General features: G+C 45.9%; 3 protein-coding genes across 6 annotated transcripts; 1 reads left to right on the plus strand and 2 right to left on the minus strand.

Moving 5' to 3' along the window:
* Positions 1 to 18020: 18020 nt before the first annotated feature.
* oat (ornithine aminotransferase) lies at positions 18021 to 27909 on the minus strand. 4 transcript variants are annotated; one of them, XM_066692882.1, is made up of 10 exons: positions 27743 to 27909; positions 24170 to 24399; positions 23263 to 23487; positions 22959 to 23054; positions 22636 to 22763; positions 22402 to 22524; positions 21164 to 21292; positions 20956 to 21069; positions 20601 to 20745; positions 18021 to 19120 (listed from the first exon to the last, which is right to left on the minus strand). In XM_066692882.1, exons 1-10 carry the CDS (start codon positions 27892 to 27894, stop codon positions 18960 to 18962), a joined length of 1503 nt encoding a protein of 500 aa, XP_066548979.1. In that variant the 5' UTR covers positions 27895 to 27909; the 3' UTR covers positions 18021 to 18959. The 4 variants fall into 4 exon arrangements, with proteins under 4 accessions (XP_066548979.1, XP_066548982.1, XP_066548980.1 ...); XM_066692885.1 differs by lacking the exon at positions 27743 to 27909 and adding an exon at positions 27136 to 27493; XM_066692883.1 differs by lacking the exon at positions 27743 to 27909 and adding an exon at positions 26786 to 27073.
* A 1312-nt stretch (positions 27910 to 29221) lies between these two features.
* On the minus strand, positions 29222 to 30698 carry nkx1.2la (NK1 transcription factor related 2-like,a). Its single transcript, XM_066692886.1, has one exon. The coding sequence runs from the start codon at positions 30634 to 30636 to the stop codon at positions 30001 to 30003; it is 636 nt and encodes a 211-aa protein (XP_066548983.1). The 5' UTR covers positions 30637 to 30698; the 3' UTR covers positions 29222 to 30000.
* Positions 30699 to 35609: 4911 nt separating this feature from the next.
* On the plus strand, positions 35610 to 59969 carry lhpp (phospholysine phosphohistidine inorganic pyrophosphate phosphatase). Its single transcript, XM_066693465.1, has 7 exons — positions 35610 to 35776; positions 43216 to 43403; positions 43698 to 43851; positions 45016 to 45079; positions 45433 to 45525; positions 47784 to 47875; positions 59174 to 59969. The coding sequence occupies exons 1-7, from the start codon at positions 35646 to 35648 to the stop codon at positions 59268 to 59270; spliced, it is 819 nt and encodes a 272-aa protein (XP_066549562.1). The 5' UTR covers positions 35610 to 35645; the 3' UTR covers positions 59271 to 59969.
* Positions 59970 to 60948: the final 979 nt, after the last annotated feature.

The following is a 60948-nucleotide window of genomic DNA, read 5'->3' on the forward strand; positions in this document are numbered from 1 at the left end:
GGTCGTGCCCAATGGACTGAGATTGACTTTGTATGAAGCTGTACGTCATCCTTCCGCATCAAAGTTTGGTTGATTTATTTGGGGTGGGAAACTAAATATTAGCCTTTATTTTGTGCTCCCAGACCACGCTGCCCCCGATGTACAGTTGCTTGTAAAGTTTAAATCACAATATCAAACCCAGTAGGTCGCTCAGAGCTCACCGCACTCTTCACTCTCTCCCTCACTCCTGGCTCCGTCCTCAATGCGCAGAACAGTGGCCTCCATACACCGCAATGTAGCTGGTAATAAATCTGTTTGAGTGACACTGGATACTCACAGAATGGTCTGAAAGATCGCACCCTCGTTTATTTATTTTTCGATTTGTTTTTTTTGGAACTGGGGTTTCTATATGCACCGTGAGCGGTAGTGTTGAAATAATATCCTTTCCCATTCCAGTTGTGTAAGCCATCAGTTCTTGGGGGAAAAAAAAAATACAAAGGCCCAGGCTATGGAATTAGCAGGACACAGAAACCCAGTGCTAGATTTCCCAGGTTGCTCGGTTATTAAATGACATCACTTCCCGAGAGCACAATGTGTACATTTTCTGCCCAGCCTCTGTTAGGTTGCGAGTGTCGTCTGGAGACAGATCTGATTTATTCAGGGCTCCCTTTTACGATCGTCCGCACCGGCCAATACAAACAGGCATAATTTATTAAATTCATAACACATTATGAGGAAAAAAAGATACGTCTAAAGTAAAGCTTTACATTATTCTTAATATTTTACCTCGGTTATCTGACCTCACCTCAGCACACTGTGGTCCAGTGTTACAGCCAAGTGAAAAAGTATATAGGAGGTCATTTTATTATGTTCATCTTCTGATGGAAGTTCTTGGAAGAGTCAAGGAAATGTATTTTCCACCACAAAGTCTAAAGCAGCGTTTAACTTTCTGTAGACGGACATTAAGGTACGGGAGGACAAAACAAGGGAGAGGGAGGATTATACTTTGTAAATATTATAAATAGAAAATGCAATCGACTTGAAGGACATAATGAATCTGACCAAGCACCCTCACAATAAAGCAACGTTTCTGTTTTTGCAACAATGTAGTTATGTTAAATACACTGCAGCATGCTTTCTGTGCAGGATACGTCATACGCTCTGTTTCTGCCAATGAAGTTACATATTCCTGTCCCAGATGTCAGCTGCCACATTCTCGCAATTCGTCAAAATCGTGTTTTTATTGCCCTCTCTCGCAAACTAATAAGGCAGGAGAATGAGGTCCCATCTGACTGTGAGCTCAGCATAAAACAATATCTGCTGTCCAGACTCTGCATATACGTTATTGATTAATTTGACCACAACTGGGCCAGATCCTAGGCGGGGAATTGTACAATTTACTTTCAGGGAGTATTTTAAAACGAACCGGGTGTTCATCTGAAGAGTAATCATCCGATTCCTAGAAATAAAAATGATACAGATATTCCACCCAAGTCTTCTTATTGATTCCTTATGACATTTTTGTGTTTTTGGAGAAAGCTGAACTCTCCGTATCAAAGTATGAAAGGAGACAGTCGGAGAAACACAGATTCATCATTGATTTAACAAGAACTGAAGCACTAATTTTGACGACTCCTAGGGTATATAAGTGAAACAAAAGACAAGTTAATGGTATCATCCACAATAATGCATTATATACTGTCAGTTTCATCCTAATATAGGGAGAACTACTACAGAGTAATATTAATATTCAAAATAACTAATCCACTGCACCTGGCACCTTTACAAAGTCAATGCTAACATAAACGTAGTACTACAAAACTTCTCTCAGGCCCAGAATGATCAATAATTATCTACATGACTGCAATCTTAACGGAGCAGGAGACAGTAATCCCTCCAACTGTTCCCCGGCTCTTGCGCAGATTTGTCTGGCACAGAAGTGGCTTCCGTACTGCGTCACTCCTGAATTTTAAGAGCTTTAGTTAAGACCTGTTATTTTGGCCCGCTTTCCATGTTTTGTTCCTATTAATTCCCCTTCGGTGCCGTGGGACACACAGACATGAAATGGCTCTGTAAGTCGGATTTATCACAGGGCCCACGTTCACACAAAACCATGCGATCAGCAGAGTCTTCAAGGACGGGATCACAAAAATAACACGCGCAAATGAACAGTGAAGGAGACACATCAGGGTAATGTTCCTGTAAACATACATTTTGTATTAATATATTCAAATACCTCGCTGTCCCGCTCTGAGCAGCTTTTAATGAAGTGCGTTCACGTCACATGAACTCAATGTTAAACATCAGACCTCCATGACCAATAAAGCAAATGACATCCGATTTACAAAATACTAATTAAACTAATTTTAAAAAGTGAGTTAGCAGATGCTTTTATACAAAACAACTGACCTGTTGTCTTCATACAGATATTACTATACATGCACAATATAACAAGGGTTAAAAAAACAATATACTCAATTATATTCAATTTACCTACAAACTACAGTGAAGAACAAGTCTGAACAGTAAACCTAATGAGAGCGATGCCTGTAGATGCACTCAAGACAGCATAAAGGCAGGCTGAGAAAACTTGTTTTCTTAGTTGACACAACAAAATAGTAACCAAAGAAAACTGATGCAACACCCTCTCTTCCAAATCCATCCTATCTTAGCCAACCCAAGAGCAATTCAATCATAAACCTGCCGGAGGGCAAAGCTAATCCTAACCCTAACCTGATCCCTAACCCTGGCACTATAGCACTTTAATTCCAGGCATTTTACTGGGATTTAGGCCCAAAAATGCAGTCAGATCTGAGGAAACAGAATATATTGCCTTTATATTCTGTTACCAATATTCTTACCATGATTCCAGCTCTGGTGGTAGTTTATGCTTTCTGGTCTCATTTCTGCTCGATCAGAAAGGAAATGGAAGACACTGCATGTCTGTCATCCCTCCCTCTCTCTGTCTCTTTCCTTTTACTTCTCATTTCAGCATGAGCTCATATGCATTGTGCTCCTTGTTTAGATTATTTCCAGGTGACCTGCGGATGAGGTAATGGTCCCTTTCACCAGCTGTCATTCGAACGTGACCACAGTGAGCTCCTAGCTTTTCAGTGACTCCTTGAATGTATGTTGCACATCTGCCATTGGGTCAAACACACCCAATACTGCGAGTGTGCGTTCCTTGATGAGAATATCGGCAAGAGCTGCACACATCTTGTTCTTTTCTATTCCTGTTACATGTCATTTCTCTGTATTCTAGTCATGCCCATGTAATAGTTACATTATAAATGTATATGGAGCTTAATTAACTTACCTTACACAAAGGTGTGTATTGAAATTCAGTCGCTTGATGTAGTGGTAGTAATATAGAAGCACAGTCTACTTATCAACGGGGACAGTGACGGAGTGTGCGGTGAGAAAGCGTTTTGCTATTGGAGGGACTGAATTATTACATGTTTTTGCAGAAGTGATAGCCTTGCTTTCCTATCTTCGTTGTGAAAAAAGTAATTCCCTCCTTTTTTATATTAGAGTGAGACCGGCACAAACTCAGTACAGACGTAGGGTTCAAAGCCTGTATGATCTTGGCCTCTCAAATATGGGCCATTAGTTTTAATAATAAAATAACTATTTTCTATCAAGGAAGAGCTGAAGGCCTGGTTATTTATTTGAGTGACTGCTGTCACTCCTGTCTCTTATTGTAGAGCTGTCCATTTTAATTGTAAGATATTTACATACATTTTTATATATGTATTGGGGTGTGAATCTTTACCAATCTCACGATTCAATTCGATTTCAATTCCTGGGTTCACGTTTCGACTCATCGGGATTCTGTATTCGATTTTGAATTACCCTCATTTCCATGCAGTAAACCGTTGAAGCGATCAAAGCCAAAATACTTGCATAACACTGTGGTAAAATCTGCTATAAACCCCATATATGATGTGACTAATACAATATGGAGCCCCCACTAAGCAGTACAGGTGACAGGTGAGACTACTTACACTCAGGAATATACTTTAGAGTGTTACTACTGCAAAGCAATACAGTACAGCAAACATTTCGTACGAAGTAAATAAAAAACACACTTCTGGTAAAAAAAAAAAAAAAAAAAAAACTAATCCAAAAGTTGTATATGAAACAAACTTTGTAACCATTTGTTTTACTCAAATGATTCTTAAGTATCGTTCTGTTTTCTCTTTGCAACCATAAAAAGGGAACAAATCAGAGCCAGATAAAGCACAAGTGAAATAAAGATGATTTAAAACAGACCAAAAACAGTAATATAATCAGAAAACATACACACACAAAACAAAAATAGGTGCACAAACTCGCTTTTTACCATCAGTATTTTACTCCCGCATCCGATGGCAGGACAGGAGCACTCGGCAGCGATGTCATTTGGGCACTTTACCGCCAGCAACACAAACACGCCGTTTTTTATCTGGGTGTGTAAACCACGAGCGCGGAAACAGCGTGAATCCTCCGCGTTCTAGAATCCTCCCGAATCCGGGATTTGGATTTAAAGTAGCGCGAGCTCAACCAGAACACTATTCCTGTTATTAACCACTACTTTAATATGCACTTTACTCTCGATATCTAAACCGATGGAAATAAAACCTGCCGTACTGATGGAGAAAGTAGTAAATCCAGGATTGTTTCCAAAAACACTTCCGTTTCCTTCTCGAATCCTTTCCCATCACTTCCCGCTCCAGTTCTCGCTCTCGCGCCCACATCCCGTAAAATCTCGCGTCTCTCTCTGACTCCTCCCTCACCTGCTTTTCACCTGCGCGGTGCGCCGAACAGGATCAACGCAGTGACGTTTCAAAACACTTATTATGATTGACAGGCTCCTCTGCATGACCCCATAGAAAATAAATTGCAATCAAGTCCATAAAAAACATTATTAAACATGAAAGGAAACTTCATGAAGAAAGAGGAAAAAACTAAAACTAAACAGCATTTGTGACTGGGTGTTTTAATTAACTAGCAGCCATTTATGGGCCTATAGGCTACTGTCAGGGGGAAATTGATACCATGTGAAACCTGGAAGCTTCTTAAAAATCGATTTTTGGAATTTGCCCATCGAATCCAATTACATGAATCGATTTTTCCCCCACCTCTAATATGTATGCTGTAATCAGCAGTGGAGAGTGGCGCACCAAATATGTCTTTCATTTGTTTTGTCAAGCCTTTCTAGCATTCTTTCCAGATCCAACTAGGTTGCGTTTCTATTCTGGTGTATTTGCTTGGTGATTAAGCTTCTGTGAAAAAGAGTGTGTACTGTGCGAGAATCAATCAATCAATCAATCACTATATGTATTTATGCAGGGAGACCCAGCTGAGACCGAAACCTCATGTGCAGTTGGGCCCTGCTACAAAGTCAGGAAATAAATAAAACTGAGGCTAGGTAAAACTCAGAGAAGAAGGGAATTCACGTGCCACCAGACCACGTGATTAGAAGCTGGCAGCCTCACTGCACGCTCCCGGCTCGATGAACTAAACAAGCAGAAAAGAATAAATCCCGAATCTGTATCGAGAGTATTCCACCCAGCGCATCGAGCCTCTACCTCTGGCGTTGTACCTTCAAACAGACTCAAGACCGAGCTCTTGTGCTGAGTCTCACAAAAGGCGAAGATCTCATTCCCAAAGTTTCTTGACAGATTGAGGACAGGCTTTGATTGACATATACAAGTTATATGGTAATCATCCTTTAATACCTGTTTCTAGATTCTGTCTGCGGATGATTGATATGGGATTTTTGCAGACAAAGACATGACAGATAGTCTTCTGCAAAAAAAAACAACAGGAAGCAGATTCATTTCTTATTTCCCACCTGACCTGTTTGAATTGCTTTCGGACAGATGGCTAGTCTTGTTTGTGGTTCTTTCTGTTTTCTCAAAAGATTTGATTGCATTTTTTTTTTTACTTCCAACCTTTTTCCTGAATGCCAGCTTTGAAAATAAATATTATTTGAGTGAAGCAGCCGCATCCTTTTCATTGGACAGAAATGCACCCTTGCTGGTCTCTTTAAGAGTTAATATGTCGATGTGCAACAATATTTGTCCTGTCGTCGCGCTGATGACTTTTTAAATGTGGAGACGGACACAAAACTTTCTATGAGGCCGTCTGTCTGCCCCCCCATGTCTGGATACTTCCGGAAGAAGGCAGTAATACTCCTGATTGATACAGGAATCCCCAGCGCACATTAGTACACACATCGTAAGTCACTCCACTCCAGACCAAGGCTGACCGAGAAAAGGATACCCAGTGTGCCGAAACCCACAAAATCATATTTAACGGCTGAAACACGGATCTCCGGGGGTAGACAAAGAAACCTCATTAAAGGGTATCATTTGGCAGGCAGACCTCCCTTGAAAAGTCAGAACTCCCTCACCTGACAGTCTGGAGAGAGTTAGAGTGAAGGTCAGGCTCTGTGCTGGAATATAATTACTGTCCCAACCAAGACAGCCTTGAAATTGCCATCGATTTTCCTCGCCGAAGTCAGGCCCTCTGCGAGACTCGCTTCGACATCCTTCATTACTAATTAATTATCCAAACAATAACGTAACTTCTTCACTTGGGGTTAGAGTCTCTCGGCCTCAGACACGGACTTCTACACGGCTTCAGCTAACAAGTTCCCCCTTCAAACAGCCGTGCGCTTATAGCATATAGTAATTGCTCAAGCTGTACCATACTTTAGCAAACACGCGTGATGGTTTTGCACGGCTTTCCATATGCCATTGATGCATCTTCTGTTTACGTAGAGTACAGAGTTTAGGGAATGCATCAATCAGTCTCATAATGCCAAGAAGGGGGCTTACATGGCAGAAGGGGCAGGAACCCGTGCCACACACAACAACGCCAAACAAGTCTTGTCCATCACAGAGCAGAACCGTGACGGCCCACTACCTTTCTTCTCTCATTCACAGTTACTTCGTTATAAATCTGACACCGAATCTGTTCATAACCACAAGGGGTTCAATATCTCAATCAACGTGGACAGTGTATATTTTACTTTAAATTTTAGGGGGATATCACATCATGGCCCCGGCAAACAGCCCCACAATGTGCTCACTCTCCTCTACAGCGAGGGGACAGTAAACACATTTCTAAGTACTGACCGGATCATTTGGCTGCATTAACAAAATTAAAAAGGCCCTTAAGTAGGTTAATGGACTGCAGAAATTAAACCACCTTTCCTCCGGGGATCAAAAAAAACTAAACTGTGAGCTCTAAAATCTTCGTGTTGTTTTTGGTTCATTTTCCACGATGACCGATCACATTCTTGGAGAGACTTTTTCCACATCCTTAAACTTACAAACCCCGGGAACCCTGTCCGTCACATGTCCCTGGTCTGTCCCCCGTCTCTAAGCGTGACCCTGCACGGCTGAAATTTGCTCGAATTCCCCCATGTTTCTGTGCATCCCTCCGGTTTCATTTCATGTGTTGTGAAATTCCAGAAGCACGGTTTTAATTAACACTCAGGAATGAATGGATGAATGAATGACTGAATGGATGGATGGGTGGATGAATGAAGGAATGAGTGAATTTATATGCGAACTGTGCTAAAACAAATGTAAATAAAATAATAATCGTGAGTCAGATTTATCATGGGCCTCGCTGGCGCAAAGTATTAATTAAGTCATGTTTCTTTTTTTTTTCTTCAAGGCAAGTCTAACTGATTAGATTACTATAGATTGAAACTGGGAGAAAAGTAAAGAATCCCCCTAATGGCTCATTCATCTTGATTTGGATCCCATTAGCGAAATAACTCCATCCCTTAATAAAAATGTAAATCCCTATAATTATCTGACTATAAGTGTTTACTTTGTATCTCCATACAGTCATTATTTAGAGTTGGAGGCCTGTGCTATTGAAATGGATCAGAATACATTTTCCATAAAGAGAATATAGATCAACTTTGAGTATCATTTTCAGGAAGACCAAATATTTCTGAAGCGGTTTTGCACGAATGATTTTATATTGAATGCTCTTTCTGCAGAAGGTAGATTCTCATTGTTTGAAGGGAAAAACAAATGTTGCAAAAATACCACAAATTGTCTGATTATATTATTTTGCCTCTGTTGACCTGCTGATACAAACATCAATAAATCAGTTCTGACGACAAGATCAAAAAGCAGAAGTAATAAACCTTCAAGACACGGCAAATATGATGCAGCAAGAAGTCTTAAGAAAACCATTTCAATTCAATTCATTGCCGGTGCCTGCATGTGTTTGTATTTGCGTCGCAGACTTATTTCTTTATTAATTTAAATGACCTTATTAAAGTAGCCCTCACCCTGTCCGTGGCTGGGATTTTTCCTGCAGCACTTTTGAGATTAGTGGTTTACCCAAAAACTGGGGCTATCGAGACAGATTATCCGCTGAGGAATGTAGCCATGGATCGTATGAATCCGATTTCAGCAGAAACCACTTGGTACCAAATAGAAATGCTGTGAATGAGCTGTCTGTTCACATATGTAAGTCATACGTGATCGATGTAAATCTGAAGGTGCGAACATGTGACAGTGCTGTTTGGTGTGTGAAGTCTTATCTGCCTACGCAAATAGAGGAGCGAAAGAAACATGTAGAGACAAACCGCAGGAAACATGTATTTGTTTGTGTCTAAGGTACAAGATTACCCCCCAGCTATTCATAAACTTGGATCACAAATTGCTTTTCTTAATAATAATAATAATAATAATAACAATAATAATAATAATAATAATAATAATAATAATAATAATAATAATAATAATAATATGTCTTTTGAATAATGATATGGTGGTAGAGAAGCTGCCTCAGGGAAGATACAGACTAAATTTGGAACAAAAAAAATATCACATCCATTTCTGCCTCCTCTCTCATTTATTCTAATTGCGTTTCACTGCACTGTAAGTAAACCGTGGTTTAAATTGATATGTCAGGAAAGAAATAAGATGTGGCTGTCTAATTAAAAATATATATGTACAGAAAGAATGTTTTTTCCCCTCATCTTTAATGAATTACGGTCCCAGTTGTCATATGAATGCAAGTTGGTTTTGGTCCCAGTAAACATTACATAACCGAGTTATCCCTCACTGCAGGAGAATGGGAAGGAAGGGAGCTACTGGGTTCTGGATTGTTCCAGGCTGAGACTTTGTTCCACATATTGCACAGGTTCAGTGCAAAGATTGTGTATGCATTAAACAAAATCATTGTCTCTTTTGTGGTTTTCATAGTATAACGTGTAAAATGTTAGTATTGAACCTTGTTAATCAATCTTAGAACATCTGTGTGCATGTGTGCCTTTATGTGTGTGTTTTTGCCTGTGTGTGTGTGTGTGTTGCAGGGTATCTCGTCCTGTCTGCACGCCTGTTTATGTGACCCTGTGAATCTGTGTCGGTGTATCTGTCAGTGTTTACGCCTGTTTGTGTGCTGCTGTTTTTTCTCCTGAGTGTGTGCATGCATTGTGCATGAATACATATGTGTGTGTTCATGCATATGTGTGTGATATTAATACTTAAATAGGTGGCTCAGCAAATACAATCTCGGCAGCACAGGCTATTCAAAGGGACTTAGATTCAGGGGATTCAGTTGTGGGGCGACACCTGGCAGATGAAATTCAATGTGGACAATGAAAGGTATTACATGCAGGTAACAAAAATGTCCACTATAATTACACTATGGGAGGAATAGAACTAGATGAAGTAACGCATGAGAAAGACCTAGGAGTCTATGTGGACTCCTCACTTTCTCCATCCAAACAGTGTGGGGAAGCAATAAAAAAGGCAAACACACTGCTAGGGTATATTGTCAAAAGTGTAGAATTGAGAACAAGGGCAGTGATGTTCAGACTGTACAATGCACTAGTTAGAGCTCATCTGGATACTGTGGACAGTTCTGGGCTCCACACTTCAAGAAAGATATCGCTGCTCTAGAGGCCGTTCAGAGGAGAGCAACCAGACTTATTCCAGGTCTGAAGGGAATGTCCTACTGAGAGACTGAGGACCTGAACCTTTTCACCCTGGAACAGAGGAGACTACGTGGGGACTTGATCCAAGTCTTCAAAATCATGAAAGACATCAACCACATCAAACCAGAGGAGCTTTTCCAGATCAGCAGGGACACACGCACCCGGGACACAAATGGAAATTGGGCTTCAAGGCATTCAAGACAGAAAACAGGAGACACTTCTTCACACAGAGAGGCGTCAAATCTGAACAAACTCCCCAGCGATGTGTCTGAAGAGACAATTTGGGAACATTCAGAAACAGACTGGATAGGATCCTTGATCACTTAGTTATTAATGGATACCAAACGAGCACGATGGGGCGAATGGGCTCCTCTCGATTGGACACTTTCTCATGTTTCTTATGTGTGCATGCGCTCAGTATGTTTGTGTGTGTAGGTGTATGCGTGTGTCTGTTTATGTAGTCAAAAGCAGGAAAGAACAGGCAAACAAAAGCAAAAAAGCTCAAGTATTGTAAGCGTTGTACCACTAGAGATGTCTGCCAAATCTGTCCACGTGTATCCCTGACTTCTAGAATGTACAAATGTCTGATTTTCGTGGCACAGTAATGGGAATAAGTTAGAGAATCTGTGAAGCATCTCTTACGCCGATCCTGCCGTAGGATATAGCAGCAAACACAATAACAACACGAAAAGAAGAAATAAAAAGGAAAAACACTCTGGCTGTGGAGAACGTTTTCACAACAGCTCTGAGATTGTTTGGAGATGTGGCCCTGTCCTGACACCTGAAGGAAATCAGCTTTACACATCCCCGGGCCATTATCTCCAGCCCAGCACGCCTCATTGTATCACAGCCACGGAGCCATCAATTCCCCGCGCCTGTACAGAAGACTGTCCCCCTCATCAGGCACATCATTTAAAGTGGAATATATATATACATACAGTCTCCGTTCGGCGGCAATTGCAGTTATGAAGTGTAATAAAGATATCATTTACGGCCCCACTGGCCCGGCGCGTCCGCCCGCGGCGTCGGGTGACCTGGGGGTGCCGGGAGCGGAATTACTCACTGTGAGAGAGATGGAAAAGTATTGATGAGGAGGCAGCAGCCGGGAGAGGATGCCTGCCTCGACAGCTCTCTGCCTCTTCCTATTTTCTGCCACATTAATCTCACCTTGAACTATTAAATACTGTTCTGGTTCGCATTTGTTTTGGAGGCCATCAGCCGGATGGGAATGCCGGGTCGGGGGGAGGGAGCCGTGGCCCTGCAGGATGGGCGGATGGGATCCACCACTGGTTAGGAATGTTTCTGTGTTAAACAAGTGCCAACGATGAAGTGTAAAGTTGCAGGGCTTCCTTGCAGCACATATACCAAATAAACCTTTTGTGGGGGTACAAGGCTTGGAACAAAATGTATATAAACATGTAACACACTCTTGTACATGTAGCTGAAACTCAAGTACACCCAGATAAAGAGTTAAAGACAGCAAAGAATAAAAAATCTTCATTGCAAGCAAAAGTGTTGCCAGAGGAAAGAATTTGCAGGAAAAATAATAATACAGGGGATTTCCAGCCCAAATTGCGATGCAGCCAGAAGCGGCCGGGCAACGGGAATTTATTTCTGTCCCGAGTTCCTGATGCTGTCTGGGTTTCCACCGCTGAACTGACTGTGTGAGATCTTTGTTCCAGGAACACGTGAGAGGCCGGGAGCTGACCAGACTCCAGGACCTCGAGATCTCGGCGGACAAACACACCAAGCGAGGATGACGCGCTTTGTGTGGCTCGGTTGAACCCGTGGCGGACAGCGGGGGGACGGGGAGTGTGTTCTGGGGAGGCGTGGCAGGGGTGGAGGGGGTGTCAATGCACGGTGTCAGTGTTCAAGCGCCGCACAATAGACACACCACTGGGTGCCAAAGTGTTTATCCGATCACCACAGAGACTGGGGCTGTTATTTTGATGGCAAAAGTATAACAGTGGTGGAATATGTGTCATGTGCTCTGGGGGTGTGAGACCTGACTGGCTCAGATCAAAGCCGGGGTAGAAACAAAAGCACGCTTCACACAGCGCTTCACACAGCGCCCCGCTCGGCTCTCTCGGCTCTCGGGGGGGCTTGAATTCCTCGCATGCTTCACAGGCAAACATTTGGGTCTAAACTTGGACCGTGTTATGTGTGAAGATCGAGAGCTGGCCGGGTTTCAGCTCTCCTGTCGTCGACGCTGGAGAGACTACAATTTGGTTTTGAAAAGACACTAAAATAAAGGAATTAAACACATCTGAGATCAAATGGACAGATATCATGGATGCATATTTTTTTATATATATAAATCTCCCCGGGATTGTCCTCAGCTGATCTGTATTCAGAGCCGTGCTAATGGATTCATTAGTTTTTACGAACACTTGTATGCGTTTTTGTGTTGTGGTCACTCTTGTTTTAGATCTACTTCTTTCTCTTATGAAAAGCTACATCCATTTTACAAATAAGAGCAATCAATGACAGGTTGTTAAAACTGTAATAAGTTATTGATTCTGCACAGAATGAGTTGGCCAATAAGACTTAAACAGCAAGAGAATCTGAAGGAATAAACAGGCACACAAATAAATCCCTTTTATTGTTTTATATCTACAGAAGAAGATGTTGCCAATTTCCCAGCTTTTGTATATAGTGCTCACATCTTTCTCCACAGAGTCTGTGTAGGAACCTAGACTGGACGTATATTTATAGACTTTTGGGTGCACAGCAACAATATTTTTTTATATACATATGTACAGTGCCTATAGAAAGTCTACACCCCCTGGAACTTAACATTGTGTTGTGTCAGTGCCTCAGAGTTTCATGCATTTAAATGAGGATTTTTTTCCACTTAGCTAGACACGGTATGCCACACTGTAAAGGGGGGGAAAGTTTTTATTGTGGAAAAAATTATATATGAAAAATACAAAACGATAGATTGCAAAAGCAACTACAATACTACCCAAAGGATGAGGGGATTGTAAGGACAGAGGAGTGACATTTTCTACACATATTTGAGGTGACATGGGTGAGGTGTGAGAAAATAAGTTAAAACCTTGTTAATTTGGGAATGTTCTGGTACGAGGGGAGAATAGATAGATAGATACAGATATATAGATATAAATAGAGAGGTTAATAGATAGAGAGAAAGGGATAACTGAATTACCGATTATTATTAGTATAATAATCATTATTATTATTATATAACATAAACCCACATTGATAGATGTGCAAGTAATGTAGTATTTTCCCATGGTAATGCCAAGCTGTACTTCCAGTTTCTGGCATCTGTATCACAGGTTTTCCTCTGTGAGCTTTGTCATGACAGGTTTGCCTCCTCGTTGTGGTTTTACCATGGGATACTACAGTAAACGTGTGTAGGGAAATGAAAGCATCGGGGTGGGTGAGTGGACCTGTCCAGAGAGACAGCCCACTGACGGTAATAGGCCTCTCTGCAGCATCGCTCTCTGTCATTGTGGTCCAGCGCAGCTCCGCTCTGGTAATTGAATGTCTCTGCAATCGGACCGCAGCGACGGAGGGTAGAATGAGAAAAAACATCTCCTCCTCCGGACTGTCTGAGATGGCATCTCTCTGGGGGAGCTGATGAATGTCGTCCGTCGGGAAGGCAACGTCACCAAGGGCTGAAACGAGCGGCTTTTCTTATCGTTCGGAGGGAACGGTCCTGTCACTCAGTTGGGCAGAGAAATGAAGTGCGGTGACGGGCGGTGACATCCTTCAATGGCCTGCTCTTGGCATGGCTGGCAGATAGAAATCAAAGTCATGTCCTGGTGTCACACTGGGCACAGCAGACGTCAGAGCACGTGGACATCTTCCCCTTTCGCTTAAAGTTTATTATATTATAATTAGTACAAATTAGAAGTTATATCCAAGTTATATGGTTTGAAGTTTATGGAGACAGTAGGAGGAAGTTGAATGCCTGGCAGGTGAGAAGGATGGAGAGTTTGGGCTCCTGATATCTAGCCGATTCGCAGGAGGTCAGGTGAGATACTGTGTGTCCCTTCAGTCTTGGCTGGTTTCTAGCAGTAGAGACTCTGAGCTGGTGTCCCTCGGAGCAGCATGGGTCGGGACTTCAGAGTCTGCAAGACAATAACTCGTGCCCGGGTTCCCATCCTCTCACCTCCCATTCGCTCTCTCCATCCTGACACAGCGACCCTTCTCCCTCTTCCTCTTTCTGCCCCAGCCTGGGCACATTAACATCTCAACAGGACAGATAAGTGCCATTAGCTGAGCAGCACTTTAGCCCAGCCAGCGCCGGTCATTAGCCGCCTGCGATGCCCTTAAGAGAGGCGCCCTCTGCCCAACATCCATTGACCCTTGGGTTAAACATCGCCGAGAGCGCAGCCGACCGGTGACCTCTGCAGGAAATCAATAGGGAACTTTAGCTACCGTGGAGGCTGATTGAAGATTTAAAACACATTACAAGAGTATTAATCACCTCTTCCAGGTCTTGGTGGGGGGCAGAAACTCACAGACAAGACGAACAATCTTAAAGGGCAAAGATTAAGCAGACAGCATGAGCCCGGACTATTAAGCAGCGTCTCTGTCTGCTCGTGGGGTTTGGTGATTAACTACAGCAACAGGACTTGTTTATTTGTTTGCGTCTGTTCGTGTGTGTGTGTGTGTGTGTGTGTGTGTGTGTCTAAATCCCATCCTTTGTTAGCCCTCAGTGCCTCGTGTATCATCATGTCCTGCATTTATGCCACACAGACTCCTTCTGAAGCCGATTTAATTAAGAACAGGCCCGGTCCTGTGCTTTCCCAGCAAACCGCAATCTCACAAGATCCATTTTGCTTTTAAGCAATAATTTCCATTAACGGGGCTTTCCGATACAAACACTCAGCCAGGGCTTTAACAGTGAAACTAGGACATCTTAAGAATCATTATCAGTATCGTTAGTATTATTATAGCTTTGTCTGAGGAGCTACATAAAGTAACTGTTAAAATGCAGAAATAAAAATAATTGATTAATGAATCTGAGAGTCTATTTTATTCCAGTCGTTGTGTTACTGAATTGATCGTTTCTACCGCTGACCTCCTGTCTCTTCAGATCAACAAACTTCTCGTCTTCTTCTGAGAGACACGATCCTCTCCTGCCCTTCTTTAGTTTTCTCTGCCTGGCATCAGCTTCCCTACTTTCTCAGCTAGTGTGTTTCTGCCACCTAGTGTTTGTTATATGAATTACCATATTAGAGACCTCAGTGGGCAGCAATATATCAATATTCAACTGGTATAAGGGCTCTGGCTCAATTGTCATCCAGGCGTTCGCATCTCACCCAGTTTGCTTTGCCCAGTGTGCCTTTACACTCGACAGTAATGCAGAAGGAAGGGGGATCATTGTATTGCAGTTTTATCACTTCAGTATTCACTCAGGTGTAAAGGTTAGATGTTTTGTTCTTCAACTGCATCTCCCTGATTTTCCTCCTTTGACAAGGCGTTGAATGCAGCCGCACTGAGCTGATTCAGACTCACACCTGAAGTGTTGCATTTTCCCCAGAGGAATCTATTGTCATACTTCACAAGAGAGCAAACAAAAAGCATGTGAAGGAGACAGGGTTTCTGAAAAAAGACTTGAACAAACACAAGTTGAATTGTTGTGTGTGGTTTAAAAGCAACATCGGGGAGAAAACTAAAAGTGGGGCTTTGTCCACAGTGTCCAGGAGCAGATGTCCGTTCCTATTCCGATATCTACTTCTGAAAGAACAGGAACTACAAGTACCACAATGCCTTGCAACATCAACTCCACTAGTCATCATGAACAACTGGCTACAGTCTCATATGGACATTTGGGCTTTAATAACCAGTCGCTTCGGGGGTCTCTGTGCTGTTCTTCCACAGAGACTGAGTCTGACCTTATTTGCAACCCACTGAAATTGGGACCCCTTGGGTCGAACCACGCGTCTCTCTTTGACTTGCAGATGTCCAGGTCTGAACAGAGCTCAGCTACAATCTCAGTGTCTCCCCCGCCGGCACGAAAGTCCTCTCCGTACTGTGTCCCCACAGGGGCTCAATCAGAGACGCAGTTTATGATTTCAGGAGGCATTTTACATGCATCACAGGACATCTTCAGTTCAAGGTTTCTGTTGAGCATCTACAGTGGCCTCCGGGCTGTGTATATGGTTTATGGCCCCCTTTCCCCACAATGCACCTTGCTGAGGTTAAGTTTGTTGCAGCTGCCCTCTTTAGGTCAAGCTCAGCACCTTCGATCTCTGCTCAGCTCAGCTCCTGTGCCTGCAGATATTCTCCACTGCTCAACTGCATCTTTTCAATTCAGCAGCACGCAAATTTGGACACAGATTTTCACTCCCATTACAGTGCTATAATTAGCAAGTCTTTATACGTCTAAGAAGTTAAACACAACGGCAGTAGGAAATTAGATTATTTTGTTCACAGCAACTTTTATGATGCACTTTTACTCGTCTCACAGATGGTCTTTATATTGCCTTAATTGACAGTGAGAACCACGGACGGCCTTCTAAAAGGCCAGATCACATGAAAAGACACAAGAGGGCTTCGGTTGACTCATCAGCATATGCCATACCTGAAGAACATCGCCTCACGTACAGAGCCAGGAGATTCTGGACCTCTGTCTTTTCTCCCTTCAGCACTGTGCAGCAATGGCACATTATTGAACATTTACAAATGACACACTTCTGTTGTAAGTCGCCCTGGATAAGGGCGTCTGCCAAGAATCAAAAATAATAATAATAATAATAATAATAATAATAATAATAATAATAATGGCTCTTGAAGCTATTAACACTGAATTAACAGCCACACGCCTCATGACAACTCAGAAGCGCTTGGTCTTAGATATGCTCCTTGCTAAGGAAGGAGGTGTGTGCCATATTGTTGGGGATCACTGTGTTTACAGAATCTGATCAAGAGGGCTTACTTTGTGATTAACATGTCCAAAATGTCTTCTTATATCTAATGGTTGAAACAACTTTTCACAATTTTAGGGAATTCATGTAACATGTTCATGTTTCATTAAAGAGGGCAACTGTTAGGGTAAAATTGCCCCCTATGTATTGAATATGCCCTCTGTATAACTGTTAGAGAATAAAGGAAACTTTCCAGTAAGTTACTAGTTAGGAACCGAGTTATTCATACCTTTACTTATTATCTATGTCTTATGCACACTGCTGAAATAGCTGGCAGAACTGCTTGTAATCCCTGCAGCTGTGGCAGACACAAAACATTTTGTTCGTACAGGATGTGCTAAACTATCTTCACCTCCCCTGCCACCCCCGAAACACAAATATACTGTGTTACACATCCTCGGACAATAACATGCCCACGAGGCATGACGTGCACCTGCTCAGTGGATCACTGCAAACCCTTTTTCCCAGATGCATTAGCCAATGAAATGACTATTATGTTGTATGATTATGTATGGGGACGGCCCTGAAACTGTTGCAGAAGATGTTTGTTATACTGTATAAAAGGCTGTGTTATGCTTACAATAAACTGAAGATAAGCGAACGGACTTCGGCGTCCGTGACTTTTTCTTTCCAAGCTGGAAGCGCTGACTGGGGTGCCTGATTCACTGGGATCCGAAGGGTTGCTTCATCTGAAGCGTTGTACCTTAACAGTATACAAGGCCTTCCTTCCAAACATCCATGATTTCCCACTGTGCAAATGAAGAAATCAACATCTCCACTACTTAAATAAACCTGTTTTGTCAGTAGCTTTCCAATAACGTTGTGTTGTTGTGCCCCTGAGGAGTGCTCTGTTCACTTACTGTGTGTAGGCGCTCCATGACTAAAGAAGGGTGTAAAGATTTTAGGTGTGTCTTCTTTCCTGAAGGTGAAGTTCATTCTGTCGGACAGGGTCTCCGATACAATCTTTTGCAAGTTTGCCTTCGCACTAGCACTTTGCTTATTTGATTTAAAATAAATGATTAAATCCTATATGCGTACATGGACCACTGTCACACTGTCGGTCCAGGTCGAGAGGTTTAGACCGAGTCTGCATCGAGTTTTTAAATTGTTCTTTATGGGATTATATTTACATTAATTATTCACACTCAGCGGCCCAAAAGAAGCACAAAGAGAACAACAAATTTCCCAAACATTTATTAGAAGATTTCCCCCCCCCGAGGTTAATCACACCATTAAGAAAATACAGCTCAATCCATCTCCAGTGCTACAAATAAATAACTCTGCCAATTAAATTAATGTATTTAATATAGAAATTAGTATATTATCCCTTTCAGGCATTTCTTGAAATTAAACCACACAAACCCTACCAGATGCCCAAATGAAGAGGCTCAAATTCTGCAGAACGAATGCAGTCTTTAAATGCCGGGTCACTCTCTAAAAACATTCGAGGAAAAGAGAGATTCCTGATCTCCCAGTCCCGGGTACAGACGCAGCTGCCTACACGCCCGGGGCGGACCACCCAACTCAACCCCCGCATCCACTGCAGCCCCACGAAGACCCCGCCTTCACCCCCTGCTGGAGCCGCGCCCGAAACCAAGCAAGGGTCTCTTCCAGGTCACCGGAACCGACCTCAATGATTGTACAAGCCAATTAGGATTCTTCATTAGACTGGTTTAACAAATACGGAGGAGGTATAGATTACAGTCCAGTGACCGCGTGGCGACCGAAAGGTTGATCGGTTTAGGAACTACAATCCTCGTTGCTGCCAATTGTTTATGGCAAAAAGGGGTCTTCATTCAGCAGACTTCACTTCACCGAGAAAGAAAACCTGTTAAACAATGATAGTTTAAGAGTATCAAGCTTTACTCATCAATTCAATCTGTAAAGATCCAATTGTTGGGTTCATCAGATTTCCTCCTCCCCCAAAGAATGCAATTAAGTGCTTTCCGCACATTTTTAAACACAAGCTACATTTTCTGAGCAGGAGCTGTGGGTGGGGCTGCATATCTGCTGGAAATTCCTGACTTAATCAGCACATGGAAGAAAAAGAAAAGAGGTGGTTTTGGAAGGGGCTGGCGATTGGCTGGCTGCGGCGGCACTGGGAGGAGCCGGCCAGTCTAGAAGGACAGGATGGTCTTCTGGAGGATGTCCACGCACTCCCGGATCTCGTCTTCCTTGATCACCAAGGGCGGGGCCAGCCTGATGATGTCACCGTGGGTGGGCTTGGCCAGCAGGCCGTTGTCTCGGAGACGCAGGCAGACCTTCCAGGCGTCGTAGTCTGAAACGCACACGCGGTCAGTGACGGCTCAGAGTGCTAGACGCACAAACTTAAGACCGCACGTGGTAGGAAACGCACAGTAAGAAGCACAATCAGATACAGTCTCACACAGTCATTAAACACAGGTCCAGAACCGGATGCACAGAGAGAAAGCATGTCACGCTGTCTGCTCCTCACGGTTCTGCAGACTTCTTTCACAAAGCTTTTGTCTCCAGGAGAAAACCCTTAGATAACCCTGACATGATACGGAGGCTTGAATCCTTTGTGTCTGTGAAATTTCACAGAATTATCCTGGTCTATAAACAGCGTGATCTTATATGTTTTTCATAAGGAAGGGTTGAAAACTGCGCGTCGAAAACTGATACCGTGCTCTGTGGCGGCCTGTGACCGCTAAACGGTTCTCTCTTTAACCCTGTTTGTCAACGTGGCTGTGTTTGAGTCTGACATTAATCCACCCCCAACTCAGCTCCATTAGCAGGACTGAAGCGCAGGGCCTTATGGCCTCAAAGTCAAGCGTGGCTGTCAGTAATTGCACAATCACAGACCCAAAATTGCCCATTATTTAGTTTCCTAATATACTGAACAAAATTATAAATGCAACATGTAAAGGGTTGGTCTCGTGTTTCTTGAGCTGAAATGAAAGATCCCAGAAATGTTCCATACGCACAAAAAGCTTAATTCTCTCATTTTGTGCACACGTTTGTTGACATCCCCGTTAGTGAGCATTTCTCCTTTGCCAAGATAATCAGTCCACCTGACAGGTGAGGTATAAAACGGCACGATTACACAGGTGCCCTTTGTGCTGGGGACAATAAAAAGCCTCTCTAAAATGTGCAGTTTTGTCACACAACACAGTGACACCGATGTCTCCGGTTTTGAGGGAACGTGCGATTGGCTGCTGACGGCAGGAATGTCTACCAGAGCTGCTGCTAGAGAATTGAATGTTCATTTCTCTACCAAAAACCTCCAACTTTGTGTTCGAGAATTTGGCAGTACGTCCAACTGGCCTCACAACCACAGACCTCGTGTACCAGGCCAGCCCAGGACTCCACATCCGGCTTCTCTATCTCATCCGAGACCGGCCGCCCCGACAGCCGACGACACTGTGGGTTTGCACAACCGGAGAATCTCTGCATAGACGGTCAGAAACCATCTTAGGGAATCTGAGGCTCATCTGTCGTCCTCACCGGGGTCTGGACCCGACTGCATGGTCCCTCAAAACTTGAGACTTGAAACCCACAGATTAGGGAATTTATTTCAATAGACTGATTTCCTTACATGAACTGATTGGGAGAAGTTACACAATCGCGCTGCAACAATGGGGCAAATATATTATATTTGGCACCTAGACAGGGCACTGTCCCGCATCAGAACTATCTTTGAAACTGTTGCATTTATATTTTTGTTCAGTGTAGACTATTTTTAAAGCACACTAAGGATTGCGCTGAAAACAGAGCCGACGGGCCGGGGCGGTGCTCACCTTTAGTCTCTTTGATGACGATGGCGTTGAGGAGGCCCTTCCCCCTCACAGTGGTGACCACATCGCTGGGCAGCTTCATGAGCTCGGAGCGCAGCAGCCGGCCCATCTTCTCGGCGTTCTCCGCCAGCTTCTCCTTCTCCAGGACCTGGAGGGAAGCCCGGCGCCGGGTTAGAGACGGCCAAGACCGACACAAACGCAGACAGACAGACCGGCGGCAACGCAGGAGCGGTTTACACAGCACCACAGGAGTTAGGACCCCAGTTAGGACATCAAATAAAATCCATGAACCAATAAAATAAATGGGGTCAATCGTTTCCCATACGATTAATTAAAGGCCGGTTCCAATGGCACACACCTCCAGGGACGCCATCGCGACGCGGCAGGCCAGTGGGTTGCCCCCGTAGGTGGAGCCGTGTTCGCCAGGCTTGATGGTCAGCATCACCTCATCGTCGCAGAGCACAGCCGACACCTGCGACACACAGTCAAACGCACGGGTCAGGAACCGGGAAACAAAATTCTATAAGAGCTTCCCTCCCCAGCGCAGCCAGGGGTCCGAGACTCACCGGGTACATCCCGCCAGACAGCGCCTTGCCCAGCAGCACGATGTCGGGGCGCACGTCCTCATGGTCCACTGCTAAGCGCCGCCCAGTCCGAGCCAGGCCCGTCTGGATCTCATCGGCGACAAAGAGCACCTGGGAAGAGGAGGAGGAGAGAAGTGAGCAGATTCCCCCCCCCAGGAAGTTAATGCACTGGGACCGGGGCTAAAACACGGACAAATTAGGTCTGAATATACGGGACCGGTCTGGACCTGGCCAGCTATAAACAGTGTTTCAGCAGCAGCCGGGGAAAGGGGACTGGAAATATTTAGAATCCCTGGATCGTTTAGAATTATTAAAATTAGAAGTTTACTAAATAAACAGAGCCCTCGCTCATCCCCACGGAGGCGTGCATCTCCAAATGATTTAATTTAAAACAAATTCACCTCCTTTCACAGCAATCTGTCATCTGAGACGTCTTGACTTAGATTGACCTTGTTGGCTGCCAGGGAGTTAAGGTCACATACTGCACCTCGATTGCCACTACAGTTGAGATACGAAAATACTGGACGCTTGAAGGGGGTGGGGGGTTGGCGAAACATCGACTGAGGGAGGGTACTGGCAATTTAACGACCACGGAGGGGTTGTGCTGATGATTTGACTACGATGACAGGGAGGCTGAGGACAAATTGTACACAGATAACATTTTAACATATCAAATAGATTACAGTGCTTAAAAACCAGATCTTCCAGAAATACCGGACAAGGGGTCAAAGATCCTGATACAATTTAAACTTTTTTTTTCTGCCGAGTAAAATCATTCATTCCATTACCATTCAAAGTTCCTGGACAATTTGCTTGCTCGGGCGCATTTCAATTGACCACTGAATCCTGTGCCGGTCATTTCACTCAAAGGTTTCCGACATAGTCCTGAATCCCGGTCAGATATGATCAGAAATGGCTCCAGAGGTTTGATTTTCAAAATGTTCAGCGGGAAGCCGGAGCTGGAGCTGGTTAAAAGCACCCGGATTGCCAACCCTAGTACAGGCCCTTCATTCCCAGCACAGAGAATACCTCCCACACACCATCAGGCCACAAGAGGGCAGTGTTGGCACCCCAAGCCTGCAGAGGGATCTCATTCTCTCTCGCACTCTCAGAGAAAGTCAACACTGTTTAATGCAAACGACCCACAGCCGCCCCAGATATCTGAACATGTTTTGAGACCATGGAACAGGATTGACGAGCATGCAGTGGGGTCGACTCACGTTGTGCTGGGTGCAGAGCTCTCGCACCCGGGTCAGATATCCCGGCTCAGGGACCACCACGCCCGCCTCCCCCTGGATCGGCTCCACCATGAACGCGGCGACGTTCTGGTCCTGCAGGGCGCGCTGTAATGGAGAGACCGGGCTGTCAGAGGCCACTCCCGCACTCGTTAATCAATTACCTGGGTTCACATAGAAGCATTTGCCAATCAAGGCCACGCAGAACACTGAGCGCACCTCCAGGGCCGGGATGTCGTTGTAAGGGATGAGCTCGAAGCCGGGCATGAACGGGCCGAAGCCTTCGTAGCTGCTGGGGTCCGTAGAGCTGGAGATGGCCGCTAATGTCCGCCCCCAGAAGTTCCCCACTGCGAAACCAGAGACGTAAAAGACCAATGAACAGACGGGCCTCGGCATCCAAGGCACACGAGTGTATGATGTCATAAACGAGCCTCTTCAAGACGCTAGCGTCATACACTCATGTGTCATGACATCATTCTCATGATTTAATACATTGTTCGTTAAATGCAATGGTCCACAAACTGGTTTATTGATCGACTCACCGGCGAAGATGATCTTGGCTTTGTACCGCGGGACGCCCTTCACCGTGTACGCCCACTTCCGGGCCAGTTTGCAAGCCGTTTCTCCGGCTTCAACACCTGCGGGTGACATAGCGCAAACGGACGACACTTAGGGGCATTTTCGTTGGCAGAAGGGCTCAGCAGAAGAACCGGCCCCACTGCTTCCCATCCCACCCACGACAAAATCAACCGTGCGTCTCCGGTATCCATACCCCTACCGGGACAACGCCGTGGCACCGGGCGGATTTAAAGAGGTCAGGTAGCGCGGTGAGGGGGCGGCAGGTACCTGTGTTCATGGGCAGGACCTTGTGGTAGCCGAACAGCGAGGTGATGTACTGCTCGTACTCGCCCAGAACGTCGTTGTAGAAGGCGCGGGAGGTCAGCGCGATCCGGGAGGCCTGGATGTTCAGGGCGGAGAGGATGGCCGGGTGGCAGTGGCCCTGGTTCACGGCACTGTAGGCACTCAGGAAGTCGAAGTAGCGGCGGCCCTCCACGTCCCACACGTAGACGCCTGAAACCAGAAGCCAGATACGAGAGGGAGTGAACGCCAGCCTAAGATTTCATGTGCAATTTGAGTTCCTGGCGGGGAAGCATCTTCTGAACACGTCCCAGCCCACCTTTTGGTCGTTTTAATTAAAGGACTAACGTTACTGCTTCCTTGCGAGTCTACACACAAACCAGTAAAAGGTTCTCTGGTGTTCATTCCAAATGTGCTCAAACTAAAAAAAGGAAATCACTGAACTACTCAATTATTTTTTAACTTAATAACTGAAATTGCTCATCCATTGTTTTATAGCAGGGGTTCCCAGCCCGTTTTTGTTCCAACGAGCTCTAAAGTAATTAATTGAACCCATAATTTAAGTAATCTGTTAAGATTTGACTTTCTAAATTGTGAAATTAAAATAACTAACTTTTCCAAATTCTTAATACAATTCTATACTTAACTTAAGACCCCTACTGTTTAAAATTAAAAGGCTCCGATTTAGGAAATTAGTTCAATTAAGGTTCAATTAAGTAATTGAGAGCTGGGTTGGAATAAAACCCAGCAGGATAGCGGCTCCTCCAGGATCAGGGTTGGGAACCACTGTTTTTAACTGTCAATAGTTTGCACAGTTCAAGGGTGGTGTCAGTGACTGGGAGCCCAGCCAGGAGACACTCCAGGGCCACAGCGGTCCCTGGGGAGGGAGCCACACCTTCTCCACGGTCCAGGGCCACAGGCAGCGGGTGGTAGTTGTGCGCGCCGTACTTCTCCTCGCGGGCGAACACCTCCTCCGAGGTCAGGGGCCGCTCCGTGCGCTTCAGCGAGGAGGCGGCAGTGGAGGCCGGCCGGGAGCCGGAGTGGACCCCGCGGGTCAGCGCTGGGGCGGCCCGGCAGACTCTGCGGCTCAGGGAGGACAGCATCTTCACCGCTGTCACCACGGAACTGCGGGGGGAGGACACCGAGACAAAACAAGGACAGAATCGTCAGTCGCTCTGCTCTGTGCTGCGGCTGCAAAGGGAACCGGAGACGGGCGAGATCACATTGCAGTGCGTTCGCCCGCTGCACCCCCCAGCGCAACAAAGAGGGCAACGGCAAAACCGCGCATTAGTCATCTTTGTATTCAGTTTCATCTGGTCAGCAGCAAACAAAGACCGTCCAGCGCAAGAGCTGCAGGACAGCACATCCCATTCACACGGCACACAATGGCTGTGCAGCTCCACCCTGGCAACGCAATTAACGCCATTGTGGCTCCCAGGCACAGACTCACCTGAAACCGATCTCAGCCGCGTGTGTGTGTGCGTGTGTGTGCGTGCGTGCGTGTGTATGTGTATGTGCGTGCGTGTGTGTGTGTGTGTATGTGCGTGCGTATGTGTGTGTGTGTGTGTGTGTGTATGTGTGTGTGTGTGGTTGTTGGTTTTTCCACATGATAAAATTTGCATGTGATAATGTAAGAATAGTTTAACAGGAGTTAATGATCTCATCCCTTCAGTATTGGATTGACACCAGGTCCCGGCCTAGCTGGCAATGACTGAAGTTGTCAAGAATAACCAGCTCCACCTGCTTGAATAGCCGCTGTAGTCTGTAGTGAAAATCCACACATACAAGGCGCCTGTTTTTCTCAGCATGGAGTGCTGAAGTGCAGAGCGGGCAACATCTTCCCTTCTCTGTGCAAAACCCGCTGCTCCACTGCGCCGCGCTGCACACAGTTTTTGATTAGTTTGCTTTACTGACTCTTTAAAGCTGCAGTGTAAGGAGAATTTTACAAAATTACAGCCCTGGGTGTTACAGTGTGAAAACAAACTAGCATAATAAGACAGGAGAGGTTATGAAATAGGTCTTAAATCTTCAAGACCAGCGGCTAACATTGAATACGTGGCCCCTGGCTTTAAACCAAAGAATTGCTCATCTCTGACCCACACACTAAGAGACAACAACAATTTTCTACTTTCAAGCAGTTTACAGGAAAAACATTTAATCACACAACTGGGCTTGCAAGACCGACCAAAGTATTACATTTAGACTGCAGTAACCCATCCGTGGCACAGAGGTGCACGTGTGCCTTGTTGTACATAAACCACATACCTGTAACTGCAAGATCTGCAAAGTCTGTTAAAAAGACGCGCTGTTCAGACACCGAGAGACGTCTGCTGAATTCAGGGTTTACAATGAACTCAAATGCAGAAAAACACAATCCTAACGGATGTCATCAAGGTCAGTCCTCCCAGCCCAAACGCCAGGGAAGATCGGATTCGTCACTAAACCGGGAGAGAGAACTGGCTGAAAGACGATAGGCTGCAGAGGTACAGGCCTCCCGTCACGCCCCCCTGCCAGAGGCTAAATTAAGACCCACATCACATGACCCCGGCTCCTAGCCTCTCTAAACCTCAAGCTCCGGGCTGTCAAACTGCGGTCCTGAGGGGCCCACGGGGTCTGCTGGTTCCTCTTCAAACAGGTGCTCTCAATCACTCAACTAATTCACATTCATATTTCACTTTTACAGACTGTGACAAATGGGACTATTGATCAGCACCAGTATTGAACTAAACCAATAACTCAGATTATACAGGGCCGGTGTGTATTGGCTTGTCATTATGGGTTTGAGAAGTGTGTAGCAGACGCTCTCTCTCACTTCCCATAACATGTAGGCTAATGTTTATTGCATTGACATTTTCAGGGGACGTGAAACACAAACACTGTTGTGTCTAAGAGTCGCACACAAGGTCGCCGGAGCTGTGAGGTGGACAAAGGGGCATCATATTTACTCATGACCTAGATTATGTTGGTTACTGATTAATCAATAATCTGTTAGACTTGCGTATTCATCAGCATTTAAATGATCAATCAACTCCCCATATTTGGATTTTTACTTTGTTCTATCCCGGCCTATAAACGACGCACCCGTTTGCCCTGGGCTCCCCTGTATCTCAGTCACCGTTCTCTCTAGATTATATTTTATTACCAAACGAACGTCTTATCAATTCTAAGTCGTCCTCCGGTTTCCAAACAAGCCGATAGCCTAAACTAGGTCGATTTCTCCAGATATCGTGCCCACCAAGCGTTCTGGAGTCTGGGGAGAAGAGACACATTCACCCAGTCAATCATTAATGGGAGCAGATCAAAAAGCCGAGAGCCGAGCTGGAATACATCACAGGCCTCCGTTTAAACTTTAATTCCTTGACCAAGAACTCCTGAACGGACACACACACACACGCACACACAGACACGCACAAACATGCACACACACACAGACACACACTCTCTCTTCCAGGAGCGGGGGGTTATAGCACATACATACTGAAAGTGAGAGATAAGAACATAATTCAGACACCTTGAAAGAGAGAAGCCTGAGATTATTGAAAAAAGGGTGAAGCAGACAGATCTGCAGCGTTCAGTGAAGTCCTCCTCTGCAGGTTTGAAATTAATTACTGCGTACATTCGAGGGGTCTGTTGAGGTCACACTCTTCTGCCCCATTTCCCTACCTGTGGCCAGGATGTATGACCTCATCCGTCCTAGCTTAATATTGAAATAAAAATAGGAACAGTCTGTGATGGTTGTTAATTGGATATGCAAAGTTATACAAAACTGATCAGTCATCTTGCCTGACTTTGTTTTCATGGGTAACAAACCATGAGAGCAATCTTCTCTCCTCTTGCACTGGTTTAGCTGATGCCTGATACCTGCACAGTGGGCTGGAAAAAGCGACGCACAGCAGCTGCTGCACCGGACCGGCTCGCCAGAAAACGGATGACGTCAGAGTGGAACGCGGGATTCGGTGACGGAACTCTGGAAGCGATCAAAACAAAGCAGGCAGATCCAGTTCGGTTTTAAAACCGGTTTGAATCCACACCCTGATTCGTGTCGACTGTGTGCACACGCTCCTGTGACAGGGAAGCCCCGTTTCCCTGCCACTCGGCCAGGAAGTCACGCATGAAAGCGGGTCGGGCAGTCAAAAGACACGGGCGAGCAGCACGTTTTAAACACCCAGCGCCGACCCGGGGTGACGGGGGGCTGATCCGGCCGGGGGGCAGCGCTGACGTAGGCGGATCTCCACGTGGGACCGTTAATCCGTCCGGCCGCGGGCTTGTAACACAGCGACAGTGATAACAATGCGAGAGCAGCCCAGCAGATACAAATACATGTCCGTGACGTCATGGAAAAGCACCGCAGACGTGTCCGCCGCGGGGGGTCCGGAGCATCCCGCGGCGGACACGGCTTACACGTCAGTTTTGCACACGGACTGCAGCGATCCCGTCATTAGCCCTCCCTCGGTGTCCCGGTTCGTACCTGTGTCGGTGCGGAGCTGCTGTGCGTGCGGTCCCGGCGCTGCGGACTCCAGTGAAGCTCAGCCGCTGCTCGACGTCAGTGCGCAGGCGCAGCACGCAGGACAGAGAGGCGGCGCTGTGTGCGGGTCTGCCCGGCCCGCAAACTGCGCGCATTGCGTAAGGGCTTTATTGCGTGTCATTCTGAATGGCGTGTGCTCCTTGTATCAGTGATTCAAATTCATTACAAACCAGTGTAAAACCCTCTGCGCTCACAATGTCGGGATGTAGACTTTAGACTCGGGTGGTCTGTCAAGACCCCTCACTGCTCAGGCGTTTGGAAAAGCGCTCTATGATGCAACATGTGAACGCATTGCGCAGAGAGGCGCCTGGGCCTGATTGGCTGGCTGAGGCAACACGTTTATCCAGACAATATAACCGAGGTTTGTTATTATAAAGATTATAAAAGGAATCCGTTTAGCAGAATGTCGACTACAATATTTTTTATTTTATTATTATTGCGTTTTGTTTGTTCAGTTTCCCTGCTTGTTTGCCGTTTTCAAGATGAATATGTTTGCATATGGATAAATGTAACACAAAAAGTAATGCAAAAGTTAAAATAAAATAAATATTCAAGACGCATTTAAATATGTATCTCTTTATCCAATGCATTATTTTGTGATTCAATTAGGTTGTCACCACCGTCATTAAGCCACAGAACAGCCCATTGGAAAATGTTCTCTCATGTAACGTGTTCTTGTCTTTGACTTTGTCTGGATTAGTTCTCTTATCCGGCTGTTTCTTGAAAGACAGCGGGTTCAAAGAGCAGGGGTTGCGTGGGGGCAGCGGGTCCACAGGGGCTGCAGTATCAGAGGGTTACAGGTGCAAAGATTACACTAATACGTGAGCGACAGATAACCTATTAATGCACGGGGGGGGGCGTTATATAACAAGCCCAAGAATGCATTTGCTCGGGAGAAAAACAAAGATTAAAAAGAAACAAACATAAAAACACCTTATGCATGCGTTGCATTGTAGCAATTGTGTGTTCTCAAACAAACAGTGTCTGTTCATCCATGTGGATACACTAACCCTGCGGGGTTGTTGGTGCAACACAGTATTTGTACAGAGGAGCTCAGGTTTCAAACCTGCAGCTCCTGCTCACCGGAGACTAAGCTCTGCCCTCCGGTGCTGAGGCTGCTGTACCGCCTGCGCACCCGGTTCTCGCCCGCAGATTACGGAGCACAGCGAAGTCGATTTAGGGTGTATTACCGGCCACTCATTTAAGTTGTAGACTCTATAATCAAGATTAAATATTCACTAGCACTGTACTAAAAATCACTATATATTTATTTTAACAGATCTTCAATTTTAACGACCTATTGCCCAGTAGCGTCCAAGAGGAAAAGACAACTGATATTGATCGTACAAAACATTTTATTTTCACTCCATCTTGAATGACAAACAGGATAGTTATGTTCACCTTCTGACAGTTTGTGGTCTTTTTTCTTTTTTGCACAATTTACTTTGTTTACCCATGACACAGGCAATAGTTTGGATGGAGGTGATGGCAAGACGTAAGTGCAGTTTTTATTTGGCTATCCGTGCCGTGTATTTGATTTGTGCGTTTCTAAGTTTGCTTCACTGTATTTAAACGTTGCATCGGTTTTATCTCGTAAATCCTAAACCACATTTCTCCACTATACAACATACAGAATACAACACACCAGGGCATAGGCCAGTACATCGCCATATATTCGTGTTGGGTTTTTTAATCTCGTACAACGGATAATGTGATATTTAGTATTGAAACCCCTACTGGCAAAGAGCGGCATACATGTAATTAATTAATGTATCATACATATCAAATATTAAAGTACAGTACACCAGTGTGCAGACACACCATTTGGAGAAAATCAAATCAAATAAAAATAACTGTGCCGACAAAGTATCTGTTGTAAGATGTTAATCATGAGGGGATATGTACAGTGTTAAATAAAGCGACTATTATACATGCTTCAGAAAAAAAAACATTTCATAAAGGAGAATAAAAAATAAAATAAAAACATATCACTTTTGTTTGTCCGAAGAGTTTCTGCCATTAACTATGTCTCATGGTGATGTTCAAAATGGTCTTGTGAGACTGGGAAGAGTGGGTCCGCATGTCTCTTCCATAGGGTCAGTTTTAAATAGATGTGTATATAAAAATAAAAAGTCAGTAGTTCGGGAATACCTTGGTGGAGAATGATTTTGTTTGAATGCATTGGCAAGAATCTGTTCTCATCATACCTGCGGTGCGTAAAAGCCCGGCTGCAGGTACCCACTGTGCAGGAAAGGGTTCAGAGCCGCCCCGGGGGAGGACAGCGGCACCGGCCCGCCCGTGTGAAAGACCACATTCCCGGGGTTGAAGGTGTGAAAAGTTTGAAAGCTCAGCGCACCGGGGCCTGGACTGGTGCTGACCCGGACCAGGGAACCGGCCCCGGCCTGGATGGCACTGTCGGCGCCCGGATTCTGCTTCTTCCATTTGGTTCTCCTGTTCTGGAACCAGATCTTGACCTGCGTCTCCGTGAGGCTGAGGGCCAGGGCGAGGTTCAGCCGCTCGCACACCGACAGGTACCGGGTGGAGCGGAACTTGCTCTCCAGCGCCACCAACTGCTCGTAGGTGAAGGCCGTCCTGGCTCTGCGGGGCTTGGCGCACCCCTGGTCCGACCTGCGCCTCTTCTGCTTCGAGGTGTCCTCCCCGTCCGAGCACCGCAGGTCCAGGTCGCAGCCGCTGTCCTTGTCCTCACCTCCTCCGTGCGGTGAAGCGTCGAGATCTGTGCCCGGCAGCGAGGACACCCCCTCGGGGTCCCTGTGGACGGCGTGTCCCGTGTGTGTCCGCCCGTCTCCCCTTTCCCTGCCTGCGGACGCAAACGTCATAGGAATTATTGACAGCCTCCCTCAGTTGACTGGGGATTAATTAATTACAAATATGCAAATGTTGACTAATCCCTAAGAAGAAAAAATGATATTGTTATTCTGACTCTTAATTGTATTGATTTAAATGGCATTAAATGACTGGAGATGTTTAGGAAAATAACGTTGTCTTCTGCCATTGAGTTTATGTCATTGTATTAAAGCTTTCCACTTCTCTACACAAGGTGCCCCTCTGGCAAATGGAGAGGAATGGACACACGGTCAAATCTCTCTCCTCTCTGTATTAGTTTCTGTGAAAACTGCAAATAAAAGAGTGTGGATGGAGTATGAGAGTTTTACATGAAGCACAGCCCAAAGATGTAGGTATTGAAGTTTCACCCTGTTGTAAAAGAAATTGCAATAACTTCATTATTTGTTTGTTTTTGTACAACAGCAGTAATTACAGCTGATCCAGATCAGACGTGTCGGAGGTGTCAGTGTGTGTGTGTGTGTCGGGGGAGAGGGGGGTATTGGGTTAGTAATCCCTAAATTATTTATAAATCAGAAATTGCTCTAAATGTCATGTTGCGGAAAGCAATCTGACCAAATCCACCTCCTCCATCTAGCCATGACGTGCTAATGGAGTTTCATATTTGTCGGCGGATCGATAAATGTCATCTATTAAAGGTAAGTTTTAATCGAACAATATTTAGGATCAGACATGGATGGGGTTTGAAGTTTTGTACCTGCAAGCTGCTGCGGGGAGATATGCAGGAGCCAGTAATGGGATATCGATCAAAGTGAGCAGAGGCATCCTCAATGGGACGATTTAAACAATTACCCGGCCTGACTGTCCCAATGCCAATCACACACATCCAGCCGAGGTGGAAACAAGCGAGCGAGGTCTTTAGGAGGAAATCCAGAGGCGCAGGCAGGAGGAAGGTCACGTCTGGCTCACCGGCATCAGCGCCTGGAGAAACTATTCGCCCATGTGCACAGGGCTGAGCGCTGCGTTCCCACTGAAACTGAGCTTTGCTCCTGCTCAGAATTGGGATGCAGGGTCCATCATTATTAAGGCGTTTTTTCATTCTTTATGCTGCAAAACTATGTATGTATTTCTTTTGTTTGTCTATAATTTAATTATCTCTATCTAGCAAGGATAGTCTGACGACATTAGCCAAATTCACCCTGAATATACCACCAAAAACAACTCAAAACTCGTGCACCAAAAAAGCACTACTAGTCAATATTATGTGATGAAGTTTCCCCCCTCTTTTCTTCTTACCTGCATCTCTGTCCCCAGCTGGCCCGTCCGCGCAGTCCCGCACCCTGTCCACAGTCCCAGGCTTCTTCCTGGTGAATTTGTTCGGGTCCAGGATGTCCAGAATGGAGAAAGATATCCTGTGGCTGGGTGTCATTTTGACCCCGACGTCCTGATACTCCAACATAAGGCAGAAGAGGTGTAACTACTGTACCCACTAAATTTGAGAACAACACAAATCTGCACCCCTTCCTCCAAACATATAGCAGTGTTTTCGTTAAAGGCAGCCTTGTTAGTGTGCATGCATGTGCGCTGCGCTGCCCGTCCCGTCCTCGGTCCTCGGCGCGCAGGGATGCTCGGTGTGCGGGAGGCGGCTCTCAGTCTCAGGGCGATTTGAAGACGCGGTTCGCGTTGGACACGTGGTTCGGTCCAGCCACCCCGCAGCGCCCGACGGCCGGGTTTAATGAGCTCTTAATTATGCGCGCATCCCTCGGCCACGTGTGTCTGTAATGGTCTGCGACTTTGATCTTATTCCGGTGAGCCTTTACACATAGACAGACACCGACATATGTGTCTATTTGAGATACTGCTCTTTTATTCTGATGTGTAAACGCTGAAAACTTGTTTCTCGTATATTCCTTTCCAGTGATTAAGACGAAAGAAGTGCATACAGTTTATATGCTTTATTCCTTTCAATGTAACAGCACACACACACAGTGTATTTACCGTGGTGTATATTCATCAAAATAAGCCCTAAGGTTCATCCACTTCAATAGTTTTGGAGTATGTAAAAATTGACCTGTTTTGGAAAATATAATATTGAAGTTTAACTTGTGTAGTCTACTTTTTGGGGAGTAATGTCAGTTTTACAAATAATAACAATAATACAAATTCATTATCATCAAAATCCAGATTTAATTTCCTGTTATATCCTGTGTGCTATAAAATTACAATTATTTATCTCTTGTTTCAATATCAGTTCAAACCGTTTCACAGATCACCATATACCTCTTATGTAAAAAATATGAATGGTTTCTTTGAAACACCATCCTTTAAAGACAATTACAAAAAGCTAAATTGAACAGGACAAAATTGATGCATTTTAAAACGGAGCCACTGGTAAATATGAAACCTACTGTAGCTACACTGTCCTTTTTCGGTGTTGTTTTATTATAAATAGATATGTTGTAGGCTATAGCCATATCTATATATATATATATATATATATATCACTAATGTTGTATGAGGCAGAAGCACTAGGATGTTTTGTATCTCAAAAACTATGTGAGAAGTAAGTTATTATTTGTCTCCATGCGATGGTACTTCTGCATAAATTATTACTGAATTACTATGTGTTATTATGCTTGGTAGTAGCAGGTCAGTATCAGTGATAGTTTGTAGATGAGTTTAAGCATTTGTATATAAAGTGTCATAGAAGGCCAAAAAATATCATACTCAACCAAAAAGATTAATACGTGACTAAAAATGTCATACCAGAAAATAAAAGCCCAATGGGACACAGAAGTGTCATATATATATATATATATATATATATATATATATATATATATAGGGGATAAAGGTGTCATTAGGGACAAGAGAGTGTGGTATGGGACAGCCTAATTGCTTCAGTATTATGTACTTATAGCCTGTTGCCCTAATATACTATACTGTAAAATGTAGTGTATTGTACTCTAATACAATGTACTGTTCTGTCTGTAATTCCCTGTACTGCACTGCGGTACAATGTACTGTAATACACGGCATTGTATTATATTGTAATAAACTGTATATATATTACTTTAATGTACAGAGAACAAGCAACCTAGTGATGTATTATCACCGTGTCTGTCTACCTCAAAAGCTGTTGGGAATTAGTGATTGAAGAATATTTTATTATTATGATGATGATGATGATGATGATCTTGCTGGAGAAGAGTTGCCTTCTCTGCGTGCTGTCTCAGACTAATACATCTCCGGGATGGGGGTCACAGGCAGTGAGTCAGTGTATCAGTCAGACCCATCGCTCAGTCAGTGTGTCAGTCTGTCATTCACAGAAGTGTGGTAGAGGACACCAGTGTGTTGTGAGGAAGAGGCACCTGTGGGAGGGACAGGGCGTGTCATAGGGACAGAAGAGTGTCCTATGGGACAAAAGTGTCACATCTCTGGCCCCTATAGTATACTGCTTATTGTTTTACCATTAACCTGGTCTGTGTGTGTGTGCTTGTCTGTGTCTCTGTGTTTGTCAGTTAGTGTGTGTGTGTTCACAGCGAGTGAAGTGGGCGAGGATAGGACAGTCCATATTACTGTCGCTTTCCTCGACTGTCACTGTGAATCCAAGGCCAACACTGTCGCAGGAGATGGAGTGGAGGATAAGCATTACTTTATAGTGAAACACAGAGGTACTATTTGATGGTTATTTCATTATAATTACAAACACAGGCTTGTGCGATTCATTCTCTCAGTTCTGATGCAGTTTAGTGTCAGTACAGACTGTATTAGTTACTACTGTGGACTCTTAAACAGAGGTCCAGAATTCAAAGTGCACCTCTACACTACATCTACTACACTTTACTGTGTGTTTACCACAGTACAGTACACCACACACATTACTGTGTTTCTGCCACTGTATACCACACTCTACTCCACCATGCGTTTACCACAGTATAATACACTACACACTGTACCGTGTTTTTGCTACAGTACACCACACACTTTAGCACACTTTTACCACGGGCTGCGCCACACTGCACTTTACTGAAAAGTGTGGTAAGCAACGCAGTGTGGGAGCCGCATGTTTAGGACATACAGTATATATTTGGTAAACCACATTGTACACATTGAAACGTGCTGGCCACACTTCCACACTTATAGCTCACAATATGCGCGCTTTCTCTCCGCGGCGCCATCAGGATGCAGCCCAGTGCGCCTGTCCCGCCGCTGCGCTGGAAGGTGGTCCTGATGCTGGCAGCTGATGTGCGGATCAATATTCACAGCGGGTGTCCGGGGCAGATAACGCGGGCCAAGACAATGCCGAGTGTCGGGGAAGGCAGCTGAGCCATCACCCTGTTAGCGGTGTCGTTTTAAATAACCTGCTCCGTCGCTGGGCCCGTTTGATGTGTTTCACAGGAGATGCTATCAGCGCAGGAGGCGCCGGGTCCGAGTCCCTGCTCTGTGCGGGGGATTTGAGCCTCTGTTACACAATGTGTCTTTAATGGACCGCGATTTAACCGTGTAGGAACAGCAAACCTACACCCGTGTGTTTAAATCATTGATAGATATGGAATACATTTCAGCCCCTTTACACCCTATCTCTCACTCAGATAACAGCTAAGATGAGAGGAATTTATGTATTCATTCATTCATTTATCTATTTAAAAGAGGAATACAGAGCTTTTTCGTATTCTCTTGTCTCATTGTGCTCAATAATGCTGCTGATTTATTTATTTGCCAGTTTATAGTCATTTAAACTCAATATTATTCTTGTATAATGATAGTGATTATAACATTTGGTTTAAATTTACTCTCTCTTTTTATAGTAATAACTTGTACAAGCTTGAATTAATATGACCTAAATGAAACAAAAGTATCAACATTTAAGATTGATAGAAACTGTTAAGCTCACTTTTCCTGGGAAGAGGAAAATCAAAACTACGTTTCCCGGCAGACACCGCTTTATCCAGACTGTGGTTCCCAGCAGACAGCGCTTTGTCGAGACTACGGTTCCCAGAAGACACCGCGCTGGCCAGGCTGCAGTGTCTCCGCTGCGGTAATGGCCGAGACTGACTGGGTGGCTTGTGTTGACGACCTGAAAGGGGTTGTGCTCGACATGTGTGGCGTTTTGTACGACAGCGGGGAAGGAGACGGGGCGCCCATTGCTGGCTCTGTAGAGGCCGTTAAAAGGTGAGGGACACTGTCTGCCTCTTGAAAGTGTTTTGTGTGTCCACAGTTTGAAACAGGTGGCGTTTCTGTGGCGCAGATTTACGCAGATCTGCAGCATCCCACCGCTCCCATTGGGGGATCCGGGCAGATCTGCGCACATCTGCGCCACAGTGCAGACGGGGCGTGTCGCGTTGCACGCTGGGAGGCGACGTAAGAAATTGATTGTACACAAGTAAACTTCAAATAAATGTGTTGTTGTTAATGCATGAAAAACACTTGATGCAGTTTCACACCAAACCAAACTTTTTGTTTGTTTGTGTAGGCATAGTGTTTTAAAACAGTCAGCCCGTGACAATAATTATACAGTATTGTATTATTCTGTTGTGTACGGTGGCCCTGAAGTGCAAATCACAAAAGTAAAAAAGCAATCACCAACCATAAACAGCTGAACAACTAAAGGAGCGCATGAAACAGTTTCAGTGCCTAAACATGTGTTTTTGTTGTGCACACTAAAGGGCAGGTGCATTTCAGAGAGGGAGTGGCTGCTGCTTCATATCAGCCCATTTCATAGACAGTCTTAGTCTGTTGTGCCTGGACTCATTCTGAGGTGATTTAGTAAGTCATCCTGGATCAAAAACCAAAATAATTTAATATGCATCACTAACGAAAAAGGAAGTACAGTTTGGTACAAATGTAAGTGTATGTACAGTGAGGGAAAAAAGTATTTGATCCCCTGCTGATTTTGTACGTTTGCCCTCTGACAAAGAAATGATCAGTCTATCATTTTAATGGCAGGTGTACACTCACCTAAATGATTATAAGGAACACCATACTAATACTGTGTTTGACCCCCTTTCGCCTTCAGAACTGCCTTAATTCTACGTGGCATTGATTCAACAAGGTGCTGAAAGCATTCTTTAGAAATGTTGGCCCATATTGATAGGATAGCATCTTGCAGTTGATGGAGATTTGTGGGATGCACATCCAGGGCACGAAGCTCCCGTTCCACCACATCCCAAAGATGCTCTATTGGGTTGAGATCTGGTGACTGTGGGGGCCAGTTTAGTACAGTGAACTCATTGTCATGTTCAAGAAACCAATTTGAAATGATTCGACCTTTGTGACATGGTGCATTATCCTGCTGGAAGTAGCCATCAGAGGATGGGTACATGGTGGTCATAAAGGGATGGACATGGTCAGAAACAATGCTCAGGTAGGCCGTGGCATTTAAACGATGCCCAATTGGCACTAAGGGGCCTAAAGTGTGCCAAGAAAACATCCCCCACACCATTACACCACCACCACCAGCCTGCACAGTGGTAACAAGGCATGATGGATCCATGTTCTCATTCTGTTTACGCCAAATTCTGACTCTACCATGTGAATGTCTCAACAGAAATCGAGACTCATCAGACCAGGCAACATTTTTCCAGTCTTCAACTGTCCAATTTTGGTGAGCTTGTGCAAATTGTAGCCTCTTTTTCCTATTTGTAGTGGAGATGAGTGGTACCCGGTGGGGTCTTCTGCTGTTGTAGCCCATCCGCCTCAAGGTTGTATGTGTTGTGGCTTCACAAATGCTTTGCTGCATACCTCGGTTGTAACGAGTGGTTATTTCAGTCAAAGTTGCTCTTCTATCAGCTTGAATCAGTCGGCCCATTCTCCTCTGACCTCTAGCATCAACAAGGCATTTTCGCCCACAGGACTGCCGCATACTGGATGTTTTTCCCTTTTCACACCATTCTTTGTAAACCCTAGAAATGGTTGTGCGTGAAAATCCCAGTAACTGAGCAGATTGTGAAATACTCAGACCGGCCCGTCTGGCACCAACAACCATGCCACGCTCAAAATTGCTTAAATCACCTTTCTTTCCCATTCAGACATTCAGTTTGGAGTTCAGGAGATTGTCTTGACCAGGACCACACCCCTAAATGCATTGAAGCAACTGCCATGTGATTGGTTGGTTAGATAATTGCATTAATGAGAAATTGAACAGGTGTTCCTAATAATCCTTTAGGTGAGTGTATTTTAACAGTGAGAGACAGAATAACAAAAAAAATATCCAGAAAAACGCATTTCAAAAAAGTTATACATTGATTTGCATGTTAATGAGGGAAATAAGTATTTGACCCCTTCGACTTAGTACTTGGTGGCAAAACCCTTGTTGGCAATCACAGAGGTCAGACGTTTCTTGTAGTTGGCCACCAGGTTTGCACACATCTCAGGAGGGATTTTGTCCCACTCCTCTTTGTAGATCCTCTCCAAGTCATTAAGGTTTCGAGGCTGATGTTTGGCAACTCGAACCTTCATCTCCCTCCACAGATTTTCTATGGGATTAAGGTCTGGAGACTGGCTAGGCCACTCCAGGACCTTAATGTGCTTCTTCTTGAGCCACTCCTTTGTTGTCTTGGCTGTGTGTTTTGGGTCATTGTCATGCTGGAATACCATCCACGACCCATTTTCAATGCCCTGGCTGAGGGAAGGAGGTTCTCACCCAAGATTTGACGGTACATGGCCCTATCCATCGTCCCTTTGATGCGGTGCAGTTGTCCTGTCCCCTTAGCAGAAAAACACCCCCAAAGCAGAATGTTTCCACCTCCATGTTTGACGGTGGGGATGGTGTTCTTGGGGTCATTCCTCCTCCTCCAAACAAGGCGAGTTGAGTTGATGCCAAAGAGCTCGATTTTGGTCTCATCTGACCACAACACTTTCACCCAGTTCTCCTCTGGATCATTCAGATGTTCATTGGCAAACTTCAGACGGGCCTGTACATGTGCTTTCTTGAGCAGGGGGACCTTGCGGGCGCTGCAGGATTTCAGTCCTTCACAGCGTAGTGTGTTACCAATTGTTTTCTTGGTGACTATGGTCCCAGCTGCCTTGAGATCATTAACAAGATCCTCCCGTGTAGTTCTAGGCTGATTCCTCACCGTTCTCATGATCACTGAAACTCCACGAGGTGAGATCTTGCATGGAGCCCCAGACCGAGGGAGACTGACAGTTATTTTGTGTTTCTTCCATTTGCGAATAATCGCACCAACTGTTGTCACTTCTTACTGCTTGGTCTTGTAGCCCATTCCAGCCTTGTGTAGGTCTACAGTCTTGTCCCTGACATCCTTGGACAGCTCTTTGGTCTTGGCCATGGTGGAGAGTTTGGAATCTGATTGATTGATTGCTTCTGTGGACAGGTGTCTTTTATACAGGTAACGAGCTGAGATTAGGAGCACTCCCTTTAAGAGAGTCTCAGCTCGTTACCTGTATAAAAGACACCTGGGAGCCAGAAATCTTGCAGATTGATAGGGGATCAAATACTTATTTCCCTCATTAACATGCAAATCAATTTATAACTTTTTTGAAATGCGTTTTTCTGGATTTTTTTGTTGTTATTCTTTCTCTCACTGTTAAAATACACCTACCATTAAAATTATAGACTGATCATTTCTTTTTCAGTGGGCAAACGTACAAAATCAGCAGGGGATCAAATACTTTTTTCCCTCACTGTAAGTCCATTCTGAGTATACTGCCGTATGCCTAAAGTGGACCTAACTACTTCGTTTTAATAAGTGGTGGCATCCCAAAAAACAGAGACCCCATCTCTTCAAGGTATGAAATCTAGTTAACAGGCTGTTAAATTGTCACACAGAGGCCTGGGATCATGCAGTTTCCTCATCGGTCCTGTTTTTATGGCAGCCGGTGATTTAGCTTCAGCATGAGGCCGGCCATTGTGGGCAATTGTGTTCAGCAGCTGGACGTGGCATGTTACAAGGCGCAACATGGTCAAACATCACTAGACCGTCCCCAGCGAGGGTCCTGTTTATCTACATTTACATCTGTATGCTGCTAGCACGGCCATTAGCCCAAGATCCATATCAATGGCTCGAGCACGCTGGAGGTTTATGACATCCTGTGAGAGGCGCAGCGCAGGGACATCTGTTTGCAAAAGCCTAAACACAGAGCGGGGCTGCACAACAAAAGGAGGGCAGGTAGGAGACACCAGAGGGGCATTACAGCAGCTGGGCAGTCTGTGTCGGGATGAATGAGCTCCCGGGTCTGAGGGCCTGAAGATCACAGGGCCGCACAGCAAGACTCCCGCTGGCCGACGACACACTTTCAGCATCTCCGGCTAATAAAGCAATCCGGGCACCGGTGGGAAACCGCTGGAGTTTGCAAAGCCTTAGATAATTTGTCTTAATAGCAGCAGGCTTATAATGGAGCCGCTTTCTACAGGCAAAGCACTGTGCTTCTTTGTTACCCCTCCCCAAACACACACACACACACACACACACAACAGTCATTCAGTGTGTACAAGAGATGTGAGAAAGGAAACCTCAGCCGTGGAGTTCGGTGTCTTTTGCCCTCATCTGATATGAGTTGTGCAGTCTGCGTTCCTTCAGAAAATACAGGACAGCATTGCCGAGTTGGACTTGTGTCAGATAGTTCCCAGCGCTCTTCACAACAGTCAGTAGAGGAGACTTCAGAGGAAACTATCTTTGTTTGTAAAACCCCACTGAACTCGACTGAATTGGATTACGAACAAAGGCACCGCCAATGAGTGCGTTTAGATTAACATGTCCCTGTTTTAGCATAAGCTCCAGCTATTTCACTATAAATGGTTATGTTTGGTCGAGTGTTTGTGTTTGGGGTGGGGGGGGCACAGGAGAAGTTGCAGTAAAATGATAGGACTGTTGACAATACATGAGAAGGCAGGAGCATATAAGTGCAATAGCAACAGTGCTGAGCGTCCCAGGAGGTCAGGCTGCTGCATTACAGGTACGGTCTGAACATGTGTGTGTTGAGAAATCGACGGAAGGTGGTCAGGGATTGTGCCCGTCCTGCTTTGTCATAATATGCTCTGAACTACATGACACTGCTGTATACAGTCAGAAGCATTATTACAGCACCCCCACAAAGTACTTTGTAGTTAAAATACCCATATAACTGTATACATTTTTTTGGGGGTGGGTCCGGATAGGCATGGATCTGATTGTTTGGTTCTAAAAACAAGTTTCTTGCGCCAGGAATTGGGCATTGCAGATCGTTGCTTGTTGTCTTTGTACTGTAGGAAGTCCCAAACTGCTCATTAGTCAAGCACACTCCACCTTTTCAAGGCATGGTTAATCAGTGGCCAAATATTTCAATGCTAATTGCTGCCCTTAAAGGCAACAAATGTACTCGCCACATGAGGCTTGGGGGTGAGGTTATAAGAACCGACAACCCCTTGTGAGCCCAGCAGGCCCCGAAGCTGCAAATTCCTTCAGTAACCAATTTCTTCTCAAGCAGACGAGGCGAGTGTTATCGGATATGTTGTCCGTTGAAATCAGCAACGCAATTTATAACAACACCATATTCAATTTTGAGTTTCACCGTGGAAAAACTACCCTTTTTCTCTGGGATGCGAGTGAACAGTGGAGTTTGGCTTCCATATGAGAGCGCGGCAACCGCTGTCACCATGAGCCCGGCCCGTGCACATGTTTTCTGAGCGGTGGCCCGGGGGGCTGTGACTCGGTGGGCGTCTTTTCTGCGCCGTCTGGCCGCCTGCCTCGGCGAGATGGTTTCTAGGCCCTCGCAAGGTCAGCCGCGGTGCCCAGTAATTGTCCTAAGCCTCTACCTGTTCTGGAACAATAATGAGAGTTTTTCATTATGTGCGGGTGAGTGAACCTGGCAGATGCTGACAGCCAGCAGATGTGTAAAGTTCGCGGTGATTTGTAAGGGAGCGGCTCATCTGAAGCAGGGTAATTACACTGAGGGACACTGCCACTCACAGCCCCGTCCTGTCGACACGAGGTAAAGGTCAGTTCACGGCGCTGTTCGGTAATGCGGCGCGAGAGTGTTGTTTTACAGAGACCAGGGGGGTGTGGCAGACTGCTGCGATCGATCTCCGTCCAGGGCCTTTTGTTTTTTAACGGCGTGTAACGATGACAGCGCGAGGAGCAAAGGCTCAATTTGTATTGGCCTCTGTCGTGTTTAAAGCCCACAAATATTCATGCTTCTTGTCAGGTGTTTCCAACTGTCCACGGCCGCCGATACGCCGCTGCTACACCTCATTGGCCGGGCTGTCAGTCGGCCGGAGCAGCAGGATGGGATTTGAATACCGGCTCCGTGTAACTTGCTGACTGGGAAGGATAGAAAAGTCGTTATCTCCTGAGCAACGTCCGCGCTCCGGTGGTTCGGGTTAGGTGCTTCCGAACGACCCACCGAATCATTGCGAGGGGGTGATTCTTCCACTTCCTGTCCTGTTGAATAAGATCGATTGAAAGGGCAGTAATCATAATCTGTCATCCTTACGCAGTAATCTGCATGCTTAGCTCAGTTTTAGTGGATTGGCTTTTATTATTTGTGCCATGCATGAATACAGAGGAACCTCTCTGTGGTTTTGTAGAGACGCTGGTGCAGACTGAGACCTGTCCTATAAGTGGCCCCTCATGACTTATTTTGTTCCCCCCGTTAGGAACACTCGTTTGTCCCTACATTGTTTCGGCCCCTCTCACAAGCACGAGACCCTTAACAGGATTGCTTCCTGAATGCTGTAAACTAACGCTGGTCCTTGCCATATGCCCGAGCACAGCAGAAAGTTCAGCCGTCTTCACTGGCGCAGAAGTCTTGTGTGAACAGGAGCAGATGTGACGAACTGTCACTCAATTGTAGCATTAATTGCTCATTGTTCTGAGAAGGTCACATCATAATTCATTAACAATAATTACTCCCTTGACTCCCTCTGCACTTCTTCACTCAATTGCTTCATTAAATTACGAGCCACGATCACATTCACTGCCCCGAACAATGAAGATGTATTTGTAATGTAAAGGCAAGTGCTATTAGTTACATTATATTAATGGTCCAATTTAAACCGGGAGAGCTCTCTTTATGAAGGGCAATTAACCACTAACCGTAATTGATAATTCATACTAATTACAATTAGAAAATATAAATAGTGAGGAAAGGATTAATCATTGTTGTTGCTGGCGAGGGGGGACGTCGGTGGGAGGGACAAACGGATGTACAAAGCCGAAACCCCGGCGATGAATCTTACTTTAGGCTACATTAGTTTCGATTGTTTCTTTAGGTTTTTATGTTGAATGTCATCTTTTGTGCGGTGCCGTTTCCGCCCTTATGTGACTCAATTGCTTTCCCCTAGTTATTAAAAGCAAACATTGCAGACAGCTCATGCACGTTATTAATGAGACGCATTCACAGATAGTTTTCTATAGGTTAAACCATCGCAGAACATGGAACGTGCCAAACATGTGTAAGTAGACACCTGACAAAATGGCAAAATGACAAAATGATAATTGCTTGCGTAGAATCAGGGTGGTATTTCAGTTTAGCTATCGTGAAGAAGGAAAGAGTCTTCATGCTTAGAAAAATTGTATAGTATATTACGCTCTGTAGAGCAAACGATTTTTGATTAGTGTTGGGTGTGATGTAATAATGGGTCTCGGTCTTGGCCTGTTGCTGCCGCCGTGCAGGATCCGGGCCTCGGACCTGAAGCTGCGGTTCTGCACCAACGAGACGCAGGCCACCCGGGAGAGCTTCGTGGCCAAGCTGCGGCGGCTCGGCTTCGACATCTCCGTCAGCGAGGTCTTCTCCCCGCCACCCGCAGCCCTCGCCATCCTCCAGGAGCGCGGCCTGAGACCACACCTGCTGGTACACGACGGTGAGACGCGGAGGGACAGCGGGTGGGGGAAGCACTAAGACAGATCTGAGACACTCTAAGACACAGAGACAGACTTCAGACATTGCCAGAGACACTAAGATGATGCTCTAAGACACACAAAGTCACTCTGAGACACACTGACACACAGACTAAACTACTGTCCTACCTGAACTCAGTGTAGCTTCTCACCTTCAGGTCAGTTATTATTCTTTACTCTCGATGGATGAATGGGACTGCTTTGTGTTCGTACAGTGAATGAGTGACTGCCTTCATCCCCCGCTGTCTTCACCACAGGTGTTTTGCCGGAGTTTGACAAGCTGGACAAGTCGAACCCGAACTGCGTGGTGATCGGAGACGCGGCCGATAACTTCTCCTACAAGAACCTCAACGACGCCTTCCGGGTTCTCATGGGGCTGGAGAAGCCGGCGCTCTTCTCGTTGGGACGGGGGTGAGAGTGACCGCAAGCACAGGGCTCACACTTCACAATTCATGGAGCACCGTCTCAGGGAGCGAATATACACAAGTGGCAGGTCTTGCAAACTGGAAACGGGACTGTTGTGATATCTGACAGCGTTTAGATGTTTTCAGATGTTTCCTCTATGTCCCGTAAGTACACAACCATTGACACAGTCCTACAAACAGTTGTAAAATAGTGCCAGTTCCTCCCAGGTCTAGAGGGGAGATGGGAGTCGTGGGGGTTGGTGGGGGGGCACCAACAGTAAGCCGAGACAGTGAATATCAAACCCAATGGCTCGGTTTGCACTGGACTGTTGAGGACCAGCAGCAGAGCAGTGTGTACTGCTGAGATGTGAGGAAATGGAGAGATTTACAATCGGCATCTGCTGGAGAATCGACAACATAACTTTCTCCGTGTCGGTCGAGAGAGACGCTGTTCACTCCGCGCCGACAGGAGGTTAATGGGTGTTTCTGCAGAGGTCAGGGTGGGGGGCGCAGAGCAGATCCACGGCTGAATAATGGGACCACGACCCTGGCCGCGACAAAATGTGGAGCAAGATGACCCATAAAAATAGAATTAAGACAACTGTAGTGTGGGCCTAATCCCCTGACCTCCCCCCCGCCCGCGCTCTCGCTCTCGCGGGCGCTGGGTATCTGTGGCATCAAGATAAGAACGAAACGTCGAAAGCGGCTCAGGCTTAATTCTCCAGAAATGCAGTCGGATCTGCGAGATCTGTGATATTTACCAGTGAGGCTGTGCTTTTTTATGTTAGTGGTAGATGAGTGCCAGACACATACACTTCCAGACTCTCTCTCTCGGACATGTTTCTCACAAGAAAATGTTAAATGTTTATCATCATCACCATCATCATCAGCCTGTGTCGATCCCCTGCTGGATAAAGGCTCCCCAAGATGTCTCCACTTGCTTCGATATACAGCTTCTCTTTTCCTGCAAAGTGCATCATTTCATCCTCCCATCTTCTATGTGCTCGTCTTCTAGTTATTTTTTTAACTCTCGGGAACCATTAAATTGCTTTGATCTGTTTTCCTTGCCGAGTGTCCGACCCCTCACCATTCAAGTAAAATCTTCACTCTGTCAATGATGTCCCGTATTTTGGTTTGTTCTTGGCTGTTAACCCTCTCCTGTCCCCCTCAGACGCTACTATAAAGAGACCGATGGGCTGAAGCTGGATGTTGGCGTCTTTATGAAGGCCCTGGAGGTGTGTATGCAGCGAATGCACTGATATATTCAAGAGGAGTGACGGTTGCTCTGGGGGAGCTGTGGGGGGCAGGGTGTGTGTGGGCGGGGGGCTGGTATGTTTGCATGTTGTTTCACTTGTCGAACCCAAGTTTTCTGTGATGTTTTGGCATACAACGTGTGTAAAGAACGAGAGGAAGCTTCCAAACCGCCCCTTGTGAGCTGGCTTTGGATGAGAGTGTCAGTCAGACACAGTGGGAGGAGATGTTTGATTAATTGATGAGACTCACTGACGAGAGCGAGTCTGGTGTGGAGGGGCCGTGGCTCTCGTTCTGCCCTGATCCCCCCCCACCCACACCGCTGTGTGTTTTTCAGTTTGCTTGTGACGTGGAGGCCGAGGTGGTGGGGAAGCCGGCCCAGATGTTCTTCAAGAGCGTGTTGGCAGACATGGGCCTGGAGCCGCACGAGGTGAGAGAGAGCACCACGGGGTGTGGCTGTGTGTGTGTGTGAGGGGGGGACTTGTGTGAGTAGGCTGTCCCGGGACCCTTCTGGGTTTCTTGAAGTTTTTATTTTGGAGTTCAGGAGGTAGCAAAAGGGTTCATGGTGAACAGAAAACACACTTTTGTAAAGAAAAGGAAAAAATGTTGTGGTTTTTATGTTTTGTTTTCGATATTGCACATAAAAACACAATATCAATTTCCATACAGAGCCCGTTATCAACCCAAACACCTAAAAAAAAAAAAAAGAAGTGTCTTAATGTGTCCCCAATTAAACTCTGCCCTTTCCCGTGTGCTTTTCTAAAGTAGCCGTTCTGTGTTTATCCTTACGTTATGTTATGTTATACGCTGAAGGTTTTGGCATCCCGCCCCGGCTGTAATTATGTAATTGCTATACTGAGCGTTAGATCAGTGGAGCTGCTCTAATCAATAAAGTCTTCATCAGCCTGTTCCCCTGACGCCGCTCTCTCATTCAGCCCCTAATTGTTCTTCTCGCGGCGCGGGCCTGTCCTGTTACCGCGGCGCGGCGCTCCCAGAGGCCCGGCTCCATCTCTGTCTGCCCTCGGTGGGTTTGGAATAACAGATTGCTAATGTAACCCTTCACACGTTGCTGATGGGACTCTTCTCCTGAGCGACGGAACCGACCCGAGAGCAGATTGATCTCGACGCGGCGCTAATCCTTTCCCGGGCAAGTGTTGCCTTTAGAGACAGTCGATGTCTTGTTTTATTCAAAGGTTGGTTCGAATCGCCAAACCCTCTGGATCGCACAGATTGACCGCAACGCCCCGGCGCCAAACGCTTTCTGATGGCGTCCAAACGGGGACGGGCCCGGCTGAGGTGCGTAGTCGGCGGGTGGAAGGGTCCCACTGTGGACTCCCTGCCACCACGGGCGAGTGGCAAAGTCTGTTCTCCATTGACCCAAACACCCTCAGGGGCCTCTTTAACCAGACAAGCCGCCCGGCAGCCCAGTCCTGGTGAATTTCAACAGCTAAAGACAGATCTACAGCGGTCGTGTCGGACTGAGTGCCAGGCCGGTGCCGTCGCATCGTTTCAACCTTCAGAAATGAAGACGAGGAGAGAAAACGCTGCCGGGTTGTCAAAAAAAAAAAACTGACCTTATTTTCAATCCCGGTCAAACCTTTCATTTTTTTTTCATTATTATTATTTTTTATTTTATTTTCTGACGTGTGCTGTCAGCCCCAGATTAAGAGCCCATTTCTGCCCGTCCTTCCCTTCAAGAGGGAAGTTAAACGCGCTCTCGATGGCTGGCCGTTTTTATTCGCCATGACAAGGCACCTACTGACCTTCATCTTCTAACCAATGATTTTTTAAATCCTAAATGATTTGGGAATAATTGCTCCTCCTTTGGTGATTATTGCCCTTCACTGATAGTAAATCAGCGCGGTCCCTCTGGGGCCTCCATCTGCCCGCGGCGCAGGATGGCTTCTGCAGGCTTCACTGCCCATGTGCAGCCCGGCTCCTCGCGCCGCGCTCAGCTGTCTGTGGAGATCGAGAGGCAACGGCCGAAATACATACATACACACACACACACACACACTACATATACTTGCATACATACATACATACATGAAACAGAGGTCGCCTTTTTATTTTGTTGGTAGGGGTAGGATCAGGATGTGTCTGTGAGTGTGTGTGTGTGTGTGGGAGAGAGAGTGTGTGCGTGAGTGTGTGTGCATTGTGTGAAAGCGAGTATGTATGTGTGTGTGTGTGTGTGTGAGTGTATGTATGTATGTGCATGGTTGAGTGTGTGTATTTGTGTTTGTGTGCGTGCATGGTTGTGTGTGTGTGTGTGTGTGTGGTTGAGTGTGCTTATGTGTGTGTGTGTGCTCTGCTCTGTTATGACCCATAAATGCCACTCGTTCACCGTGACAAGTCACACACAGGGCTGAGGGGATTAATCAAGGTCTTTACCCCACAGTTCAGAGAGAGGGACAGTCCGAAACTCATTCAGTCTGAGATGTCCCGTGCTCGGGGGGTGGGGTAATAGTTTTTCTTGCCCCTCACTGCCACCCCCTTGTTGGGAGCAGCGACTGAATTTGAGGTGCAGCGAATGCACCGCAGTACAAACACGGTGCGTAGACCCACATCCAATTCCCCAGCTGCCAGCGCGGTTGTGTTTAATATAGAGAGATCAGCTCCCTGTGACAGCGGCGCTGAGTTAGTGCCGCTGAGCGACGGCCCGCTGAGCTCTCTCTCATCCCCCGACAGGCCCTGATGATCGGGGACGACCTGGTGAATGATGTGGGCGGGGCGCAGCGCTGCGGCATGAGGGCCCTGCAAGTGAGGACGGGGAAATACAGGTCAGAGCGCTGTCTGTCTCCGCCTGTCTCTCTCTCTGTCTGTCCTCTCTGTTTGCCTGCCTGCCTGTCTTCCTGTCCTGTCTCTGTCTTTCTCTCTGTCTGTCCTGTCTGTTCTCTCTGCATGTCTGTCCTGTGTATCCTGTCTCTCTCTATCTGTCCTGTCTGTTTGTCTGCCTGTCTCCCTGTCCTGTCTCTCTCTATGTCTCTGTCTTTCTCTCTCTGTCTGTCCTGTCTGTTCTCTCTGCCTGCCTGTCTGTCCTGTCTCTGAGTGTGACTCCCTGCCTGCGCCTGAATCTGTGTATCACTACCTGCGTGTCTCCCTGTCTATCTTTCCACCCGTGTTGCCCTAGTAGTCGGATTTTGAAAGGTGTCAGCCTCTATGTTCCTTTAACCCTTTAATCGTCACGCATGGAGGCAAACCTCAGAGACCCGCGATGACCTGACACCCCCCTCGGTGGCAGAGACGCTGGCACATGAAGAACGGAGGCATTTCCTCTTTTAAATAACGACCATATGTGCCAAATTCGGCCCTGAACTTTTACTCATAAAATCTTTCCACGAGAAAATGGGTGAACAGTTGTGCCACTAGATGGCGCACTAACTCCAGAATCAGCCTGCCTGCTGCCCCTGTTCTCTGTGGCAGGTCAAAGGTCACCGAGTCTCCCTCTCTCCGGCTTTTCTTTATTATTCCTTCGGGAATGGCGCACACATCACATGGAGTGGAGTGATATTGTTATTTTAACATCAATATATTCAAATGCTAACGGCACATATTATTAAATAAATCAAAAATGACTGTATTTGTGTAGACTCTGGGAGTGCAATGGTTTGTGCTACAGAAGCATATTTCACTTTCAAGACTTATCTATTAAAATATTATGCAATTTCTTTGAGCAGAGCAAACTTATCCAAAGCTAAAATGAAGTCCCGTCAGACTGTCCTGGCAGGAATGGGTGATTGATCTTGAGTGGTAACAGCTGAGTTAATTGAATTAAGCCTCTTCTCCCCGTATTCTTTTATCATTGAGTAGAGAGGCGTTGCTTTTGCGAACACAAAGGGCAGATTAATGTAGCTTTGGCAGAGGATGAACTTTGAGCAGCAGAATAACTTTTGCAGTAATAGTCACTTAAGAGGACATAATTGGGCCTAAAGTCAGTCAGCAAAACAATGAGAGAGAGAGAGAGGTTTTAAAAGAGACCACAGTGATGCCTGCAGGAGAAATCGAGTCGTGTTGGAGTCCTAGAAGACATTTCTCTGTTGCTCATTTCTCCATGCAGAAACACTGCACACAATTAATCACACAGGACTTTAAAACTGTAATTCAGCCATTATATCACCAACATTGTAACGTTGCCAAAGCTGTGTGCGGTACGGCATGTGTCGCTCCACTGAGGTCGCACGATCGCTGATAGGGAACCATCACACACGGTACTCGGGTTGCATTGTGTTGACATGGATTTGTCCAAAGCCACAATCTAATGCCTTTAATATAGTCTTTCTCTCCATAACAATAATTAAGCTCGTGCACAAAAGTCCTGAGCAGTTCCAGCAGTTCCTGGCTGCACCCACCTGACAACGCAAGGCAGCTGCCGTGCCGTTGATAAGGCTGGGCTGTGTTTGTTGTTTCTGGCTCAGGTGTGACGCGGTGCAGGCGCAGGTTGGTTCGGAGGTGCCAGCGCTGCGATTCTTCACTGCTGGCTTGAGAAGCAGTAGGTTATACAAATATGAGATCATCCCATTATGACAGCAGCTTGGTTGGCTCTGTTTGAAACGTGACTGTTTTTAAGTTGTGTTCTTTCCACAGTTTCATACCTGTGTGTGTGTGTAAAGTATGCCAGTTTGTATCAAGGGTGACATCACTATGGAGGGGTAAGTTGACTCCGTACTGATTGCTCACGTGTGATAAGTTGAACTTTGTATCTTCATTTGACAACTGTGCTGTTGTAGAGAGCAGTTGCTGGGCTGCTAGTCTCCTCTCCTAACCATGCCAGTCTGCCCGTCCCATCAACAGTGCTGTCAGGTGACCGCTCGTTACCCGGACTTAACGATTCATCACAGCCCTCGTTTTCACACCATATGACGTGGGTGGCTTCTTCTGAAATCTGGTGTCTGAATGGCACCGTCCACGTTAATAAAGCTGACAGTTTAAGTCTTTGAACTCCTGCTTTCCAGGAAACTAGCAATCGGATGGTTAAAAGAGGACTCTACAAGTTATAATAATAAGAAAAATAAAAAGAGTTCAGATAGTATCGGGGGAGAAGAAAATTGGCCAAACCTGCTACTGTTTTCATTTCAAATAGCTAGACTTTAAAAGCCATTTGCGTCTCATTCATAATGAGCTTCAATTGAACTTTCTCATTATCAGAAACTACCAATTTCATTATCCGGACTCAAATCTAGTTTTCCCTTTGTTTGCTCGATACCACGGTGAAAATGTACACTTTTCACCCCATTCATTAACCCTTGTCTGATGAACGTCCGTTTCTGGACATGGACGTTTATATATTTATTTAAGTGGGAGGCAAGCCGGAGATTATGATCTTTTATTAAAGGTGGGCCCGGGCGAGATGGCAGCGTAATCCACTCTAATTGCAGAGCAGATATTTTTTTAATTCCGTCTTATTACTCTCAAAAAAGTGGACCTGAAACAGTTCAGTAAACATTCAGACTTTTCATTACAAGAAATGGATGTCAATGGGATAAGAACTTGGTTATGGTGTGTATATGTGGGTGTTTATATATGTGTGTGTGTGTATAAAATTCTGCTTCTGTATACGTGTGTGTGATCCATTAATTTATAGAACAAAGAAAACAAAAGAGAGGGCCTCAACACTCCAATATTTGTCACTTTAAATCACCTTTAATTACATCAATATATTGATATTGATTTAATAAAAATCAAGCATTCACCCCAGCCTGGGATCCCACGTGCACAGTACAGTAAATATTTACAGCAGATACTAGAGCCAGTTGGAGGGAACAGCATGTTCGTCCACTTGGCTCTCTTGGACGTAATGAGCGACTTCCTTGGGAATGTTCTCAGAGCGGCCCGTGTGGTTTTATTGACACGCCTGGGTCCCGATGTCTTATCTCCAAGGCAGCGCCAAATGCGGCAGTGCGAAGGCCCGGCTTTGAAGCCAGCGTCTGGCTCCGGGCACGGGGAGGATCTCTGCAGTGGCGCGCAGTGCCGGCGGGGGCCTGATTGCCGTGCCACTGGGTTTGCACAGACGGTGAACCTGAAAGCACCACGCGCAATTACCCAACAAAAACACGAGGACTCGAGCTGATTAGAGAATGCTGGATTTCAGGAGCTCCTAGAGCTCGGCTGCGGAGAGCTGCCCTGCCCGAAGTAATGCTGCTGATCGTGGGGGGTGCACAGCAGACATGGGGCCCTCACTGTAGGGGTAGCGTGGCAGTAAGCATCGGAGAGGTTCACACTTGAGACTTCTCCAGTTACCGACAGACTGGTTTGGCTCATCTGTTTGAAGCCGAGCACTTGTGCCTCTACTCCAGTATCCTGTTCCTCTTTCTGTATTTAGATTGAAATGAAAAAGAAAATAAAAGATCCCTTCTTTTGTTTTACATCCTCTTCTTTAACCTCCAGAGAGGAATTAAGTAATCCCTGTAATTCTGTTTTTTCTAGCGCCCTGGGTAAACGAAACTGCAAGGCCCGGAGGCAGGAAGCCAGTCTTTGGAGGCACGGTGTTGGTGCCTGGTGTCGTTTGGGTGTGTTGATTGGAGTGGTGGCGGACATTATTTGGTGTGGTTTGCTCTTCCACGTGTGAGAGCCACAGGGGAGACGTGCTGTCAGCCCCACTGTGGCTGACCCTGGGGTCTGGACAGAGGTCAGTCAACCTTTTCCTCGTGTCACCGGCCCTCCTCCTGCCGAGGAGCCCATCGCTGCGCACGTGTAAAACCCTAATCGCTCGGCTCCGGCTCCCTCGGCCTCAAGAGCTTGGATAAGTGGGGGTTTCCTGGCAGGCGGGCCAGTCGTATTAATGGAGTCGAAAACAAAAGTCTTTGTCTCCGAGGCACACGAGGAAGGAAAGATCATTAAGCTAAAGAGTAAACAAATGTCACTGCAGGGGGACCAGCTGACCAATAGCTGCGGGAGTGTGTTCAGGGGGTCCTGGCAGCTCCGCCCACTTTGTTGTGCCACTCCCCCTTCAGATTATACCTTTTAACAAAGTAAACAAAAAATAAATACAAATCACAGACCGTAACAGTGCTAAATGATGAAGATGAATGCTTCTGAAATTAAATAATAGTCATAAATTAATCACAATAACACTAATTGTTTCAGACTTTTTTCAGGAGACTTGCTAGTCTATTTAATGTAGTTTTGAAGATTTTTAATTAGTGCTCCTTTTCTTATATATATAAATTAGCACCCATGGGAACCGTAACACACACAGCCCAGCCTATTGCTTCACAAACTGTAGGGCTGAGTAATAATGTGTCTTGTTTTGGCGTTCCCCGCCCCGCCCTGAAGATCCTCTGAGAGCAGCCCTGGGGGGGTTCTGCAATGTGCTGAACCGGCCCTTTGAAATGAAACGGGAACCACATACTTTCTTTTGTTGCCAGTCCTTCCTTCTTAATGAGCTCCAACGCACCAAAAATAACAGGAGAGACATTGTGTGGTGAAGCCATCTTTTGTTTCGGTCATAGCGAGCAGACAGATAAAGTAAACACCCCGACAGGGGGCTGCTGGTCCTCCGCTGTTGCTTTGTTTCACGTCTCGTAGCGTCTCTTGGCCTTGATCTGCTGTGCTGAGAGAGAAGGGAGGGAAACGAGGGAAAATTAGTGGTGTAATCTGTCGTTCCTTTTATTTATTTTGCTAAGTAATGTGCACCTAGTGTCCTTGCCTGCACTGGGGATAGATTAAAACAGGAGAACTGGAATGCATGGTATTCAAATTAACAATGAACTGTTTTTTGGATATGTTTGCATCGCTCACAACATCTGTCGGAGCTCGCCGTGTTTGACATCAGTTCCTGCGGTTTATTCACTAATAACCTGCTGTACTTTATCAGAAATTATTGATATAAGTCAGAAGGAGAAAGACTTCGATTTCCTGTTGCACAAGATCTCCACTATCTGTGGTTTGAATGACGCAGGGATGCGTGGCGATAAGAGAAGACCTCCTTGTTAGGAAGTTGGTAACCGGCCTGTCTTATCGTCTCATGATAGACGCAATGCGGTCCTCTCTTTGGTGCCATAAAAGCTGTGTTTTGTGTACAGTGTGTGGTATATGGGCACGGAAACTGCAGCAGTAGAGTGAACCATGTTCGGCACGCCAGGCCAGAACTAGGGAATCATGGTTAACCCCTGACAGCCCCCACGGTGTCCCCGCAGCACGGAGCCAGACTGCAGCTTTGTTTGGTCAGGAGCACTTCTCACTCTCACCAGGCCAGCATAAGCAGGCTGTGAACGTCATCACGTGAGGCTCTTGGCTTTGGTGCTCCTGTCCCCTTCAATGTTTAGACACCCGTTGTAAATAATTCAGAGTGGAAGAGAACATCGTGTCTCTTCGGTCGCCTTCTGTTTCTGGCACGTTCGGCCTGCTGATTTTAATAGTTTCGCTCTGAGCGCTGCCTGACTCCCAGGACTGATGCTGGTCTGGGACCCAGTCTGTTATGAGGACTGTGGATTAACCTGGAGCTTTTAATCAGGAGGGGGGACCCTCGTGGGTTTCGATGCCGGCTGTGGGAGCGCAGCTGAAATCAGGGGCAGTATTGTGGCTTGAACCAGGTCTCTGTCAGGGCCTGGGGGTGTGACGGACACTGTCAGGCAGCTAACATGTGCCTTAATTATTGACAAGCCCTTTCCACAGCAACGCAACTAATTCCCTCATTTCGAAGGCTTGACAATATGCCGGCTTTGTCCCCTAAGTTGCCTCAGCCATTGGTACTTTCCATTCTCTGAGCAATGAAAGGAGAGTGAGAGAGAGAGAGACACTGACACGCCAGTGAGCAGGTGTCTCTCTCTCTCTCACTCTCCTTTCATTGCTCAGAGTCTTTTCCCAATAGCAGGAGAAGGGATGGCAAACACTGGTGTGGGCCTCATATAGGCTCACGAAAAATACCAAAATTAAATGAAAATGGTTGTCCCTGTCCCACCAGCGCTGGCTCAGCCCTCCGCCACAGGCCAGAGCAGACGGCAGGTGTGCGTTTTGTGTTTCTCTGATTGCACATGTTCCCCCGTCGCTTCAAAATTCAAAATATCCTGATGATCAAGAGTGTGGATCATCTCTGCGTGTGTCGAGATGTAATCCATTACTCAGTGCGGAAGAAGGAAGAGAGTACATGAAACCGAAGAGAAAGCAATAAGGTTTGTCCCGTCTCTTAGAAGAGAATAGCCTCTTCAGTAGGGCTGGATTTCACAGTCAGCCACCCCCCAGCACTGCTCTCTCTCTCTCACCACACAGGAGTATTGTCAATGATTGGGCCTGGAGGGCCTTTTGTCCATCGAAGTCCCGATTACAACACGTGAAACCAAGAAACGGGTCCAGGACACAAACATCCTATTCCTCCGAGGTGAACAGACAGCCTTTTTCGAGCTGCAGCTGCTGTATTATTCCACTTTGCACTTTTTTTTTTAATTGCTTCCTTGTTTTTATTCACACACGGCCCAGTGAGGAATGGGAAGAGGGGGATGATAAAAACAGCAACAGCAGCTTAAAGTAATTGCAGCCTTTTCTCCCTGGATTGTAAAACATCGTTAATCACTCAAGAACCTTTATTCATCCAGATAAGTCAATTGAGAACACATTCGTATTTATCCGAGCCCTGACGCAGCGCAGCGAGAAGATCGTCGCCCCAGACCACAAACTCGCAGGGAGGAGAACGTCTCCTATTAGACCTATAAAATGTGGGTTGGATCAAAACAAGAGATGGCCGTAAATACAGACATGAAAGCCCGATAATGACAAACCCCAGCCACGCGTTGATGAAATACAATCATCTGTACGATACGAAGTTGGAAAAGAAGTGAGGATTTTGTATTTGGCCTGGGAGCAATTTGTCAGTTGTGGCTGCTAGATCATCACTTTGATGCCGAAGAGGATTTAATTTAATTTGTGATTCAGACACCTAGCGTACGCAGGCGGTTTATTGTTTATAGAAGCGGGGTTCGAAAGGCCGAGGGGGTACCTGTATCTGATTAAGAGAGGAATATCTATATGCTAAAGCTAATGTTTCAATCTCGTTCTGCACATTATACTCTATACAGAACCAATGATATGGTCCCAGTAGGAGGGGTGTTTGACGATGGCTCTTATGAAAAGCAGATGCAGGGAGGAAACTTCACTGCGCTGCCAAAAGCCAGGCCTTTACTGCATTACTGCTGGTGATCATGGGTGTAGAGGTGCTGCTTTTAAAAACTAAATTTCCATTGCAAAATCAGGGAGATAAACTGCGGTGATAGTGCCAGGACTTGGCAGGGCACTGAGCACCGTGGGATACCTTTGTCCCGGCCGTGAGCAGGAGGAATATTATATTCGCTGTACGTAGGTTTAGATTACAATTATCAGCAGAGAGAGCTGGATGCGATGCAGGTTTTTGGGTCTCTGGGGGGTTTCGCTACAGTAGAACAGTACAGAACAATCCGTTTTCGTTCCTGCACTGCGTTCCCCCGTGCTCCCTCCGCCGGCATCACAGAACAAACAAGCCACCGGCAGGTCCAGGTTACTGCCAGCGCTGATTCACCAGGAAATCAGTGGACTTCTTGTTAATTTGGTACTGATAAAGCGTTTTTGTGTTTGTTTTGTGTAATGATTACTTCATGCATTCCCTGTGTCCTTTTTTTGGGTTGGTTTTATTTAAGTGGAGTTTTTTTTTTCCCGCAGATCTGTTCGATTGCGTCTCACGGCTTGTGCCAGAATGCGCGGGTCAGTGCACGCACTGCGGTTTGGCATCTTGTTTATTTAGCTGACATGAACACAATCTGTCATGTGAGCAACGTTTTTGTTTATTGGTTGTTTTTAAACATGACTGTCGTGGTCCAGCTTCTCCCGCTCTGGGGGTCCCAGGAGGTGGTTATGAAACAGAGCAGTCCAGCTGTAAGTAAACTGCGGTGATGTGGAGCTGTGTCTCTCAGTGTATCAGACTGTTAACTGTTTACAACTCCCTTCTTAGTCACTGAACTACATACACATGTGCTCGGCTTATGCATTCAAGTTCGATACTCGTATTGGCTGACGAGGAGTGCATTGGTTGGAGGCGTGTGATTGGCTGACCATATGAGACCTTGTTTGAATTCTGCACCTGATAACAAAGCCCAGAACTTCATTGAATAGACGGGGACTGTAGGTCAAAACTATTTGTTGTGTGAACGGATCAGTGGACGCCACCTGGGATAAACTGGTGACTCTCGGTGACCGGACATCACTAATGTCTGTCTCTGGTCTTCAGGGTTTGGGGAGGAGTGGGACAGGCTGATGAAGCTGACAGAGAGGAGGTCTGCTCTGGGGTTAACTGGCCTGCTGATTTAAATTAATACATCACAAAGTAAAAACACTGGGGGCCAGCTATTCGTGGCTGTGATGGGATGTGAGATTCGCCAGAGTCCTGTTCCTGGTGGTCTTCTCACACCGACGAGCAGAATCTGGCGTGTGGAAGATGCGTGTGTTTGTGTGTGAGAGTGTGATTTTGTTTTGTGTGTGTGGGAAGGGAACGTGTCTGCAAGGACAGCCAGCCAGCAGATGGTGCAGTAACATCCTGCTCATGACACGAACTCAGGGCTGCACTGCAGAGTGAGTGGAAGTAGAAGCTTTAGGTTGTTGTTCTTGATTCTCCATTAAAAACTTTAAGGGGTTTGTGTAGCTCCTCTCCTCCTTTAGTACTACAATAATATTCAGCTGGGAAAACAACACAATTATTATGATTATTTGAGGTTGCAGTAATCTGAAGCCTGTTTGTCCAGTTTTTATTAATATTTTCACGAGTTTCATAATTGGTACAGGCACAGGTAAACTGTAACCAGAGAAGCAGAAATGTGCCTAATTTTGGTTGGCCCACTTTCAAGTAGATACGTTTTTTTTTTTGAATCTCATTTCCAGTCATATCTTCATGATGTCATTTTGTTGTTTTTGTTTTTGGGTGGGTTGCTATGGTATGCTGTAGTATCTCTATTGAGATGAATTGGAGAAAAGTCGAAAGTTTGGCGGATGTGAAATCCCACACTATACATTCTCTCTCTGCATTTTGCCGTGGTCAGCTTGTTTTTTCCTGTTGTGCCATCAGGGTCTGAGAATGCCAAGACACGTAATGTCCTTCCTCTTTCTCAGTAGCCCTACTGACCAAACAAAGTCTATACCTAACAATGAAAGATGCTAATTTGTTGTTGTTTGGGTGCTGGGTAAAATCAAGGTTAATTCAGTGGCCTCACAGACAGGGTCTCCAATTTGATGCGTCTGACATCTGTATGACACAGCTGGGCAGACCGGCCATTACGCCCCTCCCTCATCAGTGTAGTAACCAGTGTAGGTGACGCACTGAACACTGAAGGATCATGGGAAGGCTGATGGAATAACAGACTGAGGGAGACATAACTTTCCACCCCCAGTGCTTGGCTCCCTGCGTCTCCATGGAAGGAGCTGACAGACGAGTATAAACAAGGGCTCACTTCCCTAGCCTAGTTTTTCTTCTTCTTCTTTTCTTAAAAAGACAAAAATTAATCTAGAAGCACTTTTTTCTTGCACAAGAACACGGCGCATGATTGTTGCGGTGCTGCGTGCTGACGTGACGCACCCTGTAGCCGTGTTGCTCTCTGGTGTCGTTGGCCGCTGCTTCCCGCCCCCCCGGCAGACATTTACTCTTGTGTGTTGTGTCCATATTTAGGTAACAAAAGTAAAGCTGTGTTCGTTTTCAGAATAAGAGCATGTTGAATTGCAGAAGTTCCAACAGTTCATGTCCTGTACGGGCATCTCTCAGACATCGCTGGGCTGTGAGAGCTGAGGGGATGAATTTACTTCTGCCCGGTTCTGTTTTCATGGGCAAACCCTGCAGGGAGGGGTAATTTCTGTGTCAAAGGTCATAGGCTAAATACAATCCGCATGAGTATGAGATGAGTATCTCTTGTGCCCCTGTAGCACGTAGGGAGGGGAAGTGGGGGAGAGATGGGGGAGGTGGCATGATCTCGGTGTAAGAAGGACCCGCCTGCTTCCCTGAGACACCGTAAAACAGTCTTATTTTTTTAAAGCTTTGAGCGATTATTTGCTCTGTATTGCCATATTTAATGGGCACAACATATTCTCAGTAGGCGATGAGGCCGCTGGTACAGAAACCACCTAGACACCAGTTCACACAGCAGCCCATGAAACCAGCCTGCCCACGGATACAGTGGATGTTATTTTCCCTGCAGTGTTGTGGTTGTCTCGGAGAGCTGGGGGAGGGAGTCGACTCCTGGTGTTCTTGTGCAGTCCTTAATCTAAGCGCTCCGACTCCAGATGTGAAGACACACACTTGACCGGCAAACCTCAAGCTTGTCGAATCTGTCCGAGCGAAGGCTTCTTGTTTCCCGTCCCTCTGGGAGGGAGTGAGAATGTACACATAGTGCGCAGTGATAGTCATGCATCTCTTGTGATAAACTAACACACTCGTCATCGTTCCAGAAATATGTGCCAATAGATGCACACAGTTTAGATGCATGTCTCTACTCTGTTCTTCTGATATTGTGCGGTTTTAAAACATTTGCACTTCCTGGTTTGATCCACAACACATCAGGAGGTGAAAGAATCGGTTGTGAACTTGGGAATCTGAGGGAAATCTTTATCGGAGGACAGAACCAGTCAGATAGAGGTGGACTGACTCGAAACGGGCCCAGTGAGTTAATTAGTTGGCACAGTCGAATGCAGAAGCACTTCGAGAGTTTAAGAAGCCAGAGCTAAAATTAAACAAGTTGCTCAAGAAGAAGAGGGGAAAAAGAAAGAAAAGCACAAGATATTAGTCAGCTTTTGGTGTTTGAATGTTTCATCCATTTATAGAAGGATGACTTCATGCATAACCTCAGCTTCCTTAACATCTTCCTTTAAAAGCCGGATTCTTGAGAAGGGGCTCGATCTGCTGCTCCGCACCGTGGCCCCCCGGGGAGGATACAGCCACCCCCCCACTGACTTTACCAGGGGAATATTGTGCATGAATCTGTTTTGCAGCTTCTTTAGGATAGACTCATTTTTTTGTGCTTTGTCACCCCACTCTTCCAGTGCACCAGCATTTAACAGCTGTTTCTTCACTGTGCTTTAATCAGCTGTTAAATGGTGTAACTTTATCCCGGGTTGCCTCCCTGTTTCCTGCCCAGGCCCAGCGATGAGCAGCACCCCTCGGTGAGGGCGGACGGATACGTGGACGACCTGGCGGCGGCTGTGGATGCCCTCCTCAAACACCGGAGCCAGTAGCGGGGTCCGGAAACGGAGTGGGGGACTCTGCCACACGCTCGACTGCAGAACGGTTCTCGAGCTCGCTAATCCCAATTTAGACCATTAAGAGCATTAACCTCATAACTCTGAGGTAGAAGAGTGCTGGTGTTATAGCTAGACAGATTTATAGATGTAGAGGTGAACGTGTTAGGGGAATTGATCCCCCAGAGCCGATTCTGTCTCTTTGGCTGCCAATGAAAGTAGTGCCTCTTGTTTTAAGTGCTGAAATGATTTTAGTGGGCGAAGCATTGAGGAAGACTTCGGAAGTGCTGCCAGTTATTTTAAAGTGCTCCACAGAGCTTGTCTGTTTGCTTTTCGAAATCTAGTTTCTTCGTGGTTTTCCCAAGGTTGTAAAAACTTGTCCGGTGCTGCTGCGGGCCACCCCAGACCAGGTGTCTCTCAAGTTGGCCATCCTCGATGGAATTGGTGTGGAGTTGTTGTTTTTTTAATTAATGGAAAGCAACGCAGCATTTAAAAGCACAGAGGATCATGCAGGTGGTGTAGTCAGGACACTGGGAATAAAAAGGTAAAAAGCTACTCTGAACAGAAAAGCACAAGGGGGGATTGTCTGTATGTCTCTACGAGGCGCTGAGTGTGAATTGGGTTCTGTGGGGCTTGTTTGTTTGTACAAGGGACTAGTGTGCTTCTTAACATGCAATAAACATCCCAGTTCACAAATCCCACGCATCCTTTTCTGGGGCCGGGGGCTTCTGGGGCATTTCCTTGTGTCAGCACCATCAGTAGTCATTCTGGTTCCCAAGAGCCACTAGTTATAAAGGAGGTCTGTGGGAGAGATAAACAAACCACAATGCTAATTTCGAGCAGTTAAACAAACACCGAGTTCACTATTAATCATCCGCTCAGAACAGGAATAAAACCAGCGCCTGTGATTCCTACAGCTGAGGGCTGGCCTGTATCGGTCGAAAGAAGACTCAGCAGAAAGTAAAGGAGCAGTGAGAGGGAAATCCCTGCGTCTCGGCTGCAGGCCATGAGCTTGCGATTATTGTGGTTCGTCCGCGGATGAGAATTGAACCAGATTGAACACTAAAGCTTTTTTTTTTTTTTTTGGTTTTTTTCTTTCTGTTCTTCCCACCGTCTCTCTCGCTCTCCCTTGTCATTTCTCAGAAAGCCTCTGTAGACGTGAGTAGGGCGCTGAACCGCGGGCCAGGGGGGGCTTTATCTGTGTCTCGAGCTGCAGAGGATCACGTCTGCAGTCTCGACACACTCACCTCTAGAAAAAAGCCACACACACAATGCTTGGCTGTCAGAAATATGACTGCTATTGAAGGAGCCGCAGAAGTGGAGCAGACAGCCCATGGCACAAACAAACACACACACAAACGCAAGCACACAAACAAACACAACAGCATACTAACACAATATCACGTACAAAAACACACAAACACACACACAGACACAAACGCACACACATACATAGAAACACAAACACAACATGGCCATCTCTTTCTCTTCTTTATTTCCACTTTCCTCCCCACCCCCCGCAGATGCTGAGATAAAGGAGAAACAGCTGTGCAGCGCAGTAAAGTCAACACAACCCGTCAGCGGACTCTTGACAAACCCGCCCCGCAGGGGGGAAAGTGCCTGGGCCACTCATTTACTATTTATTTCACTATTATATAATATATATATATATAAT

The sequence above is a fragment of the Amia ocellicauda genome, chromosome 20 (genome assembly GCF_036373705.1).
Source record: "Amia ocellicauda isolate fAmiCal2 chromosome 20, fAmiCal2.hap1, whole genome shotgun sequence".
In the NCBI taxonomy this organism is placed as follows: domain Eukaryota; kingdom Metazoa; phylum Chordata; class Actinopteri; order Amiiformes; family Amiidae; genus Amia; species Amia ocellicauda.

Bases quoted from the DNA above. Each gene is read 5' to 3' on its own strand.
- oat (XM_066692882.1), bottom strand. From the start codon at position 27,894: ATGCGCGCAGTTTGCGGGCCGGGCAGACCCGCACACAGCGCCGCCTCT. The intron at 21,070-21,163 runs GTGAGTCTCGGA...TGTGTGTCGCAG, and splicing joins TGTCTGGCGGGATGTACCCG to GTGTCGGCTGTGCTCTGCGA. The intron at 20,746-20,955 runs GTGTGTGCCATT...GCTTCCCTCCAG, and splicing joins TCGCGATGGCGTCCCTGGAG to GTCCTGGAGAAGGAGAAGCT.
- nkx1.2la (XM_066692886.1), bottom strand. From the start codon at position 30,636: ATGACGTTTGCGTCCGCAGGCAGGGAAAGGGGAGACGGGCGGACACAC.
- lhpp (XM_066693465.1), top strand. From the start codon at position 35,646: ATGGCCGAGACTGACTGGGTGGCTTGTGTTGACGACCTGAAAGGGGTT. The intron at 35,777-43,215 runs GTGAGGGACACT...GCCGCCGTGCAG, and splicing joins TCTGTAGAGGCCGTTAAAAG to GATCCGGGCCTCGGACCTGA. The intron at 47,876-59,173 runs GTCAGAGCGCTG...TTTCCTGCCCAG, and splicing joins GTGAGGACGGGGAAATACAG to GCCCAGCGATGAGCAGCACC.